The sequence below is a fragment of the Peromyscus maniculatus genome, chromosome 20, assembly GCF_049852395.1.
Source record: "Peromyscus maniculatus bairdii isolate BWxNUB_F1_BW_parent chromosome 20, HU_Pman_BW_mat_3.1, whole genome shotgun sequence".
Lineage (NCBI taxonomy): Eukaryota > Metazoa > Chordata > Mammalia > Rodentia > Cricetidae > Peromyscus > Peromyscus maniculatus.
Window position 1 is genome coordinate 54,188,110 of NC_134871.1, and position 52,201 is coordinate 54,240,310.

The 52,201-nt window shown below is 46.4% G+C and overlaps 1 long non-coding RNA gene across 2 annotated transcripts; it reads right to left on the minus strand.

Annotated features, from left to right (window-relative positions):
• Positions 1 to 274: 274 nt before the first annotated feature.
• On the minus strand, positions 275 to 33,681 carry LOC121824423 (uncharacterized). Of its 2 annotated transcripts, XR_006066317.2 has the most exons (4): positions 33,518 to 33,651; positions 22,100 to 22,219; positions 14,882 to 14,999; positions 275 to 723 (listed from the first exon to the last, which is right to left on the minus strand). It is a non-coding gene; the product is annotated as an uncharacterized LOC121824423 (long non-coding RNA). The 2 variants fall into 2 exon arrangements; XR_013046271.1 differs by lacking the exon at positions 14,882 to 14,999 and having other exon boundaries at positions 599 to 723; positions 33,518 to 33,681.
• Between the last annotated feature and the right edge of the window lie 18,520 nt (positions 33,682 to 52,201).

Consider the following 52,201-nt stretch of genomic DNA (forward strand, 5'->3'; position numbering starts at 1 on the left):
TGTTTTGTTTTGTTTTGTTGAGATAGGGTTTCTCTGTGTAGCTTTGGAGCCTGTCCTAGAACTTGCTTTGTAGACCAGGCTGGCCTCGAACCCACAGAGATCTGCCTGACTCTGCCTCCAGAGTGCTGGAATTAAAGGCGTGCTGGCTTTTAAGGGCAGGACATTCCTTAGGCCTTTCCTGCCACAGGCTAGAGCTCAGCTGGGTGGGGGTCCTGCCTTGATGGTGTCCCCCCTTTATCTTAATGCAGGTCAGGCCTCTCTTTGGTCTCCTTACCTCTTCTGGGATAAGCCTGGGCTCCAACATGACATTTCCTGGTGCTCTTTTTCTCTTCCAGCTGTACATTTTGTGTTTCTTCTTGTCCCACATGCTCTTTTTTATTATACACTTGCACAGGAGTGGTTACTAATAACCATGAGACAGAGCCAGCATTAGGCTGTCTGGAAATCTCCTCTGCCAAGGAAGTTAGTCCATTACTTTTCAATTTAGCCTCAGGCAGATTGTTAGGACAAAGGCAAAAAGCAGCCACATTTGTTGCCAAAATACCTCAATGGTTTCTAGCTTCGCCAGTAAGCTCCTCTGAAACCTCTTGAGCTGGGGCTCCACTGTCCATGTTGGTCTCAGTGCTATTGTGTTCCAAGTTCCTACTAGGATTAAGCCCATTAAACCTCACTTACAGTGTTCGACTGCTTTGCTAGTCCAAAGTCCCAGAGTCCTCCACATTCCTGAAGGAAAAACAAAACAAAACATGGTCAGGTCTATCACAACAATACCCCACTCCTGGTGCCAACTTCTGTCTTAGTTACTTTTCTATTGCTGTGACAAAACATTAGGACCCAGGCAACTTTATTTTTATTTTTTGGTTTTTCAGGACAGGGTTCCTCCATGTAGTTTTGGTGCCTGTCCTGGATCTTACTCTGTAGACCAGGCTGGCTTCAAACTCCCAGAGATCCGCCTGGCTCTGCCTCCCGAGTGCTGGGATTAGAGTTGTGTGCCACCACTGCCTGGGCCAAGGCAACTTTATAAAAGAAAGAATTTTAATTGGTGTATAACTTCCATGATGGCAGAGAAAAGGCATGGTAGCAGGAACAGCTGAGAGCTCACATTTTGATCTATAAGCATAAGGCAGAGAGAGAGAGAGAGAGAGAACTCATTGGGAATAGCACCTCAAAGCCCACCTCTGGTGACATACTACCTCCATAAGGCCACGCCTCCTAATCCTTCCCAAACAGTTCTACCAACTGGGGATCAAGTATTCAAACATAGGAGCCTATGGGAGCCGTTCTCATCCAAACCACCACAGGGGGCTACAAACACCCCATCTCATTGCTCCCTGTTTCCTTCTTTGTCTAGAGGGGCAGTCTGTTCCCATCAAGAGAGCCCTGGACTCAGGTAACAAGTGAGATGTGAGAGGATGTGACTGGGTGTGTCACTGAACTGCTCTGGGTTTGTCATCTGCGAAACAAAGACCCACTCTGTTCATCAAGATACACCCAGCAAGTACCACCTGCAGGGAGCTATTGTAGACCCCTTTGTTAGAGAGTTTGCCCAGGAAGATGGATGATGCTCAAGTGAGAAACTCAAGGGGAGGATTTCAGATGAGATCAAGTGCTACAAAGAATAAAGTAGGTCACCGGGGCAGCGTGGCTCAGTGGAGAGGGAACTGTCACAGACCTGCGGTCGGGGAAGCTTCAGAACCTGCAGCCATAGCACCGCCAAGAGGAGGGGGGTGAGACATAGAGACACTGTGGACAGTCAGGTGGGCTGTAGGATCCCAAGTAGACAGGGGAATGGACTGCAGGACACCACAGAACAAGAAGATAAACCAAAGGGCCACTGGAAAAGGATAGACTGTGGGGACACCCTGGGGACAGGAAGATGGACCACAGAGACCCTGGATAGGAAGACAAAATGCAGGACAACATGTGGACCAGAGAATGACTACAGGGACACTGGATATGTCTGTCAGTGGTTCTCAACCTGTGGGCCACAACCCTTTGTGGGCCACCTACCAGATATCCTGTATGGCAGATGTTTACATTCAGATTCGTAACAGTAGCAAAGTTACAGTCATCGAGTAGCAATACAATAATTTTATGACTGGGGGTCACCACAACGGGAGGAACTGTATTAAAAGGTCACAGCATTAGGAAGAATGAGAACACTGAGATAGACTGAAGATACTATGAGAACAGAAAGATGGACACTGGGGAGGAGGACGGGCTAGGAGGACACCATGGGGACAGGAAGCTGAGCCACGAGACACTGTAGGAGGAAGGAGATGTCATGACTAGTGAGGCCTGACAAACTCGCAGGTGGAAATAGGTTTGGGGGTAGGCGACTAAGTGTGACGTCCCCCACTCTTTTGAGCAGCAAGGGGAAGCTACCTGGTGTACCCATCAGGGTACAGATGCTGATTTAGTAACACACCCTTAGAGGTCCTACGGCAGTGGGAAGCCTCTGGCCTGGCTCCAGCTCTGCAGCGTGCTCAGCCATGCAGCATGGCCACAGTTAGCACACACCAAGCCCGGCAGAGTCCCCAGTAAGAACAAGGACAAAGTGCCTACAAACAGAACTTGTCCGCAGTTGGCTTTGGTCTGTGCCTTGTATCATCTGAACCAATCACCTCTGCTGCTCCGGCCCTGGAGCCGTACAAAATGAGAGGTTGGGGGCCAGCAACATGGCTCGGTAAATAAGCCACTTGTTTCCAAGTCCGAGGACCAGAGTTTAATTAATGGGACCCATATGGTGGAAGGAGAAGTTAAGGGGCCTGTTTAAAGTTACACAGCAGGGGAGCAGGAATGAGACGGCCCGGTTGTCCCAGCCCAAAGCGGGAGTATGAAGGACAAGAAAAGATGAACATAGCTATGTGTGTACTGCAGCCGCTCAGAGACACCCAGGGAGCCCAGCCAAAATGGAAAACAACACCAACAAAACACCCAGCAGAGCCTCTGAGTCCCAAGGAATTGGGATGCTGCTATGAGCCACTGAGGTGTGGCGATGCCGTTGGTGACAGCTGATGTGGCATGCATTTACCTAGCTGGAGCCTCACTGTGGTCCTCTTTCCAAAGACAGCCAGTGCCATCCTGGACCAGGGCACAACAGGCAGAGGGTCTGATGTTGGAGTAATAACTGGGCCCTGTTGGTGAATATGAAATGTATTTTGTCCTGGGGATCATGGATAAATCAGGAAGAGTCTTTCAGAACGGGGATCACGGGAAGAGGGCTGTGGATGGGAGACCATAGTGGAGACTGCTGATCAAGTAAGTCTCAGCAAGGGCTGATGTCCTTTCACAGAGGCAAGCCCCATGGGATAGGAGGAAGGAGATGGGGCCATCAGCAGGCTGAGAACGAGGCTGGCCAGAGAACAGATGAGGGAACAGGAAGGTCGGGACTCAGCAAGGGAATATTCAAGACTGGAATCTCCATTCTCTGCAGTAGGAACATCCTGGACACCAAGGGTGGGGACAGCATCTCCAGGCTCTGCCTGTAGCTCCCCTGCCCAACTGTGAGGACCAAAAATGTCTCTAGTGTTGCCCGATGTTCCTGGGGACAGAATGACTGTCCTCTCCATTTCCCCAGTCCCTGAGGAGAAGACAGAAGTACTGATGGGACTTGTCTCATGGCTGTGACAAACACTGACGAAAGCAACCTAAGAGAGAAAAGGTGTCTTGTGTCTCACAGTTCAAGCACGAAACCCGTCGCGATGGGGAAGGCATGGCGGCTGCTGGTCATGCTGCTTCCAAAGGCAGGAAGCAGAGAGATGAACGCAAATGCCATCAGTTTGCTTCCTCCCTTGGATTCAGTCTGGCGCCTCAACCCCTGGGTGGGTGCTGCCTGTCGCTAGGATGAGTCGTCCCACTTTAATTAACCCAGTCCAGACACTCCATCATAGGCGTGCCTAGAGGTGGGTCTCCTAGGTTTTGTCAAGTTGACAGTCAAAATTAACTATCATTGGATGAGTGTGGTGGTGTACAACTTGAACCCCAGCCCTTGGGAGGTAGAGACAAGTGGATCTCTGAGAGTCTGAGGCCAACCTGATCTACATAGTGAGTTCTGGGCCAGCCATGGCTACCTAGCAAGCCCTTGTGTCAATAAACACACACACACACACACACACACACACACACACGGACAGAGAGACAGAGAGACAGAGAGACAGAGAGACAGAGAGACAGAGAGAGAAATTAACCATCAGTGTTCTTTTGCCATAAAAAACTTGCAAATGGGGGCTGGAGAGATGGCTCAGAGGTTAAGAGCACAGACTGCTCTTCCAGAGGTCCTGAGTTCAATTCCCAGCAACCACATGGTGGCTCACAACCATCTGTAATGAGATCTGGTGCCCTCTTCTGACCTGCAGTCATACATGCTGTATACATAATAAATAAATAAATCTTAAAAAAAAAAAAAAGACTTGCAAATGAGAGAGTTCTAGGAGATAGAATGGAAAAAGGGAGGCTAGAGATGTAGCTTGATGCTTGAGTTCATATGCAGTATGTGCAAAGCTCTGGATCCAAACCCCAGTACCACACAAACAAACAAACTAGAATGGAAGTGAGGCACAGGGACCGGCCAACTCAGTTCAGAAGGCAGCATTCCCCACTTGCCAGACCTCACCATTTGAGCAAGATTACACTCTGGATGATAGGTCTTACAGAGGTGGATGGGAACATCCCCAAGACTGAGCACCCACTTTTGAGGAGTCCCTCCCTGGTGATGTTCGTTTGGACAGTTGGTGATGAAGAAGGACCCCCTGCCAAGGTAAGAGGGGCCAGCCTGAGGCTTCCATCTCTAGCAGTTAGAAGCAGCCAACTTCAAAGTACTCGGATTCTCTTAGTGCCAAGAGAGAATGAGACGTGGCTGAGAGGCTTTGGAGTCACAACAAAGCCAGGGGCGGGTAGGAGGATCAGTTCTTGGTAAATACAGTCATGTGTTCCTTAACAGAGGGGACCCTTTCTGAGAAACTCAGAGCCAGGCAATTGGTGTCCCAGATGGTTCTTACTCCATCTAGGGTGACTCCTGTGTCACCGGTGACGTAGTCTATGAGTCCCCCATCACGGGTGGTCAAATGTTACCCCGGGCATGGCTGTGAATGAGTGAACGGGACAAGAATTCTGGGATGTTCTCCCATCTGGATGAGACACCAGTCCCCACAAGCCTCCTTACACTCAGGCCACAGGGACAGAGAAGCCGCAATCTGAGCCAGGGCCAAACTGAGGACCCGTGAGTGGCTCAGCCACAAGGGTGCAAGGTGAATGTTCCAAAGGTCTTTCCCTCCTGCACTCTTTCTTCTGCCTCCAACAACTGTCTAGACATCTTTGTTATCTGTGACTGCATTATTGTCTAACAACATGTATAAAAAAACATATTTAAGATCGACCTGGCCTGGGGTATGGCTCGGAGGCGTAGCATGTGTGAAACTTGATGAAGCTCTGGGTTTGATTCCCCCAGAGTTGAAATGTGAGTCTTCTTAATAATTTCTTCGTGTGTGCAGGTGGCTACAAAGGCTGAGGGTCAACCTTGGATGTGGTCCTCAAACCATTCACCTTGGGGATTTTTTTTTTTTTAAAGACGGGGTCTCTCACTGAACCTGCAGCTCACCAAATAAGCAAGATTGACTGGCCAGTGAGCCAAGATCTGCCTGTCTCTACTTCCCCAGCGCCAGGATTAAAAGTTCACGCCATCATCCTGGTGTGATGGTTTTGTCAACTTGACACAGCATAGAATTGCCTGGGGAGAGAGTCTCTGTGAAGGACTATTTAGATCAGGTTGGCCTGTGTCCTGGAGAGACCTCAGGACAGCGAGTTTCATTCCCGGAGCCCCAGTGTCCACATCTGTGAAACTGAAGCTAAGTGCATGGAGGGTATAAAGTCTCAGTGCTCATGAATGGAATCACAGGCAATGTACACAATGTCCAGTATATTCTTTTTTTTTTTTTTTTTTTTTTTTCGAGACAGGGTTTCTCTGTGTAGCTTTGCGCCTTTCCTGGAACTCACTTGGTAGCCCAGGCTGGCCTCGAACTCACAGAGATCCGCCTGCCTCTGCCTCCCGAGTGCTGGGATTAAAGGCGTGAGCCACCGCCGCCCGGCTAGTCCAGTATATTCTAATCACAGGGAAAGAACAAATGGGTTGGTCTGTGTATGTCTCAAGTATTCCATGGGATACACATATGCAAAAAAAATAAATAAATAAATCACTGTGTGTAAGAAATTCAAATTTAACTAAATATCCTAACTCTCTCTCTCTCTCTCTCTCTCTTTCTCTCTCTCTCTCTCTCTCTCTCTGTGTGTGTGTGTGTGTGTGTGTGTGTGTGTGTGTGTGTGTGTGTGTGTGTGTGTGTGTGTGTGTGTGTAGTCAGGGGCATGTTAGTGTGCAATACACATGCATCTGCATATGTGCGTTTAGATGCCAGAGGACAATGTCAGATGTCCATCCCTCATGATGGCATCCATCTTGGCCTTTGAAACTAGGCTTCTCCCTAGCCTGGAGCTCACTGATGTAGCTAGACTCCCTGACCAGCAAGCCCTGAGGCTCCTCCTGTCTCTGCCTTCCCGGTGCTGAGCCACCACACCTGACTTTTCCACATGGGATGTGAAGATGGAACTCAACCTCTCATGCCTGTAAGGTGTAAGGCGAGCCCTTTACCAACTGGGCCCTCCTCCCAGTCCTCCCTGGGTCCTTCCTAATGAGTACACCAGCCGTGACAAATAGGACCTGACATGGCCTTCTGGAAGCTCCCATCTCTTGATGCAGTCACACAGGAGGTCAGAGCTTCAATGTGCATTTTTAAAAGGGTTTATTTTATTGTTGTATGTGTCTGTGCATACTTTGTGTGTACATGCATGCGTATGCAGGTACCCAAGATGGTCAGAAAAGGACATCAAATTCAGATCCCCCGGAGGCAGAGTTACAGGAGTTTTTGAGTCATTCGGTGTGGGTGCCGGGAACTGACCTTGGTTCCTTCCTCTGCAAGAGTTGCAAGTGCTCTTAACTGCTGAGCCATCTCTCCAGCCCCTTCAACACCCATTTTGGAGGATCACAACTCCATCAAAAACACATAAAAAGGGTAATATTTTATGTAAAATATATGTTGCTATAACTTTTTAAAAAATGAAAGAAAGCAGCTGGACTTGGTGGCTCATACCTAGAATCCCTTTACTTGGGAGACTGGGGCAGGAAGATGGCCTTGAGTTCAAGGCCAATTTGAGTTACATATTGAGTTCCAGCCCAGCCAGGACTGCAGAGCAAAATCCTATCTCAAAAACAGACAATGGGGCTAGAGTGACCGCTTAGTGGTCTTCCGAAGGACCAAGGTTTGAGTCCCAGAACTTACACTGGCTCACAACCATCTCTAGCTTCGGTTCCAAGGGGATCAGACACCTTTTTCTTGTCTCCACAGGCACCAGGCCGACATGCGGTGTATACACATTATGCAGGCAAAACACCCAGGCACATAAAATAAAAATAAACACAAACAAAACCCACAGAAAGCACACTGTCTGCTTTCTTACGTCCTCATCTAAGAAGTTTCCTTGAAAAATGGGCTTGCCTGGGAAGGCGCGATCAGCCCACTGTGGCGAACGCAGTGTGTTTGCCCGCTGCTGGACGACAGCCAACATTATCTCTTCTCCCTGTAACTGGATTAGCTCCATTAAAAGTGTTTTAAAAAATTAATCATAGAAATCTATTTGTACCCAGGGCACTGCAGTCTCCTGGGTACGGAATTCTCATATGTTAATATAATCAGTGCCTATTAGATTCCGTGACACTAAGAGGAACAAATAGCCTTAGATTTCCCCCTTAGATCTCCACACACTTTCTTCCAAGTACTTTACCGTCCTGCGAGGCCTACCTGCGTGCCTCCGTGGAAAGACGGACTTCTAAGTTTTCTATTTGTCGTCTAGTGTGGTGGGCGTGCTTCTCCCAGACATTCGGCTAAGGCAGCCCCACTGTGCCAGGTAAAGACTCAGCTTCCAGCTGAGGAAATTGATGCAGAGGTAAAACAACTCCCTCCAGTGGGCTCTCACCGGGCCATGTTGGGTGGACACAGAGAAAGAGTCTGTCCCTGCCTCTCAGAAACCCCAAGTCTGGTGATGGAGAGAGCTCAGGGGTAAACACTGCAACTTGGAAGGGCGCCTTGTTTGTCCATCATGGAGACAGTAAGAAGGGAGATGCACCCAGCTATGAGGAAGGCAGGTGTCCACAAGAGAACATAAAACACATACACACAAACACATACCTACACACGAACACACACACACGCACTCACATGCACACTCATGTGTACACACACACACACACGAACACACACATGCACTCACATACACACTCGTGTGTACACACACACACTTACACACGAACACATGCACTCACATGCACACTCGTGTGTATACACACACACACACACACAAATAAATGTTTTTCTAAGAAATTTAAAGTATAAGAAAAAAAATGTAAAAGTTAATTCCACAGCTATTGAAGGTGAGGCCAGGATGGATGACTTGCAGTCACTGGTGACAGGATTCTCTACTGGAGCCCCTGCCCCTGTGATGGTTAATCTTGATTCTCAGCCTGACCAGATTGAAAGACATCTAGATTAGTAAAGCGGAGTTCTGGCTGTGTCTGGGCCGGGGTGGGGGTGTGTGTGCCGCATTTCTGACCTAGTCCCTGGTTTAATCCATCAACGGGTTCAAAATCTGAATTGGGGAGGTGGCAGAACTGTGGAAAGTGGAGGAAGTGGGTCTCTGGAGAGTGTGAGGGGTGCCTGTGAAGGGTATACCTCAACTAAAGCCTCATCCTGCTGCTCCTCCACACATTCCCACCTTCACAGATTCTGCCTTACCTCACAGACAGAGTAACAGGGCTAAGGGGCCAGTCACTGAAAGCTTAGAAGCAGGGGCCACAGTAAGCCCTTTCTCCCTTTAAATTGCTGTTCTCAGGCATTTGTCACAACAACAAGAAGTCTGGCTGACAGTTACATGTACCACTATCCCTAACACAGGGGATTGGTTCACATCTAGTTACCTGTGTGTAAGGAAAGGATGCCCCGCCCCCTGCAAATACTGGAACACACACTACTACAGCGTTATTCCTACCAGCCCCAGACTGAAAATAACTCAAGAATCCATCAACAGGCAAGTGAGTAAGAAAAAGATGGTGTCTGTCCACTGGACTAAGAGATGAATGGATGGAATGATTGACACACGAGGTCACGATGCTGAGGGAAATAAGCCACACTTAGAGCCCAGCTAGTGTGAGTTAGTTCATCTGCAGCTCTAGAAAACACCAGCACATGGGGGCTGGCAGAAAGCAGGCAGAAGCTGAGGGGCTGAGAGGAGGGGAAAGGGGGGGACCAAAAAGGGGCTTCGGAAGCCAGGAAGTTGAGGTGTCCTGTTGCAGTATGGCGCAGGTTCTCAAGCTGAGGCACCTGTCAAAGCTCACCAGGTTGGATAACGTGAGTGGGAGCCACATGCTACACATGTCACACGTCAGTAAAGGAATCCTAAAACCTGTGAGCCAGAGACAGCGGCACACACTTCTAATTCCAGCATGGAGTTAAGGCAGAGAGGCCTGGAGCTTGAGGAGACTCTCTGCACGATGCTGTCTCAGGCAAACAGATAGAAATGTAAAATGGAAGGGGAAAAGGAAGGAAAAGAATAGGATTTTTTTTTCAGGTGGTGTGTTTGAGTGTGTGTGTGTGTGTGTGTGTGTGTGTGTGTGTGTGTGTGTGTGTGTGCTCAAATGTGTACATGTGCACATGTTCCTGTACATAGAGGCCGGAGTTACGTGCTGGGTGTCTTGCCTGATCACTCTCCATCATGTGTTTTGAGTTGAGGCCTCTCGTGTGAAGCAAGAACTTGCTGATGCGGCTAGTCTAGCCAGGCATCTTGTCTCCACCTCCCAAGTGCTGGGATTCCAGGTGGCCCGGCCCACCCCATCTGCCCAGCATTTGTGTGCGTTCTGGGAACCTGAACTCTCGTTTTCATGCTTGCCTGGCAGGTACTCTACCCACCGAGCCATCTGCTCAGTCCAAAGCAATGGTTTTAAAACAACAACAACAACAGCAGCAGCAACAACTTAATTGAGGTGCAAATAATATATTTTAAAACTGCATATTTAGTATCTCTAATTGGATGTTTTTACGAAGAAAGAATTCCCTGAGGATGGGCCTGACAGATGGCAGGCGAAGGGTCTTTTCAAAAGTGGGGGATAGGAGAGTCTGTAGGAGGCTCAGTGTTCTATATGAGGGGGGCTTGTTCTGTTAGAATTGGGGGGGCTGCCCCTGGGAAGATCTGTATCTTGCACCCCTGTACTATGAAAAGTTAGGGACTGAATGTGTCACCCCTAAAATTCTTGTTGAGATTATAGTCCCCAGTGTAACCACACTTGGAGGTAGGGTCCTTCCAGGGACATTTGCGATTAAATGAGATCATAAGGATAGAACCCTTGTAAAATAGGATTGGTGTCCTCAAAAGAAATCTGGAGTACTTGTGAGGACAGAAGGTTGCAGTCTCCTCCCAGAAGCTGACCCTGTGACACTGTGACCTTTGATTTTACAAGGAGGGAAATGGAGGTGGAGAGGACCCAAATGGCTTGTTGATGGACCTTGGTTTTAAACGCAGGGTTTTGCGGCAACCTCCCCAATGTTGACACACCCAGAACCATTTCTGTTCTTACCCAGACTGCAGAGGTTTGCCTAATAAAGGCATCTGAAATCCAAAACCATTGCCAAGTTGGAAGGTCACATGACCCAAGACAGGGACACTGAAAGGGCACCCCACCCCACCTGGCCTGAGCATCCTTCCCTAGCCCAGTAGAGAAGAGAGCTTCCTCTAGGAGGCCAAATCCAAACTGCTCTCCAGCGCCATCTAGTGACCTGGAGGCATGCAGTTCAGTGCTTTGGGCTTGGCAATGGTCTGGAGGTGGCAGGGAGAAAGTCCTCAAATAAGGGTCTCCACAGACAGAGACAGGCTGTAGGGCTGTCCCCTTGGAGATGGGGCTTGGGGACAGTAGGAATTTACATGAATATTGAGTATCTCACTGAGAAAGGAAAAAGTAAGCCTGCGTGCACAGGAGCAGTAGTCCCAACAGCCAAACGGTAGAATCTAGCTTAGACAAACCCCTGCTAGATAATGGTTGAACATCTGTGGCGGTCCCTACAAGGGGATTCTGACACATCCTGACCTTGAGTTCAGTCACACTGTTATTTATTAAGCGGCGCAATGTTTACCATGTGAGAGAAACCACAAGGTACAAAAAACCCACTATAAAAGTTTATTAAGGGGAGGGAATAGAAGGGGTGTACATAGGCCTATGGAATGACCATGCAAGAAGAGAGAAGAAATAGGTTTTTTTATAGGTCCCACCACCCACCCACACCCACACACATGCACATATGGGCTTATGTGGCTACGGCACTCAATGTGCATAGATTACATGATCACACTGTGTGCAGATTACATGGGACGTAAGGCCCTGGGATGACTAAGCATCTTGCCTGGCTACTGGACAGTGCATACTCGGTCATGTAGCCAAGGGAGTGGCTAGGAATTCTAACACACTCAGGGACAAACACTGTGTAATTTCACTTGTATAAAATATGCAGATCTGGAGATATGGCTTGGTTGTAGAACATTTGCCTAGTATGGTGAGGGCCTAGGTTCCATCCCTAGCACTGAAAAGAGAAAGGTTTTTGTTGTTATTGTTGTTTAAACTGATAATCACATAATGTAGCACTGAAGTTTGTCAGGGAGAAAGAAACAGGAAGCGATGATTCGAGCAAAAGGGAGAAGAATGGGTTGGGGGGGGGCTAGTATTTAAATAAGGAGAGGGACTTTCTGGAAGAGTGACATCTGACATGAGACCCTGGGCATCAGGGACCCTAGTCAGCTCCCACAGAGGCTGCTGAGAACCCCCAAGCTGAGCCCGCATCTAGAACACAGCCTTCTCACTGGACTCCACCAGAGCCCACACCACATATTTTCCACTCGCTGTCTTGGTAACCATAGGATAAACAAACCCCTCTTCGTCGTCGTAAGTGAGCCTGCCTCAGGTGTTTCGTTAACTGACTGACCCCACATGTAATCCAGAGGCCAAGAACAGTCACAAAGCCCTGAGTCTCCTCTGGATGGAAACACGGAGCCCAGCCCGCCTACTGAGAAGGTTATATATAAACCCCGACAAACTGACCCAGACAGCGCTGAACAGAGTGTCTGAACTGTGGTCTTGAAGTTCATTTTCCACTTTAAAAAAAAAAAAAAGGGATTCTCGGGGAAATAGCTGATGAAGAAAAAAAAAACCTGTGCAAGAGAAGTGTGAAATGTTTTGTCATAGGAGACAGCCAGAATCTGCTGAATGGCTGCTAAGATCATACCAAAAGGACTCGGGAGATAACGCAATTTCCTCCCTGACTAGGAGTGTCTGATTTGAACTTTAACAAAAGGGAATTGTAGCAGTAGATTGAGACTACGGAATATGCTTAAGCCCATGAGCTCACAGTGATAATTAAAGTGTGTGAGCACCTCTGGGACACATGAACGGGGACTCATTTGTTACCTTGAGAAAACGCAACTGAGGGAAAAAAATGGAGCATTTCCTACACAGACTCTCCTACCAGGTAGCTAAACAGGATGAAGGGAGGAATCTTTGTTTAAATATTTTAATTTTTATGTTTAATTATGTTATGGGCACATGAGTGCAGGTGCTAGAAGAGGGCGCTGGATCCCCTGGAGCTGGAGTTAACAGGTGGTTGTAAACTATGCAGTGTGTACGCTGGGAACTGAATTCCATCCCTCTGTAAGAGTGGGTACATGCTCTTAGCCACTGAGCCATGTCCCCAGTTCCAAGGGCTCCATCTCTTGATAGAAGGATGGTACTCGCCAAAATAATGATCAAATATGGCCATATTGTAACATCCAATGACTCACAGATCTTGGCCAGTACCTGCCAAGATCACGAAAAGAGACTCAGACATTATGAAGCCTCCAATGGGAACATACCATGACCCCCCCAACAATAGTAAGTGTGGCGGCTAGCTCTTGGAACCCCAGCACTGGAGCAACTGAGGCAAGGAAATCATGTGTCCCAGGAACACCTGGGCTATACAGAAAGATTTTATCTCATAAGCAAGTGAGATGACTCAGCTGGTTAAGGCACTTGCTACCAACCCTGGTGACCTGAGTTCAAACCCCAGGACCCACACGGTGGAAGGAGAGAACCAACTTCCACAAGTTGCCCTCTGACCTCCACACATGTCCTGTGTGACTCACCTTCCCCTACATACACACTAATTGATAAAATAAAATGTAATACATTTTTAAAGGATTCCATCGTTCAACAAAAATGCAAAATGGTTTCGTGCCAAGAGTCCTCTCAGGTGCCGGAAGGAACTCAGAGCCGTGGCGAGGACTCCCAGGGAACAGCAGATAGGATATACAAAAGAGCTCTTGAGAGATACAGCTACAAGTCCCAGATAGGCTAGCAGCCCCAGCCCCCTGAAAAAGGGAAAAAACAAAATAGAAAGGAAACTTGTAGATTAAAATGTCATTTCTATCTAGGCAAGCGTTAACTGTGTGTCCTTGCTTGTCGTGGTGATAAGACGATTAAAAAGTTCAATTCTACTTTCCACTCTTCTTCTGAAATAAATGGGCCTCATGGGTTTACCTCATGGCAGAGAGGAAGTAGAACAGAGAAGCAACAGGAAGGGGCCAGAGCCAGATACAGTACCCACACACATAGCCCCATGATCCACCTTCTCTAACCAGTCCCACTACCTTCCAATAGTCTATTCAAAAATGTTTAGAATTTCTATTTTTTTTTTTTTTTTGGTTTTTCGAGACAGGGTTTTCCTGTGTAGCTTTGGAGCCTTTCCTGGAACTCACTCTGTAGACCAGGCTGGCCTCGAACTCACAGAGATCCACCTGCCTCTGCCTCCCGAGTGCTGGGATTAAAGGCGTGCGCCGCCGCTGCCACCACCACCACCCGGCTCTATTTCTTTTTTTATTGAGGCAGAATCTGAGTCTTACAGTGACCACACTCACGCAGGGTAGCCTGAAACCCTAAGAGGTTGGCCTCGGACTCACATGCAACAATTCCCAACAGGAATGCATCACCCCACCTGGCATTATTTTTACTTTTCACTGTATGCATGTGAGTGTGGATGCATGCTTATAGAGGTCAGGAGATAGCATTGGAGTCCCCTGGAGCTATAAGCCACCTGCCATGGGAACGGAACTCAGGTCCTCTGTAAGATCAGTATGCATTGTTAACTGCTGAGCCGTAGCTCCAGTCTATTCAGAATTTTATTCTATCAGTACATTAAACCATGCAGTAGGCCAGAGCTCCCATGATCCAACTGTCTCTTGAACCCCCACCCCAACATGCTAGGGTGTGTCTAATGTCCCAGACATCTCTCAAGCTAATCAAGTTGACAATCAAGATTAACCGAGAAGTATGTTCAGGGTTCATACTGGCCTTGGGGAGTTCAGACACAGGTGGTTCATGGGCCCATCTAGACTCCCTAGTCTGTGGTAGGCAATTGCCCAGTGTGCTGAGGTCAAGAGATCTGTTACTCACTTAGGAATCTCCTGCCTGTCCCTGTACTAGGATGGGTATGCCAGAGCAGTGTGAGCCTCTCACCAAGGTTCAAGAACCCACTATGTGCCAGGCTCTGCGTGTACATGAACTGTCTCCTGCGGCCCAACTAAAGGCAGAGGTCAAGGCCTCATCTCTTCCTCCCTAAGGCCTGTGGCATGCGGAATTAGTGACCTGGGTCCTGCCCCTGGTCAGACACTTCAGAGCACTCTGTATCCTGTTGGATGTCCTATGTTCTGTATCAGTGAATGTTCCATCACTGTGATCCAACAGCATGACAAGGCCACTTACGGGAGGGTTCCTTTGGCTTCTGAGTCCAGAGAGGGGTTCCAGTCCATCATGGCGGAAAAGCATGGCGGCAACAGCAAACATGGCGGCTGGAGCAGACGCTGAGGGCTCACATGGTAAACTGCAAGCAGGAAGGAGAGAGAGAGAGAGAGAGAGAGAGAGAGAGAGAGAGAGAGAGAGAGAGAGAGAGAGAGAGAGAGAGAGACAGAGAGAGAGAGAGAGAGACAGAGAGAGGGGGGAATTGGGAATGGCATGTAGCTTTTGAAACTGCAAAGCCCACCCTCAGTGAGATCCTTCCTATCCTTCCTCCAGCTAGACCACACCTATTAAAATTAGCCAAACAGCACCTCCAACTGGGCTAGCCTGGACCCTGGTCCAAGCCCATCTACCTGAACCAAGTTTCTGGTGTCCTTCAAGAAATCTGGCACATAGCCCCAGCCAGGCAACCCAAGACCAGGCTCTGCCTTAGTCCTGCTGGCCCCTCAGCTCCCACTCCAGGCTGGGGAGGGGGGTGGCAGCGGGTGTGGGGTGGGGTGGGGAGACCAGCCCTTGCAACTTCCTAGTCCAAAGCTCCCAGTCTGACCTTCAACACACCCATCTAGACATCCTCCTGCCTTGGAAATATTCCTCCTGACCAGGTAGCTCTATATTTCTGGCATATATTTCCACCAGAGTCTTGGATGAGGCCACAATGTTCCCATAAAGCAGATGAGAACCAAGGAAGGGCTTGTCACTGTGAAATAAAACCATTTTGCAACCTGCTTGGTGGGGTCAGTGCCAGGTGTCCAGTGTGAACTGAGCACTTACTCTAAATGTGCGGGGGGGGGGGGGGGGGGATAAGGGGTGACTCTTAGCTTCGAGACATGGGAAAGTTACCCATAGAATTGGGAGCTGAGATTCCCAGTGGGGATACAAGTTCAAAGCCAGTTGCCTGAAGAGTCAGTCCCCTGGTCTGCTGGGTAAGTGGCTGGACTCCCAAGGCCTGTGATCTGGGCCTAGACACTTGTTCTGCTTCTGACTAGGCTCTTGGACAGGGTGGGTCATTAAACATCTCCTGCCTCTGTTTGCTCATTTGCAGAATGGAGCTGACATTAGCTGGCTTCCCTTGGCACGCCGTTGAACTACACTGGTCAACACGAAGGATTTAGAAGGGGTTTCGTGGCAGGTGGTTCAAGACCCACAGCCTGTGCCCAGCACACGTTGGCTGTCATCACTATTGACCACAAAGTTGTCACTGACCACAGTTGCCGCTGTCACCGGTAAGGAAGAAGGACAGAGAGAAGTATCGTTCACCAAGCAGCACTGTCGAGGCAACCTCTGGCTGGGTGCTGGATGGCATTCACAGTGCAGTGCACACTGACCCGGCCTGCTGTTCCTCAGGGCATTACAAAGATATGCTGAGAGTGGGGTCTGGACGCCAGCTGCACAGAAGGCTGTCGGCGGAGATGTGGAAGAGGACTCGGTGATATTTACAAAGCCCATTAAGTGCAGAAGTGGTTAAGGGCTGGAGTTCCAGTAAACTGCCTGCCAATTTTCATCCTGCTGGGTTTTGTGCAAGGCTGAGCCCTCCCCTTCTCACTTCCACTCCCTCCCTTCCCAAGCCCCGAACAGACTGTTGAGGTCTTAATGATTCTGGAGAGCCATTATGAGCTACGGGGTGAAGAAGATGATTTTCTTTACAAAGTGGTATGTGTGATTTTCACTACCAATGGTGATATCGGCAAGGATCATTTCGGTCACCGTGTGTGTGTTATAAACTTCTCTGAGCATGGATTTACTTGATTGTAGATGGACCACTCTGCCCCATGAACTAAATCCTGAGCGCTTTTCAAACTAGGCTGAATACATAGCAGAGCCACCAATTTCTGTCTGAGAGACGTGGGATTCAGACACCATCTTTCCTCATTCTGTGACAACTCAGAAAACGAGACACAAAAGGGTGGCCAGACCGGGAGGCGTGCACCCTGCCTCTCCTACTGGATCATACGCACTATACGCACTGATGCGGCCAATAAAGCAGTGCATTAGCGGAGCCAGGCTTGGCCCTCAATCTTATTTGTGCTGCCATAGGGTTATGGTCTTCTAGAACAGTGCTTGGGGTTACAGTGGGCAGACTGTTGGACAGTATTTTAGGGTCCACCTGGCTCCTTGCCCTGTCACCTCCCTATCCCCTGTGTGGGAGTCCCCAGGGCCATCAGCACAAAGCTGCCCCCAGCTCCAGAGCCTAGCTTGGTCTGTCTTGATTCAGGCACTTTAGTGGGGCCCCTCACCAGTTTCCCAATCATGATCACTGGGACATCGGCCCAGGCAGTTATAAAGCTATGCAGACGGTGTGAGCCAAGCCAGGTATGAAGGATGAAGGACACCAGTGACTGGTGAGAGGCAGGGTCCACCCCCCTCCACCCCCCCACCCCCCCACCCCCCGCTAAAGACCATCAGAAGAGACTCTCCTAATTTGTATTTATTTATTTATTTTTTGCATTTCTCGGGTTTTCTGCAATGAGCATGCAAAAACAAAAAAACAAACAAAACACACATGCATGTGAATAAACAAACAAACAAACAAACAAAAAAACCCACCAGATCTTAAGGAGCAAATTCTGAGGCTGCACCAACCTCCTCTTCCAGTAAGAAGACTCAGGTCCAGGCACGTTGTAAGCTACTCATATCAAGATAGAGACATGTGATGAGCATGGTGGTGCATGCCTTTAATCCCAGCACTCCGGAGGCAGAGGCAGGAGGAGCTCTATGAGTTTGAGACCAGCCTGGTTTACAGAGTGAGATCTAGGACAGCTGGGGCTACACAGGGACATAATAGAGTCCAGGGTTTTTATCTTTTTTAAAAAAATATATTTATTTAGTGATAATTTCTAGTAGTTGGTTCTCTCCCGTCCACCATGTGGGTCCCAAGAATCAAACTCAGGTCATCAGTCTTGGCTGCAAGCACCAAACCCCAGGCATTTTATTAAAAAGTGCAGGGGTGGGAGTATCAGGGGGAGCGGGGAGGGAAAGAGTCCAGTCAGTACAATGCTTGCCTTACAAACGTGAGTTTTATCCTAGGAATTTGTTTAAAAAAAAAAAAAAGAAGAAGAAGAAAGAAGAGAAGAAGAGGAAGAGGAGGAAAGAAGAGGAAGAGGAAAGAAGAGGAAGAGGAAGAAGAGGAAGAGGAAGAAGAGGAAGAGGAAAAAGGAGGAGGAGGAGGAGGAGGAGGAGGAGGAGGAGGAGGCAGCCGCCAGGCTGAACAGCTCTGCTCTCTAGATTCCAGGGGCACATCCCATGCAGCAGCCTCTCCCCAGCCCCCCCAACCATCCCCTGCCATGTGAGCTACCACAGGAACTGCCCATACCTGCACGAGGAGGTGAGTGTATGGGCTCCCAACTGGAGAGCCCTGCTCACTAGGCCCTAACCCCCAGGGACACATCTTGCACCTCTCCTTCTCCCACCAAAGCCCCAGAGACCCGGCAGCACCCTCCCCATACCCCCAAACATCCCCCAGACGCATCAACAATCACCTAAGGCACAGACCCTACCTGCACTGATTGGAGGAAGAGATGGGTAGGCCACAGTGTAAGAACACACTCAACAACATAAAGAGCAATATGACACCACCAGAAACCAGTGGTTCTACAACAGCAAGACCTGATGAATACCTCAATGTGGAAGAAGTAGAAGAAAACGACCTTTAAAAAAAAAAAAGTCAGGTGTAGTGGTTTTTTTATCCCAGTGTGGGGAGGTGGAGTCAGGCACATCCCTGGGACTCTGTGGCCAGCCAACCTCACCTACTTGGTGAATTCCTTGTCAGCAAGACGCCGTCCACTGTCAGCAAAAGACCACATGAGGCTGTTTTCTGACCTCCGCATGGACTTCCACACACGCACGTGAACCCTCACACATACTTGCACCCCATGCACAAACATGCATACACAAAAATGTATGGGAGAAAGGGCACAGATCAGAGGATCAGAGAGTCCTTGGGTTCCTGTCCCATGCGTGGGGGCTAAAGCCACTTGTTGACCCTGAATCTCATAAATCCTTGCCTGCAAGCAAAGGCTGGCCCAGCCTCCGAAATCCACACCTTCCGTTTCCTCCCTGCCCAGGCCTCTTCTCTTTCCATTGGTCACGGCCACTTGTCTCCCACTCTGTGCGATTCTGCTTGGATGTCCCTAGGTCTCCCGGGTCTAGGTGGGCTCAGGAGCAGCTAAGCTAAAGCAGGCGCAAAGGGCCTGAAAGGGGTGGCGCTAAGGATTATGGGATGTGGGGGCTGCTATTTTTGTGGCTACCTAGAGAGAGCTTGTTGGAGGATGAAGCCAGCAGGTGAGAACTGAGCAGAGAGATGGAGAGGAGGCCATCCTGGGGCTGTCACCAGACCCTGAGCCCTGGGCTCATCCTGGCTGACCATTGGCAAGCCCTTCAGACCTCCCTTTCCGCCTGAAACATGGGGAGCCATAAGCAGAGGCTTTTGGCTTGCAATCCCAGGCTCCACATGGGACTGAATGTTTGAGTCAATACTTTAAAGTCTGGATTTCACCTAAAACAGTTCCCATGGGAATAATACAGACACTCTGGTTATAGGCAGCCTGTGCCCTTCACAGTTCAGTCAGGGACCTGTAAGGAAAGGGTCCCCCTAACTTCCTGTTTCTCTCCCCACTGAGGCTAGGTGTGCTGACACCGTGACTGTCGGCTGGCATTCAACTTGACTTCTCAGGCCATCTTCTGTAACACTGTGTAGTTTGTAGAGAAGAGGTTTGCAACCCTGGGCTAAGATGAAGACATGGGAGCAGCTTCTGCTTTAGAGGCCATGCTCTGCATACAAGAATTACATCCTTGCCGTCATAGGGGATATGCTCTCCTTACCAATCTCTTCCCAGTTATACCTCCCAACACCATTGCATTGGGGCTCTAGCTGCCAGTACACAAATTTGGGGGCACATCCACACCATAATAACACACACACACACACACACACACACACACACACACACACACACCATAGCAACACACACCATAACACTCCCCCATATATATATACACTCATATGCACACACACATTCACATTCACAGACACATACATGTGCCTACACACATAAACACAGAGACACAAACATACACAGATGCATATATACACCCAGGCACATGTACCCAGACACACATATACACATGCCTACACACAGACACACACAAACATATACACATGTACATGCATACATATACATACAAGACACATTTATACATACAAATATATACACACATACACCCACCCTTCTTAGTTTTATCTGAAGGCCTCTTATGAATCTGAGCTATGTTGTTTTAACAACAACAAAAAGAGAGAGGGTTTCTCTTCACAGCCCTGGCTTTCCCGAATCTCTCACTGTAGACCAGGCTGGCCTCAAACTCAGAGATCTGCCTGCCTCTGCCTCCCAAGTGCTGGGATTAAAGGTGTGCGCCACCACCACCGGGCATGGATTTTAATAAATTTTTAAAGCTTTTTTTCCACCATAAAGATCTCTAAAATTCGATGACTGCATCATTCAACGGCTAAGTTTTCCCGCCACCCTGATCTACAGTTCTTCACGTCCTACTACAGAGCCGGCTGCCCTGGGAGGGCACTGCCTTGCTGAGAATCTCTAAAGATGCCAACGGAGGAGGCTGCCACCAGCCAGTCTCCCGGCAGCCCCTTTATCAGTCTCTCGTGGAGACTGTCACTTAGGATTCCTTCACTGTGAACGGTGTTAAAATGTACCCACTGGCAGTCCACAGATCCCAGAACAGTGGGGGCTGGCCAAGCTTTGACGGCATGGTCTGCTTCCACCCCAGTACCCTCAGGCCGGTGCTGGGACGGTGTGTCATAGAAGGAAGAGAACAATGAAGCCTTGGCCCCTTCCCCTTCAAAGGCCGTCAGGCACTCCACTGACAAGCCCCTTCCTCGAGGCTTTTACCCCCTACCAGCCCCGGGGAACTGAACTGGCAACACACCTTGCTTTCCTCAGAAGTGATTAGAGCCAACTTACTCTCTGGGGGAAGGTGATGAGGAGGGAAAAGACAGACTGAAGTATCCCAGGCTCGTCCCTGGAGATGTAATTAGTCTATCTTGGCAATCGCTCATTTTTAACTCTGTCATAATTTTCCTCAGCAGGTTAAGCTGCCGGGAGAGAAGTAACAGCTATTAATTAGTATGCAGATTCATCAAGCAATAAGGAACAGGAAGAAATTGGTCTGGGAGTGAGAGGTAGAGATTATTCCAAGTGGCCTCCCACCCCAGGGTGACGGGTCTGGTGGCTGGACTTGAGGGGGAGTCAGTCTGCTGTCCTCTCAGGCCTGGTGCCAGTAAGACACTCTGGTCACAGGATAGGGAAGGATCAGCCTCCTGAGTTACAGAGTTGCCAGTTTGGCCACAAGATGTGAGACAGGGGGACACCCTGTCCTGTCCAGGTCCAACCTCGGACTGCTTCCTTCTGTCATTGCTAAATGCATACAGATATTTAACTTGTCATTTAAACTTCTCTTTAAAAATTTTATGTTTGTTGAGAGAGACAGACAGACAGAGACAGAGAGAGAGAGAGAGAGAGAGAGAGAGAGAGAGAGAGAGAGAGACAGAAACACAGAGAGAGAGATCAGGCTTGGCTGCAAGCACCTTTATCCACCAAGGCATTTCTCCAAACCTAAACAATATTCTTGGTCAGAATATAAACTTCAGGGTGAAAGCCACAGCCACCCCAACCAAGTCCAAAACTGATTTTTTTCTTTTTTTGTTTTTGGGTTTTTTTTGGGGGTTTTTTTTGTCTGTTTTGTTTTGTTTTGTTTTGTTTTTTGAGACAGGGTTTTTTTCTGTGTAGCCCTGGCTGTTCTAGAACCCCCTCTGTAGACCAGGCTGGCTTCCAACTCAGAGATCCACTTGCCTCTGCCTCTCAGGTACTGGGATTAAAGGCATGCATTACCACTGCTGGGCTCTGAACTCCTTTTCAATACTTACTTAAGCATCTTTCGTGCTTTGAGAGACATACACTTCCTGTCCAGTGAGTGGGAAACTGTGTGTGGTGAGTTTGAGATCAGAAGGAGATGGTGGGATAAAGAGGAACCAGAGGGTGGAGAGTTCCCCTTGGGACAACCTCAGGACACGGGACTCTGGAACCCTTCAATGGCTCTCCGAGTGTGAGAGAGGTGATGGAACTGTCTTGGATGTCTGGTTCTACGCTGATCTACTTGGACTCTCCCGAAACTTACTGTTTTGCCTTCCGGTGCTCAGCAAGTCCTTCACGATCAGTTTGAGCCACGGGGTCACACGGGGTCACTTGGGGAGAGATGCCAGTCTTCTCCATCAGGGATTCAGTATGCACTGAGCCTCTACCATGAACAAGACGTGGAGTCAGCGCCTGTGTGTGTGTGCAGGGGTGGGGTGGGGGTGGGGCTGAAGGATGGAGAGCAGGCTAGACAGTCAGAAGAATAGAGGTCAGACCTTGCTGACTGAAGCTTGGGATAGGATGGCAAGAGCTTTAGCTAACAAGTAATTACAGTACAATGAGGAACTATGGGAGGGAAGACAGAGGCAGGGGGATTCCGGATGCTTGCTGGCTACTCAGTCTAACCAAAAAGGCAAGCTTCCAGTCACCTGGGAATGCTTTGTTTTAAAATAAGGTGAAGAGTGGCAGAATAAGACACTTAATGTTGACTTCTGACCACATGTACACATGTGCATATAACACATACAAACACATACATGCAAGCTTGCACACACATATGAGGGTAAAAACTGTGTAGATATACATAGAAAGGCAGTGCAAAGATTCATAAAAGTCAGAAACTAGAGGGTTGGAGAGATGGCTCAGTGGTTAGGAGCACTGACTGCTCTTCCAGGGGACCCGGGTTTAATTCCCAGCACCCACATGGCAGCTCACAACTGTCTGTAATTCCAGTTCTAGGGGACCCAACACCCATAACAAAACACCAAAGCACATAAAATAAAAATAAATAATTTTTTTAAAAAAAGGCCAGAAACTATACTGGAGGCTTCCAAGGCCCCAGGAAAAGAGGAGCTGTGAGCTATTGTCTAATGAGTAATGATTTCTGCTAGAAAGTTCTGGAAATGAATAGTGGTGCGGGTAGCCTGACACCACGAACGTATTTAATGCCCCTGAGTTGTCACTTAGACTTGAGCAGTTAAACATGCGTCAGGACAGGGCTGCCAGCTCATTCCACAAGACCGGTGTCACTCTGAAACCAAAACCAGACAAAGGCAACGCAAGAAAACTACCACTCCACGTCTCTTCTGAATGCCTCAGCAAAATGCAAGCAGACCGTCCAGAAACCCATAGGGAGGCATTCACACCGTGACCAAGTGGATTTGTCCTGGAATCCACAAGGATTCTTATCCCGGGGACGGAAATTTGGCTTAGCATCCAAAAATCAATTATGATACACCACAGTAATAGGATAAAGGACAAACCCCACCAGATCATCACAGCAAGAAAAGGCACTTGGCAACTCTGAAAGCCTTTCACACAAACACTCGGCAAACCGGAAATGGAAGGGAATGTCCTCAACTGGAGAGAGGTGATCCGTGAAAAAGCTGGTTACACCGCACTGGAGAACAGGAGCCGAGCCCCTCCGTCTGCCCATACCAGTTACACGCAGCGTGTCACTGGAGGATCCAGCCCCGGTGATGAGACAGCGATAAGAGACACAGGGCACCTGGACGACCCGGAGGACTCGAGCCCGAGTACAGAAAATGGTAAGAGACTGACAGCTACGGGAAGCAGTGAGCAGATTCAGGAGAGTTCTGGGTCAAGGGTCAAGTTCAATGGCATTTCTCCAGTGAGGCTGTGAGACTGGGAGAAAGGGGAGGATTCTGGTGACGACAGCTTCAGTAAGGATGCGAGGTTTAGGATGGCAGTCCACAGAGGTAAGGAGCCGTACACCGAAAACTACAAATGTTTTTCATAAAAATTAAAGACCCGAAGCTATGTTTGGTGATGGATTCCTTTATTCCTAGCTTTTGGGAGGCGAGCGGGGGTGTTGGGGGGGTGTTGAGGGGGAAATCTCTGAGTTCAAGGCCAGCCTTATCTACACAGCAAATTCCAGACCAGCCAGAGCTACATAAGAAAGAAAGAGAGAAAGAAGGGGGAGAGAGAGAGAGAGGGAGGGAGGGAGGGAGGGAGGGAGGGAGGGAGGAAGGAAGGAAGGAAGGAAGGAAGGAAGGAAGGAAGGAAGGAAGGAAGGAAGGAAGGAAGGAAAAAGAGAAGAATGAAAAACAAACAAAAAACCCCAAACAGATGAACAATTATCCATGTTGGAAAATTTATTGTTTGGATGACAATAATTCCTAGTTACTTTTTCTGGTCTTATTGTTGAAATTAACAAGTTGATCCTAAAATTTGCAAGAAAACATGAACAAGAACAGACTTGGAAGACATAACTTCCTGATTTCAAATTGTACTACAAACTATAGTAACCAAGGCAGTGTGGGACTCATCTAAGAATAAACATCAACAGAACAGAATTGATTGCCAAGAACTAAAGCTTCACGTTCATGGCCGGTGATTTTGCTAAGTATACAAAGGTTATGCAGTGGGACGAGTCTTTCTAACAGTTGATATTGGGACTAGATAGTCAAAGGCAACAAAAATGAAAGAGACCGAGGAGATGGCTCGGCCTATAAAGTGCTGCCTAAAAAGCAGGAGGGCCTGAGTGTGGATCCCCAACACCCACCCAGAAAGCCAGGAGTGGTGGTACACCCAATGCTGGGAAGGTACTATGGTGGAGCCCTCGGGCTCAGGGTCGCCTATTTAATTAGTGAGTGAGCTCCAGGTTCAGTGATAGACTCTATCTCAAAACCCAAGGTAGAGAATGATTATGGAAAATACTTGATGTCAACTTTTGTCTTCTATACACATACACATACATGCACACAACCACACAAACATGCTCGCATATATACACCCCCCTCCACAGAATGACAATTATTGTCTGATTGATTGGCTGGTTGGTTTTTTGTTTTTTGTTTTGTTTGTTTGTTTGTTTCTTTTGAGACAAGGTCTCTCTATATAGCCCTGACTGTCCTGAAACTGGATCTGTAGACCAGGCTGGCCTTGAACTCACAGAAATTCACCTGCCTCTGCCTCCCAAGCACTGGGATTAAAGGCGTGTGCTACCACAGCCGGCCTCAGAATGACAAACCGAGGTAGATGCAGGGTCAAGACAATGGGAAGCTCCATAATGTGCAGAATTGCTGGGGTGCAAGGGTCAGAGTCAGAGAGCAAAATAACAAGAGGGAAGGGTGCTGAAGAGGGGGGCATGGTACAGCAAGCTGATGTCCCCAGATCCAGAGAGGGTCTAGGGCAGACAGCACAGGAAGGGCGGAACGAGAGGAGCAACCGAGTCCTAACGTCATCCGTGTAGATTCTGAAGTCACCAAGACCAACAGTGAAGTCTGCTGGGGAAAGAGAGCCCCAGGTCAGGGACGAAAGCGATCAGTGACAGGGATAAGAGAAGGTGACATCAGCAAGAACAGAGGGTTGCTGGGAGTGGGGCAGATGATTAGTGAATGGCTGCTGCATTATTACCCACGGGTTAGGGGTGTCTAGAGATCAACGGAATGGTTCTCCTTCATGTCCCCATTGGAGATCTCTCACCCATAATGGCTTTGCTCGTGCGCCTGACACCTTGGTCAGGACTGTTGGGGTTGATGGAGTGTGTGCTCACGCTCACATCCCTCTCTTCTGTCCTTCTCCTTCTCCTCCCTCTACTCTCCCTTTTCTTTCTCTCCCCTTTATGACTGAATAATAGTCTCTATCCACATGGTCTCTCTCTCAGGGTAGCTACACCTCTTGCAGGGTAGATCAGGTTTGGTTCCCTCAAAGCACAGAAACATACCTTTTTGTTTATTTGTTTGTTTTTGTTTTGTTTTGTTTTGGTCTTTTGAAACAGGGTTTCTCTGTGTGGTTTTGGTGCCTGTCCTGGATCTTACTCTGTAGACCAGGTTGGCCTCGAACTCACAGAGATCCACCTGCCTCTGCCTCCTGAGTGCTGGGATTAAAGGCGTGTGCCACCACCGCCCAGCTGAAACATACCTTTTAAGACCCAGAATCAGCCTGGTATCCCTTGGCTCCACTGTATTGGTTAAGCTGAGTCGGCATCATCAGTGTGGGTGAGGCCTTGAAAAATAGTGAGTGCCAGGAGGAGGTTCTCCTAGAACCCTCACTGAGCTGAGGTCCCAAGTAAGATGTGATGCTGTGCCCCATCGGTTACCTTACCATACTCTCTCCCCATTCCAGTCTCTTCTTGCTACTTCCATCAGCAGCCTAAACAAAAACATGCACAGCCAAGTGCATCTCCCCCACAAAACAGTCAACTGTGCATACAGGTGCATGTGTGTAACCCAAGCTACTTTGGAGGATGAGGCAAGAGGTACATGAGTGTGTACAACAGCAAGAGTCTACCTTCTTCCCCCTCCTCTTATTGAAAATAATTTTTCTCACATAATATATCCTGGTATGGTTTCCCCTCCCTCTACTCCCCCCAGCTCCCTCCCATGTGGATCCACTCACTATCTGTCTCTCATTAGAAAACAAACAAGTTTCAGCCAGTGGTGGTGGCAGCGCATGCCTTTAATCCCAGCACTTGGGAGGCAGAGGCAGGTGGATCTGCATGAATTTGAGGCAGCCTGGTCTACAGAGCTAGTTCCAGGACAGTCAGGGATACACAGAGGAAACCCTGTCTCAAACAAACAAACAAACCAAAAACAAGAGAAAGAGAGAAGGGGGAGGGGGAAGGAAAAAAAAAAACCAGATTTCTTTTTTTTTTTTTTGTGATATATATTTTTTATTTTACAATACCATTCAGTTCTACATATCAGCCATGGGTTCCCTTATTCTCCCCCCTCCCACGCCCTCCCCTTACCCCCAGCCCACCCTCCATTCCCACCTCCTCCAGGACAAGTCCTCCCCTGAGGACTGTGATCAACTTGGTAGACTCAGTCCAGGGAGGTCCAGTCCCTTCCTCCCAGACTAAGCCAAGTGTCCCTGCATAAGTTCCTGGTTTCAAACAGCCAACTCATGGAATGAGCGCAGGACTTGGTCCCACTGCCTAGATGCCTCCCAAACTGATCAAGCCAATCAACTGTCTCACCTATTCAGAGGGCCTGATCCAGCTGGGAGCCCCTCAGCCTTTGGTTCATAGTTCATGTGTTTCCATTCATTTGGCTATTTTTTTTTTCAATAATTGAGTAAAACTGAAATTTATTATATGCCACAGTCGTCCTAGGGACCTCCATGCTATATATATAGCCTCTATGGTTCTATGGGTTGTGGTCTGATTGTTCATTTTATATCTAGAATCCACCAATGAGTGAGTACATACCATAACTGTCTTTCTGGGTTTGGGTTACCTCACTCAGGATGATTTTTTCTAGTTCCATCCATTTGCCTGCAAATTTCATGCTTTCATTGTTTTTCTCTGCTGAGTAGTACTCCATTGTGTATATGTACCACATTTTTTTCATCCATTCTTCCGTTGATGGGCATCTAGGTTGTTTCCAGGTTCTGGCTATTACAAAGAGTGCTGCTATGAACATAGCTGAGCATGTATCTTTATGGTATGTATCAGCATTCTTTGGGTATATGCCCAAGAGTGGGATGGCTGGGTCTTGAGGTAGTTCGATTCCTAATTTTCTGAGAAACCGCCATACTGATTTCCACAATGGTTGTACAAGTTTACATTCCCACCAACAGTGGAGGAGTGTTCCCTTTGCTCCACATCCTCTCCAACATTGGTTGTCATTGGTGTTTTTGATCTTAGCCATTCTAACAGGTGTAAGGTGGTATCTCAGAGTCGTTTTGATTTGCATTTCTCTGATGGTTAAGGATGTTGAGCATTTCTTTAAATGTCTTTCAGCCATTTGTAGTTCTTGTTTTGTGAATTCTCTGTTTAGCTCTTTAGCCCATTTTTTTAATTGGACTGTTCAGTGCTTTGATGTCTAGTTTCTTGAGTTCTTTATATATTGTGGAGATCAATCCTCTGTCAGATGTGGGGTTGGTGAAGATCTTTTCCCAATCTGTTGGGTGTCTTTTTGTCTTATTGACTGTGTCTTTTGCCCTGCAAAAGCTTCTCAGTTTTGAGAGGTCCCATTTATTAATGGTTGTGCTCAGGGTCTGTGCTGTCGGTGTTTTATTTAGGAAATGGTCTCCAGTGCCAATGCGTTCAAGAGTGCTTCCTATCTTCTTTTCTATTAAGTTTAGTGTAACTGGATTTATGTTTAGGTCTTTGATCCACTTGGACTTGAGTTTTGTGCATGGTGACAGATATGGATCTATTTGTAATCTTTTACATATTGACATCCAGTTATGCCAGCACCATTTGTTGAAGATACTTTCTTTGTTCCATTGTATAGTTTTGGCTCCTTTGTCAAAAACCAGGTGTTCATATGTGCATGGATTAATGTCAGGGTCTTCAATTCGATTCCATTGGTCCGTATGTCGGTTTTTATACCAGTACCAAGCTGTTTTTATTACTATAGCTCTATAGTAGAGTTTGAGGTCCGGGATGGTGATGCCTCCAAGGGTTGCTTTATCATATAGGATTCTTTTAGCTATCCTGGGTCTTTTGTTTTTCCATATAAAGTTGAGTATTTTTCTTTCCAAGTCTGTGAAGAATTGTGTTGGGATTTTGATGGGGATTGCATTGAATCTGTAGATTGCTTTTGGTAAGATTGCCATTTTTACTATGTTAATCCTACCTATCCATGAGCATGGGAGATCCTTCCATTTTCTGATATCTTCTTCAATTTCTTTCTTTAGAGATTTAAAGTTCTTATCAAAAAGGTCTTTCACTTGTTTAGTTAGTGTTATCCCAAGGTATTTTATATTATTTGTGGCTATTGTAAAGGGTGATGTTTCTCTGACTTCTTTCTCAGCCCTTTTATCATTTGTGTATAGGAGGGCTACTGATTTTTTTGAGTTGATCTTGTATCCTGCCACTTTACTGAAGGAGTTTATCAGCTGTAGAAGTTCCCTGGTAGAGTTTTTGGGGTCACTTATGTATACTATCATATCATCTGCAAATAGTGAAAGTTTGACTTCTTCCTTGCCAATTTGTATCCCTTTGATCTCCTTTTGTTGTCTTATTGCTCTAGCTAGAACTTCTAGTACTATATTGAATAAATATGGGGAGAGTGGACAGCCTTGTCTTGTTCCTGAATTTAGTGGTATCGCTTTGAGTTTCTCTCCATTTAATTTGATGTTTGCTGTTGGCTTGCTATAAATTGCTTTTATTATGCTTAGAAATGTTCCTTGTATTCCTATTCTTTCTAAGACCTTTATCATGAAGGGGTGTTGGATTCTGTCAAAGGCTTTTTCAGCATCTAGGGAGATGATCATGTGGTTTTTTTCTTTCAGTTTGTTTATATGGTGTATTACATTGACTGATTTCCATATGTTGAACCATCCTTGCATCCCTGGGATGAATCCTACTTGGTCGTGATGGATGATTGTTTTGATGTATTCTTGGATTCGGTTTGCCAATATTTTGTTGAGTATTTTTGCATCAATGTTCATGAGGGAGATTGGTCTGTAGTTCTCTTTGTTGCATCTTTGTGTGGTTTGGGTATCAGGGTAATTGTAGCCTCATAAAAAGAGTTTGGTAGTGTTCCTTCTGTTTCTATTGTGTGGAACACTTTGAAGAGGATTGGTATTAGTTCTTCTTTGAAAGTCTGGTAGAATTCTGCACTGAAACCATCTGGTCCTGGGCTTTTTTTAGTTGGGAGACTTTTGATGACTGTTTCTATTTCTTTAGGGCTTATTGGTCTATTTAAATGGTTTATCTGGTCTTGATTTAATTTTGGTATTTGGTATTTATCCAGAAAATTGTCCATTTCTTCCTGGTTTTCCATTTTTGTGGAGTACAGGTTTTTGAAGTATGATCTGATGATTCTCTGGATTTCCTCATTGTCTGTTGTTATGTCTCCCTTTTCATTTCTGATTTTGTGAATTTGGGTGTTCTCTCTTTGCCTTTTGGTTAATTTGGCTAGTGGTTTGTCTATCTTGTTGATTTTTTCAAAGAACCAACTCTTTGTTTCATTGATTTTTTGTATTGTTCTCTTGTTTTCTATTTCGTTGATTTCAGCCCTCAATTTGATTATTTCCTGGCGTCTATTTCTCCTGGGTGAGTTTGTTTCTTTTTGTTCTAGAGCTTTCAGTTGTGCTGTTAATTCATTGGTATGGGATTGCTCCATCTTCTTTATGTGTGCATTTAGAGCTATGAATTTTCCTCTTAGCACTGCTTTCATAGTGTCCCATAAGTTTGGGTATGTTGTACTTTCATTTTCATTGAATTCTAGGAACTCTTTAATTTCTGTCTTTATTTCTTCCTTGACCCATTGATGTTTCAGGTGGGTATTATTCAGTTTCCATGAGTTTGTGGGTTTTCTATAATTTTTGTTGTTATTGAGTTCTAACTTTAAGGCATGGTGGTCTGATAAAATACAGGAGGTTATTCCAATTTTTTTGTATCTGTTGAGATTTGTTTTGTGTCCAAGCATGTGGTCAATTTTTGAGAAGGTTCCATGGGGTGCTGAGAAGAAGGTATATTCTTTTGTGTTAGGAAAAACCAGATTTCTAAGGGATAATAAAATACAAGATCCAGCCGGGCGGTGGACATGCCTATAATCCCAGCACTCGGGAGGCAGAGCCAGGCGATCTCTATGAGTTCAAGGCCAGCCTGGTCCACAAAGTGAGATCCAGGACAGTCACCAAAACTACACAGAGAAACCCTGTCTCAAAAAACCAAATATATGTACATACACATATCCAGATTTCCTTCCATCTTCTTCTTGACTCTCAGAACATCATTCCTGCTCCTGGTTCCCGTGTCCAGCATGCTCTATGTGTCTCCACAACTCTAATGTGGTTTCTCTTCAGCTGGTCCATCTCCTCATCCTTCTTGGCAATCTTCCTGTCCATCTCAGACTTGACTTGGTTCAACTCCTGCTGGATGCGCAGGGTCTTTCTCTCTTTATGCTCCAGAGAGGCCGTAAGGAAACAGTGATCAGTCAGCACTGAGTGGAAGAGAACTGGAGTGGTTGGCATCTGACACGAGTCTGTGTGGCAGGCTCTTATTGCTGTCACCTTGTTGAACTTGAAAGTTAATGTAGTTGTCCTAAGAACCTATGAGTTTTGTTTATCCGGTCACAGATTATATAGGTCAGCTCTGTAATAAAGGTACTGTGTACTATCTAAAGATCCATGACAGTACTAACAGAATATCTAATTAATTTTATATGTAGCATACATAATGTTTCATAAACTACAATCTTCATGTGTAAAATACTAATCTGGTATAGAAACTATCAGTTTTAATTTTTTTCTGATTATACAGTGCACACACACACACACACACACACACACACACACACACACACACACACACGTACGCACGCACGCACGCACGCACGCACATACGCACACATGCACACCAATATGAGTTCAATCCCCAGGACCCAAATGGTGGGAGGAAAGAGTGGATCCTGCTAGTTATCCTCTGACCTCCACATGCTTTTCATGGCACGCCCATGTATATACATATACACAAATAAATGTTTAAAAAAATTTTCATGCCTGTAATCCCAACATTCGGGAGGCAGAGGCAGGTGGATCTCTGTGAGTACGAGGCCAGCCTGGTCTACAGAGCTAGTCCAGGATAGGCTCCAAAGCTACAGAGAAACCCTGTCTCAAAACCCCCCCCCCCAAAAAAAATTTTTTTTTAAACCTCTTGCTAGGCACAAGAAATGCCAGGTCAGGTAGCTTTTAAAAATATTTTTTAAAATGTTTATTTATGAGTATATGTGTATGTCTCGGCGAATACCCTGTGTGTTCAGCCACCCTCAGAAGCCAGAAGGGGGTGTTTAATACCATCAGTTACATGTTTGTGGTGAGCTGTTTCATGTGGGTGCTGGAAACCAAACATGGGTCCTCTGGAAGAGCAGCAAGCATTCCTAATTGATGAGCCATGCCCCCAGCTCCCAGGTCAGGCACCATTAACCTTGGGTACTTGTATTGGCTGTGTCGCTGGGCCACAAGAGAAGACAGCGGTACAGGTTGTTCCTTGGTCCCCATGGGAAACTAAACTCCTTGGATGGCCCCCTTAGTTGGTCTTCTATATTATTAGCCTTCAGGTTGTGGAATATTATTTTAATATGTAAAGATGCGTTACATTTGTTTATGCTGTGGAATATTACTTTAACTGAGTAAAGGTGTGTTACGTTTGTTTAATGATGTAAGGGTGTGTGTTCAATTATGTAAAGATGTGTTACATTTGTTTCACCTTGCCTGCCTAAGGCATCTGATCAGTCTAATAAAGAGATGAATGGCCAATAGCTAGGCAGGAGAAAGGATAGGTGGGGCTGGCGGGCAGAGAGAATAAATAGGAGGAGAAATGTAGGCTTGGGGAAGAACAAGAAGTAGAAGAGAGGAGAGAACAAAGGAGATGCCTGGGGCCGGAAGTCAGGCAGCCAGCAGACATGAGAAGCAGTGAAAGTAAGATCTACAGAAGGAAGAAAAGTAAAAAGCCCCGAGGCAAAAGGCAGATAAAGAGAAACAGGTTAATTAGTTAAAAGAGCTAGCCAGAGGGGCTGGTGAGATGGTTCAGCAGTTAAAGCACTGAGTATTGTAGCATGAATCTTAAAGAGTCTTATTAATGAAAATCAAACCTGGAGCCAGGTATTGGGGTGAAGGCTGGAAGATCAGAGAAGCAGAACAAGCCACAGCCACCTCGCCTTGCCGATTCCTCAGCTGATCCTGTTTTCTCAGACTGGAAGCCTCTGAGTCCTTATCCAAATGGATCTCAGCTGAACTGTTTCTCGAAAGCCTAAAAGCTTAACCAGGCCTAGCTCCTGATCTTCATGCCTTATATACCTTTCTGTCTCCTGCCATTACTTCCTGGGATTTTTACCATGCCTGGCTGTTTCCAGTGTGGCCTTAAACTCACAGAGATCCAGACAAATCTCTGCTTCTGGAATGCTAGGTTTAAAGGCGTGTGCTACCACTGCCTAACTTCTATGTTTAGTATTATGGCTGTTCTGTTCTCTAACCTCCAGATAAGTTTGAGGTGCACAATATATCAACCACAGAGTATTCTTCCAGAGGCCCCAGGGTTCAATTCCCAGCACCCACGTGGTAGCTCATAACTGCCTGTAATTCCAGTTCCTGGGGACCCAACACCCTCACATGGACATACATGCAGGCAAAACACCAATGCACATAAAATAAAAATAAAAATAAATAAATTATTGAGAAAAGAGCTATCCAGAAACAAGCCTAAGCTAGGCCAAGCATTCATAATAACAAGTCTCCCTATCATGATTTGGGACCTGGTTGGTGGCCTAAAAGAAAAAGCCTGATATATCTTCATTTCCAGAGTCCACCAGCCATGGATAGAAAATATGTTTTGGATTCAGAGAATTGACTGTACTTCACCTATAAAGGACTTTTGGGAATGCTACACCACAGCCCAGGTAGGTGTCACTTTAGGACAAGTGCATGAAATTCTGTCTCTGCCCTCCTTCATTAAACCCAATTCCTTGGGAAATCTGGACTTCTAGGAGGAAGTTCATTTGGGCACTTCTGTACTGCTTTGGATACACAAACAAGCACTCACCAGATGGATCACAGAGGTTCTGTGCTCCAGGATGTTGATTTCCTCAAACTCCCTCTCCTGCATCCAGTCTCCCTGGAAGAGTGAATAAACATTTGGCTTCATCTGGGACTGACTTTCAGTTGGGACTCCGTGGGACTCTCCTCTAACAGGAGATATTTTCTGATAAACCACGCCCACTGGGGATTACTTCAGGAACATTCTAAGTTCTGATGGAACTCTTCTACCTTTGGGCCACAGAACGATAAACTTCCTTGCTTAGAACACCACCATTACAGGACTTTAACAGGTTAAAATCTCAGGTCATATACATAGTAAGCTTTTAAAAAGACTTGTTTTTATTTATGTGTATGTCTATTATATATGCAAGCGCACCACACACATGTAATGCCTGAGGAGGCCAGAAAAGGACATTGGATCCCCCCTGGAACTGGGGTTACAACTGGTTTTGAGCCGTCCTGTGGGTGCTGAGAACTGAAACCAGGTCCCCAGGAATAGCAGCCAGCACTCTTAACCTCTAAGCCATCTCTCAGTCCCACATTATTAGGTTTTCAACGTACACTAATGAGAATAGTCATGAAATGCTTGTGTATAAGTGGGTTTAACAAAACCATGAAGTCTCACCAACAGCTGACCTCCCATGACCACAGACTTCCTGCCCTCATAACAACTGACACAATTTAGCTTTGGTATAAAATCTGAACATACCCACCTCCTGGAAGAACCCTAGAAATGTCGATGACCTGAAAGATCCTATTCTGATGTATGTGACATTCAGGGCAGAAGCACTTTAGTTCTCTCGTGGCAGAATGGAGTTCTGCTCTCAGAAGAGGTAATGGCGCAGATGGCAGATGAACGTCCCAGATTTGGCATGTGTCACCTTTTAGGTCGATGACAAAATGGCCTCCTAACTCTTCTTCCCTCATCACTGGTTTTGGCTTCTTGAGGCACTGCACAGTCTGTCTGTCCTATGCCTGGTCCCTAGGACAAAGCTAAGCTGCCCCCTGACCTTCAAGATAAAGGGCACTAAGTTACTCAAGATTTTCTCTAGAAATCCACAATAATGATATATTTATGGCTTGCAGGGAAAATCAAGGGATTTCTATAAATGTGAGATCCAAAATTTTGGTGTCATTCCGTGTCAGGCATTTTTCTATTGCTGGGATAAAACATGACGGCCAAGGCAACTTATAGAAGGAAGAGTTTATTTGGACTTACAGTTCCAGAGCGATTAGAGTCCATCAGCATCACGGTAGGGAAGGGTGACAGCTGGAAGGCGGGGCATACCGGAGTGGCAAGCTAAGAGCTCACATCTTAAACTGCGAGCAGGAAGCAGAAACAACTGGGAACGGCCTGTCGCTTTAAAAACCCCAAAGCCAGTGACACTCTTCTTCTAGCAGGGCCACACACCTCCTAGGTCTGTCCAAGCAGTCCCTCTAACAGGAGACTTAAGTGTTCAAATGCCTGAGTCTCTGAGGGAAATCTCATCAAACCACCACACCGCAAAATCCAATCAAGACGTCCCGCAGCGCCGAGCCGTGACTGTTTAACAGGTGGCTCTCTCAGTGAAGTCATGGTTTACCATGTTAGCCAATGACTGTGGCGTAAGCACGCCCAGGATTACCAGTTCAAACCACGAGCTTGATGTCATTGAGTGAGGAGCAGAAGAGAGAGGGGCACAGCCAGTTTTCTCATGAGAGCACACTCTGGTCTTAGGGGCACGTGCGACTAGGCTGTGACTTGTCATCATACAAGCTTAAATCAAATTAATCGGCCAGCCTGGTCTCCAAAGCGAGTTCCAGGAAAGGCGCAAAGCTACACAGAGAAACCCTGTCTCGAAAAACCAAAAAAAAAAAAAAAATCAAATCAATCACCTTTTGTCCTAGGTGAAGAACTGCTGAGCAGACTAAAGGGGATGGCGACCACAGAAAACGGAAGAGGAAAGAGCTGAACTGGCAGTGCCTGTCTGGGCAACTGTCCAGGAAGAGGGGGCCCCTACCTGGGGACACAAGCTGCCCCTTCTCAGAGACACAGCCCAAGCACCGTGGCGGCTGCATGAGAAACAGAACTCTACCGGTACAGTTAAAATCCCCGCTCACCAGTCCTCTTCCTGATTAGAACTTGCTTTCTCTTGAAGAGCACTGATGTCCAGGGGAGAGAAGCCAGACTCTGTGAACCAACAGTTCACCCAACAGTCTGTTTCTTGTTCACTGTAAACGAATACCGCATTCACAAACATATTCTCATTCCCTCTTTCATCACGCTGGGATTGCTTTTGTGGCAGTACACTCTGGGATCCTCCAGTTTCTTGAGACTGTGTAGGCTCTGGACAGCTCCTTCCTCTGCCTCCAGGCCCGATGCAGATCAGCTCCAACCTGAACGGGGAACACAGGCAACACCTTGGCTGCCTGCTCAGCCTGCAGTGCCTCCAAACAGGTGGGTGTTTTTTTTTTTCTGTCCCATCAACTTTTATGACTGTTCTAAGGAGGTGGGTCTGATACAAGGTGCCTCTGAAAATACCCTCCCCTGCACCTAAGATTTTTTTATACGTCTCGTCTACTTCAAATGATACCCCTGTATGGTTTTCTCAACACAGAAAGAACTGCTGCTGCCACACCAGCCACACAACCTTCATTCCTCCCCCGAGAAAGGGAGGAAAAGAAAAATGCAATGGTGTGCAGAGGCTTCTTCAAGCCAGGAGATGCTTTCTATTAATAGGCATGAAGAGCAGGAGAGGTCAAGGAAGCCCAGCAATGGGACCCACCTTCAAAGGTAAAGTCCAGACGTAGGGTGACTTCTGCCCTCCTAACATTTAACTGCTTAAAATTGGACTCCACTCTCTGTCACTGTTGCCACCTGCCATAGGCCATGGCGCTTGCTGGGAGCCAGAGGGCATATTAATTAGCTTGAATGCTATGCATGTGGGTGACTTCGACATGCAGACACCAGAGGGGGCAGACGGACTGACAGCTGGGGATTGGAAGCACAGCCAAGAAGCAGCTTTAGCCAAGACCATCACTGGATCTGCAGAAGAGAATAGCCTTGCCAATACCCACACCACTGGCTCTGCTGATGTGGAAACTGCTCTGTGTATGAAGGTCTGCACGGTCCTGGACTGGAACAAAAAGATAGGATGTCATCATAATTCCGGGGATCCTTAAGAGACAGTGTATATAAGAACCTGGCACACTTGGCAATCAAACACCTTTTTTTTTTTTTTTTTTTTTTTTTTAAGACAGGGTTTCTTTAGAGCCTGTCCTGTAACTCACTCTGTAGACCAGGCTGGCCTCAAACTCACAGAGATTCGCCTGCCTTTGCCTCCCGAATACTGGGATTAAAGGTACGCACCACCACCACCCAGCGCATCCCTCTTTCTTAAAATCTTGGGTCCTACAAAGGCAATGTGCAGCAGCAAATGATCCCCCAAATGAAAGGGCTATGGAATCGCACTCCTCCATCTTGCTTGTGGTAGTATTTTGCTCTTTGGCTTTGAAGTTTTTCTTTCTTTTTGAGAAAACGTTTTATGTATCCCAGACTGGCCACAGACTCACGATGTAGCTCAAAGATGACCTTGGACTTCTCCTCCTTCTGCTCCTACTTCCCAAATGGTGGTATTATTACAGGCATGTACCACCTGTCTGCTTAACGTGATGCTGGGGGTTTGAATCGGGACTTTGTACCTAGCAGCAAGCTCTTTACCAACTGAGCTACAGCCCCAGCCCAGCTTTGAAATTCCTCAGCTGTCGTTCATACCGTCATGAGGACGGTGTGAAAGCACCTGGAGACACTGACCTCCTGTCTTCTTCCCTCCACGATCCTGTGGCCCATTGTTTGTGGGACCCCTGGATTCCTTCATCTTCACTGTGTTCTGCACCCCACACATAAGAAAACCTTTCCTCATTCAAATGAGTGCCCTTGCTGCAGAAGAAAGGTGCTAGGTGAATGAATGTTGCCTGCCTTTTCCAACAGAAAGATGCAAGGGGATGCCAGTGGCTCCTGGGTCACCTTCCACATGGACGGCATCCCTTCTTATGTACAGACCAAGGCAAGGAAACCATTCCTGAGAGTAAGCAGACATAAGCGTACGGTTGCCACTACCACCCTCGCTCACATCCTACTCCAATTGCTTGCGCTTTTATACTTTTTAAAATGAACCCCCCACCCTGTGTGTGTGTGTACATGTGCCGCGGTGAACCTAGGGAGGTCAAAGGACAAGCTGCTGGAGTCAGTTCTATCCTCCTGCCGTACGAGATTGAAGTCAAGCCATCGGCTTTGGCAGCAAGTGGGCCATCTCACTGTCCCATCCCTACACACTCATGTCTTGAGACAGGGCCGCTCATTGAACCTGGGGCTTGCTTGGCTAAACAGGGCTGATTTGCAAGCTGCAGGGACCACCCCCCTGCCTTTCACTAGCACTGGGGTTACAGACATGCCCAGCTTCTTGGTGAGGGCTGGGAATTAGAACTCAGGTCCTCATGTTTGTGGGGCTAGCGCTCTACTGACTGAGTCATCTCCCTGGCCCACGTAGATACTTCAAGAACTCTTTTCCTGGATTTGCTCTTTAACCATGTCCTGCGGGTATAAAGTGCACCCCGATCGTTCACTGTTTCCCATCATAATCCTACCCATAGGCATGTCTTTTAGGATCTAGTTAACCCAGACACTATGTACTTACAGCTGGGTGGGCGCCTCAGTGGGTACACAGCTAAAGCTAATAACTACCCCACCCCCAGAATCGATCAGCAGCCAATAGTTCAGCAGGGAGACCCATGAGCCACACCCCAATCCATAATTGACTGTTGATAGGCTCAGTCCTGTGCAAGCCCATGGTAGGCAGCCACAGCTCCTGTGACATGATGCTCAGCAGACATCGTTTCACTGCCCTCTCCTTATTCTCCAGCTCTTACGTTCTTTCGGTCCGCTCTTCCACAATGTCCCCTGAGTCTTTCTTCTTTTATTTTTTATTTTTTAGGTTTTTTGAGACAGGGTTTCTCTGTGTAGTTTTGGTGCCTGTCCTGGATCTCACTCTGTAGCCCAGGCTGGCCTCCAACTCACAGAGATCCACCTGGCTCTGCCTCCCGAGTGCTGGGATTAAAGGCGTGCGCCACAGTCGCCTGGCGACCCTTGAGTCTTAGAAGGGGTGACATAAATGTCCTGTTTAGGGCTGAGCACTCGACTATCACTCCTCCCCAGCAGCTTGAGCAGTCATGTGTCTCTGCAATCACCATCATTCATTGCAAAAAGAAGCTTTTCTTAGACTGGGAATAGCGTTTGTCTGTGGTATGAACATAAGCATCTAGAAGGCAGCTTGACACCGTGGTAATTTAGCTAGACAACAGTTATATGCTCACCCCCAGGGCCTAAGACCTCCTCAGCTTTGGGGTTTGGCCTGCATTTACAACATTGAAGAGTGTGCCTCAAAATTAAGAGTAGAGCTGCCTCCATAACAGCCACCCACTATTGCACCATTGGGACATCTTGCCTGGAAACTTGGTACTGTGGCTTGTAGGGCTTACCTCTGAGTAAAGCGACTGATGCTTTTTTTTTTTTACACCCCCCCCCCCCCCCCGCAACCTACCTATTAAAGCCTGGGTACCTTCTGGTACTATGAAAGCTAGCTAAGCAGTGTAAGATGCTTTAATCTAAATAAAACTAATGTCATTTCTGAATATGCAGACAGAGCTTTCTGAACTAGTAATAAAGCATATTAAGAAAACTTACAGGAGACCTCACACTATACCCCGCTCCCCACATCCAGCAAGCTGACCTATGGTGATGCCTACAACTGCCCCGCTAGAACTCTCTGCATTGAGTCTTGTTATTTCCTTAGCCTTAAATGCCATTCTGGCCCCCATGTTTCCACCAAACAAGCTCACGAATGCCTCAAAGTCCATCCTCCATATTCACTCAGGGATTTATTCATAGCTTAGGCAGGCGTGGCAATGATTTAGACAGAGAATACGTCATGGGGGCACACGACAGCCGAGGTGATGGGAAAGCGCTGCTCTTGTGTTAGCCAGGGGTGACGGAGACGGAACCAACATGGACGCTCGCAGCCGTGTGTGGTCTAGTGGGTAGGGATCCAGAAAGTGAGGGGTGGAAATGAGGGCGGCACTATTATCTGTTAACACTGGTGACTTTTTGCTTCCTGTTCCCGCTGGCCTAGGGGGTCTTTGTTCCAAAGGGGAGACACTTGGATGCTTCTACTAGGGCACACAACGATTCCACTGAAGCAGCAGCTAAGAGTGCTCAGCCATTGTAGGCCCCACATGCCTCCAAATGAAAGGCAAAGAAGGGAATTCATGCGCTTCCAGGCGCCAGCCAGATACTCTTTACCAAAGGAAAACTGGAGGTGAGGAGGAGTATCTGGATACAGACAACCACTCAGCACGCTCCCCGGGATCACCATGTCTTGTGACTAGCTTTAAAGATTTATTTATTTATTATGTATACAGAAGAGGGTGCCAGATCTCATTACAGATGGTTGTGAGCCACCATGTGGGTGCTGGGAATTGAACTCAGGACCTCTGAAAGAGCAGTCAGTGAGTGCTCTTAACCTCTGAGCCATCTCTCCAGCTCCCGTGACTAGCTTTAGTGGTGAACCAAAAACAATCCACCTGAGGCAGAACAATGAGGCCCAGACCCTTTAGGAGCTGAAGGTCCGGGTCACCACATCAGGCAAAGACCCACACCCAAGCTGGGACAGGCAGCGGGAGAAGGCAGGTGTAACAAGTAGTGTTGGCTGTACATCATTCTAGAACCAAAGACGGTAGCTGTCAGGAGCATTGCTTTCCTTTAGAGAGATCATTTCAAGGGACTGACTCATGAGGTTGGGAAACTGGAAGTCAAGTCTACAGGGTCGGAGAGCAGGCTGGAGACAGGGAGGAGCTGACATTGTAGACTGGATGTGGAGGTGGTCAGCTGGCAGAATTCCTACTTTGTGGGTCAGGTGTTTGTTGTTGTTGTTTGGGGGGTGAGGGGGCTTCAACTGATTGGATGAAACCTAGTGTCAGCTTTTCTGAGTCTATTGGTTTAGATGTTAGATATCACTTAAGGAACGCCATCACAGCAATATCTATCTAGACTAATATTTAAGCAAAAATGCCTAGGTATCATAGCCGAGTTAATGTATGACATTAATTGGCATGTGGCTGGATTGTGGACATGTATATCTTGGAGGAAGAGTGAATGGATGCATTGACTGGCTTATGTGTACAGATCTGAGAGGATAATTTTGTCCCCAAGCATCAGAAAGTATGGAGATATCTTTACTCAAGATGGGAAGCGTGTGGCAGCAGTCCCAGGTGGAGATGAGGATAGAGGCTTTCAATTTTGAGCCTCTTAAAATTCCAACCATAAGACCCCATATAGGAATCTGGTTACCAGTCTGGAGCCGAGGGGTTGGGTGGGAGGCAGACTCAATCTGTAGAAGAAAGTCTATCTTTTCTGTGGGTCTTTGGTAAGAATCTCACTCAATTCCTAAGTTAGGGTAAATCCTTCCTGCCCTACTTTGGGACGTACCAAAATAGCCATGAGACGCTGCGGTAGATTAACGCGGAGAGAGACAAGCTCTGTGCACAGGCTGGGTGATGAAGGGCACTGCATCAGGAAAGCTGAGTGGTGGAGACCGATAAGATAAAAATGACGCTGAGTCAGGCTGTCTGGAACACTGGTGGGACCCACACGTGGGCTACTTTGGCCTGTAGCATGAATCTTAAATGGTCTCGCCAATTCCTCAGCTGATCCTGTTTCCTCAGACTGGAAGCCTCTGAGTCCTTGTCCAAATGGATCTCAGCTGAACTGCTGCTCAAAAGCCTAAAAGCTTAACCAGCTCTAGTTCCTGGTCCTCACGCCTTAATATACCTTTCTGCCTCCTGCCATCACTTCCTGGGATTAAAGGCTCACTTCCTGGGATTACAGGCGTGAGTCACCATGCCTGGCTGTTTCCAGTGTGGCTTTGAACTCACAGAGATCCAGACAGATCTCTGCCTCTGGAATGCTAGGATTAAAGGCGTGTGCTACCACGGCCTAACCTCTAAGTTTAATATTATGGCTGTTCTGTTCTCTGACCCCCAAATAAATTTATTGGGGTGCACAATATATCAACTACATTGGCCAGCTGTTTTCAGTCTGGTTTGTGAACAGGAACAAGCCTATGATGCCACCATGAACACCATGAAAGGGTCCTTTTTCTGGGTTCTCACTCCAGCCCCACTGTCTTTTTTTTTTCTTCTCTTTTTTTCTGAGACAGGGTTTTTCTGTGTAACAGTCTTGGCTGTCCTGGAACTCGCTCTGTAGGCCAGGCTGGCCTCGAACTCACAGAGATCCACCTGCCTCTGCCTCCCCAGTGCTGGGATTAAAGGTGAGCGGCACCACCACCCAACCCCACTGTCTCGTTTGAAGTGGGATGAATAATTCTAGTCCTCTGCACCTCTGTTCCTTGTGAAAATAGAATCACGCTGCCCCCTGCTTCCTGATCTGTGAGAACTGAATGCTATGGTTTAGCCCGGAGTCCACCCTGTATACGCCATCTCTAGCCATGGCTGGCTCCGTCATTCCCCTCCATCTTCCTAAGAGTCTCAAGACTCATTCTCAAGTCCCGTAGCAGTTGTCTGGCATGTGGAAGAACTAGCACAAGCCAAGTTGAAATGAGCAGAGGAGTAGCACAGTGACATTAAGGAAAGAAATGTGGTGGTTCTTTTGTTCCTGGGGCACCTGAGCTTCTCCCACCCTTTCTCCTAGGGGAATGCCTCTGCCTCAGCGTGGGCCCCAGTTTTCAATCCTTCCTACCTAAAGCACTGACCTTCAGTGTCTCACTTTTACGTCCAACCTCTCCTTTCAGGAGTGTCCAATCTTCTGACATTGTGACACACTGTCATCTACAAAGTTCACACCCCAAACTCATGTATTCTGGGACAAAAGACATGGCTCAGAAGTCAGTAGTACTTCCATGGGCTGGGGAAGGTAATTCCCTCCATTGAAGGAGCTTGTATAAATAGGAGATTTGGTCTAGGCAAGTAGGGGAAGACTCCTTGGTCAGGTTTGCCCATTCATTAGGACCTGAGTGTGTGCCCAAGAGCTAGGCACTACATAAAACTAAGGGTGTAGGAGCTGACCCTTGGACAGATGTGCATCTTAGGGCTCTCTAGACAAGTGGTTCTCAACCTGTGGGTCATGACCCCTCATCATTGACCACCCCTTTCATAGAGGTCAGCTAAGACCATCGGAAAACACAAATATTTACATTATGATTCATAACAGTAGCAAAATTACAGTTATTAAGTAGCAAAAAACTAATTTTATGGTTGGGGTCATCACAACATGGGGAACTGTATTAAAGGATTAGGAAGGTTGAGAACCACTGCTCTAGACAAAGAAAGCTGAGACTTGTTAGGATGCCTTACACCATGTGGTCTGAGTAGTCCAACGACAGCTGTCTCACACTGCCAAAGCCCAGAACCTGGTAGCTGCTCAGTCTGAAAGAATAGAAACCTACCTCAGCAGTCCCGCTTTGGTGCTAAAGGTCTTGGAGAGCTGCTGGCCATCCATCCACACTGAAAGCCTGTAGAAGCTGGTCCTAAAACCAATGAAAGAATCAGCAGCAGCAGCAGAGTAGATAAGCTCGGCAGCAAGAGTGAAAACCAAGCAGGCAAAAGAGCAAAGCTTTCATTCTTCCGCATCCCTCCCTTATTTAGGGTGGGTCTTCCTACATCAATTAAGACAGTCAAGACAACCCCCAACAGATGTGCTAACAGATGCACACGATGCAGATGAGCCTTCATTGAGGCTTTCTCTCCAGGGGATCCTAGGTCGTGTCAAGTTCACAAACACATCACTTTAACCATATCTTTCACCTCTAGTCTCTGAAGTCTTGTGCTTACTTCATAATGTAGTTCAGCTTTTTTAAAGCCCCCAAAGTCGAAGTAGAATGACGCTCGATGATTGAAAGCATTGGTTGCTCTTTCAGAAGACCCGGGTTCCATCCCCAGCACCCACGTGGCAGCTCACAACCATCTGTAACTCCAGTTCCATGGGATCTTGCAGAATATTAGTTGAAGACATGTTAAATTTATTTATGCTGTGGAACATTTGTTTAATGATGCAAAGATGTGTTGCATTCTTTTATGTTGCATTTGTGTAACTCTATGAAGCTATGTTGCTGTGCCTGTCTAAAACACCTGATGGTCTAATAAAGAGTTGAATGACCAATAGCGAGGCAGGAGAACAGATAGGCGGGGCTGGCAGGCAGAATAAATAGAAGGAGAAACCAGGGAGGAGGAGCAAGAGAGATCAAGGAGCGAGAATAGAAGGGGCCAGCCACTCAGGCACCCAGCCAACCAGGCACCCAGTCAGCCAGCCAGCCAGCCACAGAGTAAAAGTAAGATTACAGAAGTAAGAAAAGGAAAAAGCCCAGAGGCAAAAGATAGACAGGTAAGTTAAGAAAAAATGGCTAGAAACAAGCCAAGCTAAGGCTGGGCATTCATATGAAATAATAGGCTCTGTGTGTATTTATTTAGGAGCTGAGGGCAGACCCCCAAAGAGCAAAGAGTCAAAAGAGTAAAGAAAAAACAGCAGCTACAGGATCTGACAGCTTCTTCTGCCTTCCAAGGGTACCAGGCACATATATGGTAGAGATATACAGACATACATGAAGACAAGACAACCACATACATACATCAAATATAGTGTTTTTAAAATAATAATACTGGAGTAGAGAGATGGCTCCATAGTTAAGATCACTGACTGATCTTCCAGAGGACCCAGGTTTAACTCCTAACACCCACATCATGACTCACAACAGTCTATTGACTTGAGTTCAGGGGCTCTGACACACTTGTCTGGCTTCTTAGAGCACTGCTTACACGTGGTGTACAGACATGTGCTCAGACACACATATAACGTAAGTATTTCTTAAAGCCCCCAAAGTCTTTCCAAACCCCAATTTAAAAGTCCAAAGTCTCTTTTAAAGTGATATCCTATCAAAACCAAGTGATATACTGAGGGCCATAGCAGATACACAATCACACAAAAGCAAAAATCAAAATCCAGCTGAGAAAACACAAAATATTGTAGTTGACCTACATCTACAGCCTAGAATGTAAGCTTCCAGTCTCCCAAGGGCTGAGGTAGCAAAGTCTCTAGAGGAATGATTAGTCACTTAATGTCCCATAACTTAAATATGATAATATAGATTTATGAGACATAACCACTGACATTATCTCAATAGATGTTACATTTCATGATTTTTAAAAAAAATGGAAGAAAGAAAACATAGTATCTGCTTAATAGATGCACAAACATGTTCCTAACAAAACAGGACAAAATGTTCATGTCAGTTACAAACCTCTTTTCTGTAGTTACCGAGGTGATTTGGCTTTGGCTGGTATCCACGACTACCCTTCTCTATTACCCATTCTGTATTTCCTCCACCCTCAGCGAGCACATTGGTGGGTCTGGGTTCTTTACCCGGGATTAGGGAGACCCATGTCTTCATTCCTGCAGGATCTGGACCATTTATCATCCTGCTTGGGTTGGGTTGTTGTAGTTTCCCATTGACTTTAATCACAGGGCATGGAACACAGAGATGTCCTGAAGGATCTGCTGAACTCCAGGTAGAGTCTACCTTCCCTCCACTGTGAAGCAGCTGGGAGCATGGAAGGAAAGCTGTCGAAGAGATTAGAGGATGCCAGGTCCCTTTTCTTCCATGTAGTGTACACAGCATCTACAACCACAGAACACTGCAAACGTACTTAAGCTGCCGCCACAGACCCAGTGAGCATGTGAGATGTCTAAGGATGCCAGTGTCTCCGGTGCCCATTTTTTTTTTTCCAGAGCTGAGGACCGATCCCACGGCCTTGTGCTTGCTAGGCAAGTGCTCTACCACTGAGCTAAATCCCCAACCCTGTCCAGTTATTTTTTTTGTCAGGGGTGACTTCATTTAGTAAAGATACTAAACAGTCATTAAACCATGTTTACAAGAAGTCGAAAGTTTTGATTAATAGATCACTGGGTCTATCAAGGGCAAGAAAGCATGGTTTTAAAAAACATGGGATGAGGACAAGCTGATACTTGAACTAGGAAATGTGTATTGTGCCCTATTCTTAACATGCCGAGTGTGTTCTTAGACCCAGAATGTGTTTTTCAGATGAGGCTGGTGGCAAAAACTGGCTAGACGTGGGTGAGGAAATTTGATCTATAAGAGAGTAAAAGAAACGTACTTGTGATGGTTAATCTTGTCAACACGACAGACCTCTGGGCACATCTGTAAGGAAATTTCTAGATTAGGTTAAGGTGAGAAGACCCACTCTAATGAGGGCAGCACCTGTATTAGTTACTTTTCTGTCACTGTGATAAAACACCCTGGACAAAAGCAACTTCTAGAAGCTGGAGAAATGGCTTAGCAGTTCAGAGTTCTTACTGCTCTTGCAGAAGACCAGAGGTCCATTCCCAGCACCCATATGGTGGCTCACAACTGCCTGCAATGCCAGTCCCAGAAGACCCAACACTCTTCAGCTAGAGTCCACATGCTGTGCACATGCATACAACTCAGGCACACACATACACATACATTTTATTTTATTTTTTAAAGGAAGAGCTTATGTGGGTTTATGGCCCCAGAGGAATAGAGTCCATCATGACAGGGAGGCCTGACAGTAGGCAGGCATGGTAGCAGGCTCTGCTGAGAGAGCACACTCAACCATAAGCAGAGAGCGTGAACTAGAAGTAGGATGAGGCTGTAAACTACCAAAGCCTACCCCAAGTGTCAGACATCTTAAACCTCCCTAAATACCAACAAGTGGGAATCTAGTGCTCAGATACCTATGGGGGACATTTCATACTCAAACCAGCACATCACCTTTCCACTGGCTGGGATCCCAGAAGAAATAAAAAGGAGAAGCAAGCAGAGCTCCAGCATTCACCTCTTCTATTTCCTCCCTGCTGATGCGATGTGACTGGGCTGCCTGACACTCCTGCCAGGATGATCTGTATCCACTTGAACTGTAAGCCAAAAATAACCCCTTCCCCTCTATGGTGGTTTGAAAGAAAGTGGCCCTCATAGGGAGGGGCACTAGTAGGAGGTGTGGCCTTGTTGGAGAAGGTGTGGCCTTGTTGGAGGAAGAGGGTCACTGTGGGGGCGGGATTTGAGGACTCTTCTGCTCAAGCTTCATTCAGTGTGACACTCAGTCTACTTCCTGTTGCCGGCATATCAACATGTAGCAGCCCCTTCTCCAGTACCATGTCTGCCTGCACGCTGCTATGCCCCCTGCCGTGATGATAATGGACAAAACCTCTGAACTGTAAGCCAGCCCCAATTAAGTGTTTTCCTTTATAAGAGTTGCCGTGGTCATGGTGTCTCTTCACAGCAGTAGAAACCCTAACTAAGACACCCTCAAGAGATGCTTTTGTCGAGTATTTGATGACAGCAACTAGAGAAAAACCTAATACCTGAGACTGAAGTATCAAGAAAGGCTGAGACTAAAAGAAGAGTTCACCAAACAGGTGTTACCAAGAGAAAGATACTAGCACTATTTCATTCTGAGGGAAAATGAAAAGACAGAAAGTGATATTGGAGAAAGAGGATCTCAAGGAACATTTTCTCATGTACAGAAGTTGTAAACACATGTTAAGCCTAATCACATAATCTCCAAGCACAAACCAAAATTAACCAAATTATAAGGAGAAATTTGCAAATCCACAAAGTGAAAGAATATAGTTTTTAATCCAAGGACATAATGAGCATTTACAAAAAAAAGATTACACACTAAAACTCAACAAAGCCAAAACCTAACATATATTTCTTGAACGTAGCTTAATAAAAATGGAAATTAATAGCAAAAAATAAGGCTAAAATGACTGATCATATGATTTAAAATTAAGAAACAATAGAATTCATGAGTCAAATAAGTGAAAAACTGTGACTTTCCACAATATTTTGTGATGCTGAGGATTGAATTGAGGAATACTATTCTTGGATATCTTTCTAAGCCACCATCTGCTTATAAAGACCTTTTCCCCCTTCATAGTTCCTTTTGTAATTTCATGGTATATGCCCCCCAAACACACATACAAAAATTAAAATCTGGGATCCACATGAGGGAAAATGTGGTGTTTGTCTTAGTCTGTGTTACTTTACTTAATAATATAATAATGTCCAGTTCTATCCACTTCCTGCACATGCCATGATCTTATTTTTCTAATGGCCTGAATAAAATTACACTGTAAATATGTACCAATTTCTTTATCCATTCATCTGTTGATAGGGATGTCAGGTGATTCCATTTCTTAGTTATTGTGAACAGTGCATCAGTAAAATGATCATATGAACATCTCTATGGTAGGACTTAGTCCTTTGGGTATATACCACTTTGGGAGTGGGTCCATTTTTAATTTTTGTTTGTTTGTTTTCTTTGAGATAGGGTCTCTCTATATAGTGCTGGCTGTACTGGAACTTGCTATATAGACCAGGATGGTTTGAAATCATAGAGCTCCACCTATCTCTGCCTTACAAGTGCTGAGATTAAAGATGTGTGCCACCACTCCCAGCCATTTTTTAAGGAAGTCTCCATGCTAATTTCCACAGTGATTACCCCAATTTACACCCCCACCTTTAGGTGAATAAGTTTTCTTCTTTTCCCACATTCTTGTGTTGTAGAATATTGGTTTATGGTATGTTACTTTTGTTTATATTGCATTTGTTTAACTCTGTGAAGCTTTGTTACTTTGCCTGTCTAAAACACATGATGGTCTAATAAGGAACTGAGTGGCCAATAGCAAGGCAGGAGAAAGGATAGGTGGGGCTGGCAGGCAGAGAGAATATATAGAAGGAGAAATCTGGGAGGAGAAGAAGAAGTAGCCAGAGAAGGAGGACTCCAGGGGCCAGCCACACAGTTACACAGCAAGCCACAGAAGTAAGAGTAAGATTTATAGAAATAAGAGAATGGGAAAAGCCCAGAGGCAAAAGACAGCTGGGTTAAGAAAAAGCTAACAAGAAACAAGCCAAGCTAGGGCCAGGCATTCGTAAATAAGAATAAGCCTCCATGTGTGATTTATTTGGGAGCTGGTTGGTGCCCTCCCCCAAGGAGCAAAAACAAACAACATCCATCTGTCTTCTTGATGTTATTCTGACCTGTGTGAGATGGACAAAGTAGCTGTAATGGACATCTTATTGATAGCTAAGGATGTTGACCACTATTAAAAATACTACTGACCATTTGTATTTCTTCTTTTCAGAATTGTGTGACCAGTTCATTGGCCTATTTGTTGATCAGAAGAGTAGGGTTTTGGTGGTTAACTTTGGCAGTTCTTATATAATCTAGCTATTCGACCCCATCTTAAAAACAAACCTTTTGGAAATATATCATTTGTGGTGGTTGGGATGTAGTTTGTGCCTCCAAAGTTTCATGTGTTAAAAGATGCTCCTCAGTGTGGTGTTTCATTAAACATTTTAATTATTTCTGTGTATATGGGTGTGCTGGTGTCTGGGTACATGCACATTTAATCAAGAAAGCCAGAGGCATTGGCTCCACTGGAATTGAAATGACAGGGTGCTGGGAACAGAATTCAGATCCTCTGCAAGAGCAGCATGCTCTCTTAACCACTGAACTGTCTCTCCAACCCCTGTTGAAGATCAAGAGATGGGGTCCAGTTTATTTTGATGTATGAATGTTTTGAATCCCTGCACCCTAAAAAAGAGGTTTTGAGGTTTGTTTGTTTGTAGACAGGGTTTCTCTGTGGAACAGCCCTGTCTGTCCTGGAACTTGCTCTATAGACCAGGCTGGCCTTGAACTCACAGAACCATCCTGCCTCTGCCTCCAAGTGCTGGGATTAAAGGCATGTGCCACCTTTAAGAGGTTTGTGTTTGAGGCAGGGTCTTACTATGTAACCTAGACTAGCCTGGTACTCAGGATCATCCTGCTTCAGCCTCCTGAGATTGGGAGTACATACATGTTGACATGTACAAGAGAATTTAGGTCTTTAGTGGAATGTTCTTCAGTGTTTCTGTTTTGTTCAATAAAATTTAGATCATTGGAGACTGCCTTCTTTCTCATGACACCTGTGAATTACTTCCCAGGTAGTTGTCATAAAAACAAAAGCCCAGACCCACTCTGGCTTCCTGTCTGGCCATGTGATTTCTCCCTTACACACCACCCCTCACCATTCATCACACCTTTACCAGCATCAAGCAGATGGCTATACTATGATCTTGAATCTCCCTAGCTGTTAGTAATGTAAGCATCTGCCTTTTAAACTTACACAGTGTCTGGTATTTTGTAATAGTGAGTAGAAATTAGTACAATTAACAATCTCAAATTGTAATTTCTGATAGGTAATCCATAATTCACATTAATCCACCCAAGTCATAAGGATGATTTGGAAGAGTTGTCAAAGTGTGGATATAAACATATATAATTTTCCTATCTAGGTATTTCATTTCATATCTGTCCTCAGAAAAATACAGAAAAATGTTTGGATTTGGTACCTGAATTTTTTTTTGTTTTTGTTTTTTTGTTTGTTTTTATATTTTTTCAAGACAGGGTCTCCTCTCTTCTCTCTCTCTCTCTCTCTCTCTCTCTCTCTCTCTCTCTCTCTCTCTCTCTCTCTCTCCCTCCCTCTCCCTCTCCCTCTCCCTCTCTCGTCTTGACTGTCCTGTAACTCACTAAGTAGGTTGGCCTCAAACCCACAGAGATCCACCTGCCTACCTCTGCCTCCCAAGTGCTGGAATCACAGGTGTGTGCCATCATGCCCATTCTTTTTTGTTTGTTTTGTTTTTCGAGATGGTTTCTCTGTGTAGGTTTTGTGACTGTCCTGGATCTTGCTCTGTAGACCAGGCTGGCCTTAAACTTCAGAGATCTGCCTGGCTCTGCCTCCCAAGTGCTGGGATTGGTGTTGGTGACCATCACCGCCCAGCCCATTTTTTTTTTTAAAAAAAAACTCTTTTCAAAGAACATGTCACCTCTTCCGTGAAGATGGGTTCCATAGATACACTACATGTGTTATCTTAAGGACCTGGGGGAGGATCTGGTGTGTGGTCTCAGTCACATAGCTAGCACAAAGGTCCCTAGGCTACTAAACATCTCCTGTTTGTAAGGGTCTGCAAGGACCAGGTGTAAACCTGGCCGCACAAATAGCGCAGAGGTCATCTAGGCTATTAACCACCCCCACTCCCAGCTTTCTAGGTGGAAAACAGGTTATATATCTCTTCCTTTGAAGAGACAACTCTGTATGTTCAATATTCCAGGTTTCCCTAATGCTTATGGGTGAGTGCAATGACCTCTGTGCCCACACCTGCAGATATACAATCTTACGCGCTGTCTTTTTCTAAATTTAGATTTATTATTTTGGGGTATGAACATTTTGAATTCCCAGTGTTGTGGGGTCCCCACCAGAGAAGACTGCTCAGACATGGGTTTAAACCAATAGAAAGTCTTTATTAGCTGACCATTGACTACATCAGGTGTTCAGAATCCCACTGTAGTCCTGGGCCTTCCTCAGGATGAGCTTTTAAGCACAAAAACCATATTCTTTTTTTTTTTTTCTATATAGGCTTTCTCTGTGTAGCTTTGTGCCTTTCCTGGAACTCCCTCTGTAGACCAGGCTAGCCTCGAACTCACAAAGATCCACCTGCCTCTGCCTCCCGAGTGCTGGGATTAAAGGTGTGTGCCACCACCACCTGGCTCAGAAACCATATTCTAAGCTGATGCACTTCAGTTAAGCAAGAATTGAACCCAGGTCCTCTGAAAGAACAAGTGCTTTCAATCACCGAGCCATCCCTCCAGCCTGCCCAAGGCTCTTATTTGAAGTGGGACAGTATTCACGTAGGTATTATACTTACAGGTTTACTTGAGAAAGGAATCTCACTTGATTGTTCAACATGGCCCTGAACTTGCAATCCTGTCCTAGTTTCCAGATTATCAACAGCTGGATTTCAATGTTTACTAAAACTACTAAAGACTGCCTATAACCTGGAAGAATGCAGGCAGGATTCACAGTGACATCTAACTCCAATGAATTTGGCTTTCAGCTAAGCTTTTGTTCATCAATACCAAGTAGTGAAATTACAGGTCTGGGCTACTTATGGTTTTTGTTTTGTAGTACTGGGGCTTGAACCTGGGGCCTTACAGGTGCCAGGCAAGTGCTTTACCTCTGAGCTACACCCCCAGCCCTTTTTGGTTAATTGTGTTGTCGTGTTTTTGAGACAGGGTCTTAATTGTGTAGCTCTGGCTATCCTGGAACTCTGCCTACCTCTTAGTCTTCCAGTGCTGGGATTTAAAGCGGGCACCATCATCCCAGCTCTGAGAGGTTTTTTGTTTCTCAGCCTGGCCTGGGATAATCCTCTTGCCTCAACCTTCCACTGACTGTGACTTTAGGTGGAAGTCTACATGACCTGACTGGTTTCAGATGAATTATCTCTGGAGTATTTGTATTAGCAAATACGATATCAATGACATAGTTGAAATGTGTGGAGAACGACAAAAAATAAACCTGCACATGTTCAACACAATTTCTCAGAATATACTTAATTTGCAGCCAGCTGAGTCCAGAAGCCAAGTTATTAAGTGCAATCATTTTTTTTTTTTCTTTCTAGTGGCTTTGGGGATTGAATCTAAGGTTTCCCATGCTGGGCAAGTGTTCTACCACTGTGCCAGCTAGTCTCCTTAAGCAGTTCTTGTCAAAGGATTGAAGGAG